Here is a 72089-nt window from a genome sequence, read left to right on the forward strand (position 1 = left end):
TTCATTTCTTTTGAATATATAATCAGAAGTGGAATTACTGGGTCATAGTTTTATTCAGTTCTATTTTAATTCTATTTCATTTATAGTTGTATTTTTAATTTTTTTGGAACCTCTATACTATTTCCATAGTAGATGAACCAATTTACTTTCCCACCAAAATGTACAAGGGTTCCCTTTTTTCCACATCCTTGCAAACAATTATTATCTCTTGTCATTTTGATGGTAGCCATTCTAATAGGTGTGTGTTGATAGCTCATTTTAGTTTTGATGTGCATTTCCCTGATGATTAGTGATGTTGAACACATTTTCGTGTACCTGTTGGCCATTTGGATGTCATCTTTGGAAAAATGTCTATTTAATTCCCCTGCCGATTTTTTAAAATTTTGTTGAGTTCATAATAGTTTATAACATCGTGAAATTTCAGGTGTAAATTATTATTTATCAGTTTTAGTATAGACTGCATCATGCTCACCACCAATAGTCTAATTTTCATCCATCGCCATATATATGTGCCCCTTTACACCTTTTGCCCAGCCCCCAGCCCCCTTCCCCACTGGTAACCACTAATCTGTTCTCTTTGTCCATGTGTTTGATTATCTTCCACGTGTGAGTGAGTGTTTGTCTTTCTCTGTCTGGCTTATTTCGCTTAACATAATAGCCTCAAAGTCCATCCACATTGTTTCAAATGGGACAATTTTGTCTTTTTTATGGCTGAGTGGTATTCCACTGCATATATCTATATCTATATCTACATCTATATCTATCTATATCTGTCTATACACACACACACACACACACACACATACATATACATATATACCACATCTTCTTTATCCTTTCATCAGCTGATGGGCCCTTTGGTTGCTTCCATGTCTTGGCTATTGTGAATAATGCTGCAATGAACATAGGGGTGCATAAATCTCTTTAGGTTGTTGATTTTGAGTTCTTTGGATAAATGCCCAGAAGTGGGACAGCTGGATTATATGGTATTTTTATTTTTAATTTTTTGAGAAATCTCCATACTGTTTTCCATAGTGGCTGCACCAGTTTGCATTCCCACCAGCAGTGTTTAAGGGTTCCCTTTTCTCCACATCATCTCCAACATTTGTTATTTTTTGTCTTGGTAATTATAGCCATTCTGACCTGTGTAAGGTGATATCTCATTGTAGTTTTCATTTGCATTTCCCTAATAATTAGTAATATTAAGCATCTTTGCACGTGTCTGTTGGCCATCTGTATATCTTCTTTGGAAAAATGTCTGTTCATATCCTCTGCCCATTTTTTGATTAGGTTATTTTTTTGTTGTTGAGTAATATGAGTTCTTTATATATTTTGGAAATTAACCCCTTATCAGATATATGATTTGCAAATATTTTCTCCCAGTGGGTGGGTTGTCATTTGTTTTGTTCATAGTTTCCGTTGCCTTACAGAAGCTTTTTATGCTGATATAGTCCCATTTGTTTATTTTTTCTTCTGTTTCACTTGCCTTAGTAGACAAGGTATTCAAAAAGATGCTGCTACAACTGACGTCACAGAGTGTATGCCTATATTTTCTTCTAGGAGTTTTATGATTTCAGGTCTTACATTCAAGTCTTTAATCCATTTTGAATTAATTTTTGTGTATGGTGCAAGATAATGGTCTACTTTCATTTTTTTTGCATGTGGCTGTCCACTGTCCAGTTTTCCCAACACCATTTATTGAAGAGACTTTCCTTTCTCCATTGTATGTTCTTGGCTCCCTTCTTGAAAACTATCTGTCCATAGATGTGTGGGTTTATTTCTGGGCTCTCAATTCTGTTCCATTGCTCTGTGAGTCTGTTTTTGTGCCAGTACCATGCTGTTTTGATTACTATAGCTTTGTAGTATATTTTAAGTCAGGAATTGTAATGCCTGCAGCTTTGTTCTTTTTTCTCAGGATTGCTTTGGCTATTCAAGGTCTTTTGTTGTTCCATATAAATTTTAGGATACTTTCTTCTACTTCCATGAAGAATGCCATTGGGATTCTTATTGGCATTGCATTGAATCTGTAGATTTCTTTATGTAATATGGGCATTTTAACTATGTTTATTCTTCCAATCCATGAGCATGTCATATCGTTCCATTTCTTTATATATTCTTCAATTTCTTTCAATAATGCCTTACAGTTTTCAGTGTATAGGTTTTCATCTCTTTAGTTAAATTTATTCCTAGATATTTTATTCTTTTTGTTGTGATTATAAATGAGATTTTATTCTTGACTTTTCTTTCTGCTAGTTTGTTATTATTGTATAGAAGTGTAACTGATTTTTGTAAGTTGATTTTGTACCCTGCAAATTTGCTGTAGTTGTTGATTATTTATAATAGTTTTCTGATGGATTCTTCAGGGTTCTCTATGTATAGAATCATGTCATCTGCAAACAGTGAGAGTTTCATTTCTTCCTTTCCAATTTGGATCCCTTTTATTTCTTTTTCTTGCCAAATTACTCTGGCCCAAACCTCCAGTACTATGTTGAATAAGAGTGGTGAGAGTGGACACCTTTGTCTTGTTGCTGTTCTCAAAGGGATGGCTTTCAGTTTTCACCATTAAGTATGATGTTGGCTGTGGGTTTGTCATATATGACGCTTATTATGTTGAAGTATTTCCCCTCTATACCAGTTTTATTGAGAGTTTTTTTTATCATAAATGATGTTGGATCTTGTCAAATACTTTCTCTACATCTTTTGAGATGATCATGTGATTTTTATTCCTCATTCTGTTCATGTGGTGTATCACATTGATTGATTTACAGATGTTGAACCAACCCTGCATCCAGGGTATAAATCCCACTTGATCATGGTGTATGGTCCTTTTAATGAATTGCTGTATTCAGTTTGCCAGTATTTTGTTGAGAATTTTTGCATCTATGTTCATCAGAGATATTGGCCTGTAATTTTCCTCCTTTGTTTTGTCCTTGTCTAGTTTTGGTATCAGGATAATGTTGGCCTCATAGAGCAAGTTAGGAGGCATTCCATCTTCTTAAATTTTTTAGAATAGTTTGAGAAGGATAAGTATTAAATCATCTTTGAATGTTTGGTAGAATTCTCCAGAGAAGCCATCTGGTCTTAGACTTTTGTTTTTTGGGAAGTTTTTAATTGCTGTTTCAATCTCTTTACTTGTGATTGGTTTATTCAGATTCCCTATTTCTTTTTGATTCAGTTTTGGGAGGTTGTATGAGTCTAAGAATTTATCCATTTTTTCTAGCTTATCCAATTTGTTGGCATACAGGTTTTCATAGTATTCTTCTATAATTCTTTGTATTTCCATGATATCCATTGTAATTTCTCCTCTTTCATTTCTAATTTTATTTATTTGAGCCTTCTCTCTTTTTTTCTTGGTGAGTCTGGCTAAGGGGCTGTCGATTTTGTTTATCTTCTCAAAGAAACAGCTCTGAGTTTCATTGACCTCTTCTACTGTTTTTCTATTTCATTTATTTCTGCTCTAATTTTTATTATTTCCCCTGTCTGCTTACTTTGGGCTTTGCTTGTTCTTCTTTTTCTAGTTCTGTTAGGTTTAGTTTAAGATTACTTATTTGAGATTTTTCTTGTTTGTGGAGGTTGGCCTGTATTGCTATGAATTTCAATCTTATAACTGCTTTTTCTGCATCCCAGAAGAGTTGGTATGTTGTATTTTCATTTTCATTTGTCTCCAAGTATTTTTAAATTTCTTCTTTGATTTCTTCATTGATCCAATGGTTGTTCACTAGCATGTTGTTTATTCTCCACATATTTGCGACTTTCCCAGCTTTTTTCTTGTAGTTGATTTCTAGTTTCATAGCATTGTGGTCAGAAAAGGTGGTTGATATGATTTCAATCATCTTAAGTTTGTTGAGGCTTGCCTTGTTTCCTAACATATGGTCTACCTTTGAGAATGTTCCATGTGCACTTGAGAAGAATGTGTATTCTGCTGTTTTTGGATGGAATGCTCTCTATATATCTATTAAGTCCATCTGATCAAGTGTTTCACTTAAATCCACTATTTCCTTGTTAATTTTCTGTTTGGATGATCTCTCCATTGATATAAGTGGGTGTTGAGGTCCCCTACTATTATTTTATTGCTTTAGCTCTGTTAATAGTTTCTTTATATACTTTGGTGCTCCTGTGTTAGGTGCATATATATTCAAAGTGTTATCTCCTCTTGGTGGAGTGTCCCTTTTTCATTATATACTGCCCCTCTTTGTCTCTCCTTGTCATTTTTATCTTGAAGTCTGCTTTGTCTAAGTGTGGCAACACCTGCTTTCTTTTTTTTGCCGTTTGCTTGGAGTATCGTCTTCCATCCCTTCACTCTGAGCCTATGTTTGTCTTTAGAACTAAGTTGTGTTTCCTGGAGGCAGCATATTGTTGGGTCTCATTTCTTAATCTATTCAGCTACTCTGTGTCTTTTGATTGGAGAAGTAAATTCATTTACATTTAGAGTGATTATTGATATATGAGGGCTTAATACTGCCACTTTATCTCTTGTTTTCTGGTTGTTCTATGTTTCCAGTGTTTCTCTTCCTTTGTATTTCTGACTGCTATTTCATTTTGGAGGTTTTCTGTGGAGGTTTTCTCATTTTTTTTTTTATGAATTGTGGCTCTACTCTGAATTTTTGTTTAGTAGTCACCTTGAAGTTTGTATAAAAGATCTCATAGACGAGATAGCCCATTTCTGATAGCCTCTTATGTGCATTAGCCTAAGCAGGTTCTATCCCTTTCCTTTTCCCCTTGTGAGTTATTGTTTTTACAAATTATTCTGTTTTGTGTTGTGACTTTGTGACTAAGTTGAAGTATTTATAGTTATCTTTGATGCTTTCCTTCCCTTTATCTTTTATGTTATAATTAAGTATTTGCTTTCTTGTTCTGAAAGAGAGCTGTAGTTTTCTGATTTTGTCTGTCTATTTATCTCGTTCAAACATTTGTAGACCTTTGCCTTTTCATGTCAGGTATGAGGGAATGCTTGATCATTTCTTGTACGGGAGGTCTAGTAGTGATGAGCTCCCTCAAATTTTGTTTATCTGGGAAAGATTTTATTTCTCTATTGTATCTGAAGGATAGTTTTGCTGGGTAGAGTATTCTTGGCTAAAAGTTTTTATCTTTCAGTATTTTGAATATATCATTCCATTCTCTCCTAGCCTGTACGGTTTCTGCTGAGAAATCCACTAAAAGCCTGATGGGGGTTCCTTTGTAGGTTATTTTCTTCTGCCTTGCTGCCCTTAATATTTTTTCTTTGTTATTGACTTTTGCCAGTTTTACTATTATATGCTTCAGAGAAGGTCTTTTTTTTTTTTTTTTTTTTTTTTTTTTTTTTGTGAGGAGATCAGCCCTGAGCTAACATCCGCCAGTCCTCCTCTTTTTTTTTTGCTGAGGAAGACGGCCCTGGGCTAACATCTGTGCCTATCTTCCTCCACTTTATATGGGACGCCGCCACAGCATGGCTTACCAAGCAGTGCGTCGGTGCGCGCCCGGGATCCGAACCAGCGAACCCCGGGCCGCCGCAGCGGAGCGTGCGCACCTAACCGCTTGCGCCACCGGGCCGGCCCCCAGAGAAGGTCTTTTAGCACCGATATAATTAAGAGTTCTGTTGGCTTTGTGTACTTGTAAGTCTGGTTCCTTCCCCAGGTTTGGATAATTCTCAGCTATTATTTCTTTGAATAAGCTCTCTGCTCCTTTCACCCTCTCTTCTCCCTCTGGAATACCTGTAATCCTTACATTGCTTTTCCTAACTGAGTCAGATATTTCTCAAAGAATTCATTCATTTTTAAAAAATCTTAGTTCTTTCTCCTCTGCCAATTGAAGCAATTCTATATTTCTGTTCTGTAACTTGCTAATTCTTCCCTTTATAATGTCAGCTCTATATTTTATGGATTATAGATTATTTTTTATTTCATTAATTGTGTTCTTCATATCCAGAATTTCTTCTTTTTTTTTGTAGTTTCAATCTCTTTGGTGAAATTTTCCTTCTTCTCATTAATTTTATTCCTGATCTCATTGAACTGTTTCTCTGAGTTTTCTTGTACCTTGTTGAGTTTCTTTATGACAGCTATTTTGAATTTTCTCTCATTTAGCTGGCAAATTTCTGTGACTTCAGGGATGGTTTCTGGAGAATTCTCATTCTCCTTCAGCTCTGAATTGTTGCTTTTGTTTCTCATGGTGTTTGATGCACTAATATTTTGCCAGGGCATTTGTGGTAGTATCAAGTCGCAGATTCCACCTGCTACTGCTGGGGGGAAGCAGGAGCTGTGCCTCTGATCCCACCCCGTCTGCTGGAATTTGTGAGGTGTTAAAGGTGCTTGTGCCAGCCAGGAGAGCATTCTCGTGGGTGCATAAATCTGCTGCTGCCACTTCTTATGGTCATGCTGGCTGCTATGCTTGATGGGTGGGGCTTCCTCATGGGGTCTGAGCCTGGGCCACTCCCTGGGATGGCAGTGACACTGTGGGCTCTTCCAACAGATGAGAAAGCAATCATGCAGGGGCTCAGGGCTGCTGTCATCTGTTCCCACAATCATGCCAAATTGTGCTCCCACCCTTGGGGCCACAGCAGTACTATGGGCACTCACGCCAGCTAGCAGAGTGTTTGCGCACGTGCACAAGGCTACCAGGGGGCAGAAGAGTGCTCACCTATCTCCATCACCTGCCTGGGGACAGTCCATCCACCTTCAGATGTATAGCTGTGTGGGTCTCTCAGGCATGCTGTTGTGCTGTGCGGGTATCCTCTGCTGATCAATGAATGTCCATTTAGTTGTAGTTCAAAGGGGGAGAGGTAAAGGGAACAGCTCACTCTGCTATGTTGCTGATGTCACTCCCCTCCTCTGTGCATTTTTTAATTGAATTTTTTTGGCTTTTTTTGTTATTGAGTTGGATGTGTTTTTTATTAATTTTGGTTATTAACCTCTTATCCAATATATGGTTTTGCAAATAATTTCTCCTATTCCATAGGTTGTCTTTTCACTTTGTCGATTGTTTCTTTTGTTGTGCAGAAGATTTTTAGTTTGATATAGTCCCACTTATTTGTTTTTGCTTGTGCTTTTTGTGTCTTATCAAAAAGATCATGGCCAAGACTACTATCAAGGAGTTTATTTCCTATGTTTTCTTCTAGGAGTTTTATGGTATCAGGTCTTATGTTTCAGTATTTAATCAATTTTGAGTAAATTTTTGTCAGTGGTGCAAGGTAGGGATTCAATTTTATTTTTCTGAATGTGCTTATCTGGTTTTCCCATCACCATTTGTTGAAGAGACTGTTATTTTCCATTGCATGTTCTTGGCTCCTATGTAAAATATTAGTAGACTGTATATTTGAGAGTTTAATTCTGGGTTCTCTATTCTGTTCTATTGGTTTATGTGTCTGTTTTTATGCCAGTATTATACTGTTTTTATTATTATAGCTTTATGGTGTAGTTTGAAATCAGGAAATGTTATGCCACCAGCTTTGTTCTTTTTTTCTTAGGATTGTTTTAATCCTTTCCCAAAATATTATTTCAAATGTTACTAATGTTTTAAAATGAAAAAAATTGTACTACATGAGGTTACAAGTTTTGAAATTATTCAATGATTTAGCAGTGAAGCTAAGTCTTAAAATCAGGTTATCTGACTCTACTTCCAATGCTGTTTCCGCTAACTCCATAACACTGCTACAATTTGTCATTTATTATTGGGCTATGGTTAACAGAAACCATGATACTAGTGATTTAACTAAGAAAGTTATTTCCTTTTCACATAAAAGAAGTCTGATCTATTCCAATTAATATGGTGTTGTATAAAAAAAGAATTTTTATGGTCTTTGTCCTAGGTTCCTGTCATGGAGCTTCTAAGCCCTTGGAATTTTCTGATAGGAGTATTTTTGTTATTTATGAGTCCCTTGTATCACACCTGAGTTTATACTGAGATGACTAAGAAAGAAAGCTCATCTTGGGTCTTTAAGCCAGCCTGACCTCCCTGGCAAGGAAGATGGCTGGAGGTTGAGTTGTCACATGGCCAATATTCAAACAATTGTGTCTACATAATGAAACCTCAATAAAAACTCTGGACATTGGGGCTTGGTGGAACTTCCTGTTGGTGAACACATTGATGTGCCAGAAGAGTGATGCGTCTTGATTGAACAGAGAGAGAGCACAGAAGCTCAGCATTCAAACTTGAACTTATGAGTGAAATTTATTTCTCTCAGTCTCTTATTTTGGCTGGTCCTGATTTATTTCCTTTATAATAAAACTGTTATGATAAGTATAGTACTTTCCTGAGTTCTGTGAGTTTTTCAAGTGAATTACCAAACTTGATGGGGTTATGGGAACCCCAAAATTTGTGGCCAGCCACTCAGAAGTACAAGTCACCTGGGGTCACCTGACATGTGGCTCATTTCAGGGCATCTGAAATGATGGTAGTCTTGTGGAGGTCTGAGCCCATAACTGTGGAGTCCGCTAACTCCAGGTGGCTAGTGCCAGAATTGAGTTCCAGTACACTAGTTGGTGTCAGATTATGGCATCTCCAAGAAGATATTAAGATCTGAATTTCCTTCTAAGTCTCTGCCACACTATCCTTAAGTATGGCCCTCATTCTTATTGTTCAAAATGGTTGCTATAGCAGCAGCAAACATATTGACATTTCAAGTGGCAAGACAGAGGAAAACGAAGAGTGTGCCCTCTCCCTCTTAAGGAAACTTTTTGAATTCAAGGTTTGATGGGTTTTCTGAAGTGGGAGTGTTTGGGATTTTGTTATCCTTAAGCTGTAAATTCATGGTTATCAGAGTGAGGCTGTTTTGATTGGTTGACTCTCAGAATCACAATCACTGGAGTGAAGCTGCCGTTTTGCAGCTGGATTTTAGAGTGGGGGCTGTAACTAATTGGGCATCTTTATAAGTTTCATTTTCTCATGAATTTGGTTGCTGGACATGTGTGATTCTGTTTCTGGTTTGCTGTTCTGTTTCATTGTCCTATATACCTATACTTGTGTCAATATACACTGAATGCTTTTGCTTTGTAAAAAGTCTTGATATCTGATTTTATATATCTTCCAATCTTGTTTATTTTTTCAAAGACATCTTGATAATTCTCCCTTTGCATTTTCATATAAATTTTAGAATCAATTTGTACATTATCCACAAAAAAATCCTGCTGAGATTGGGATTGCACTACATCTGTAGATTAATTTGGGAAGAATTGGCTTTTTTACAATATTGAGTCTTCCAATCCGTGAATGTGATACATCCTTTCATTTACTATATGCTCTTTATTTTCTTTCAATAATGTTTTGTAGTTTTTTGTGCAGAGGTATTGTACAACTAATTTTTTTAGATTTTTATTTGATATTTGATAGTTTTGATATTAGGAGGTGCAATTTTTTGAATTTTATTTTCTAATTGTTAGTATATAGAAGTGAAATTATGTTTTGTATATTGCTCACGTACCCACTGACTGTGTTGAATTCATTTATTAATATTATCTTTAAATTCTCTTTAAATTCTCTCAGAATATAGATGTTATGTTGACTTCATAAAATGATTGGGAAGTTTTCTTCTTTTTCTATTTTCTGCAAGGCCTTGGTAAGATTGGTGTTATTTTTACGTTAAAAGACTAGAAGATTTCACTGTTGAAGATATATGTTCCTGGATTTTTTTTTTTTGAGAGAAAATTTTAAAAGTATGAATCCAAGTTTCCTAACTAGATAGAAGACTATTAATTTTTCTTGTTTCTTGTGTTAGTTTTGTTAAGTTTTCTTTTAGGGATTTGTTAATTTAATCCACATTTACAAATTTGCCAGCTTTAAGTGTTTCATAACAGTCTCATGTTAGATTTTTAGTGTTTTGAAAAATCAGTAGTGATGTCTTTGTTTTCACTCCTGATACAGTTATTTTGTATCTTTCGTATTTCTTTAGGGATTTATCAACTTAATTAGTATTTTCAAAATATCAAATTTGGCTTTGATTTTTCAGTTTCATGATTTTTTAAATTTCATTAACTTTCAATTTAATTTTTATTATTTCCTTCCTCCTATTTCTTTTGGTATAATTTTCTCTTCTTTTTTTATGCTGTTGATCTAGGTGCCTACAAAATTGATTAAGTCTTTATTTTTTTTTAAGAATTCTCCTTAATTACAACTTGAGATGAATTGACAAAGTTTTTTATGTTGGATAATCATGAGTATTCAGTGAAAATATATTTATTCCAATGATAATTTATTTATCGACCCATAAGTTATTTGGAAGCATATTGCTAAATTTTCAATGAGCTTTGGTATTTTCTTTTTTTTGTGTGTGAGGAAGATTGGCCCTGAGTTAACGTCTGCCAATCCTCCTCTTTTTTTGCTGGGGAAGAGTGGCCCTGGGCTAACATCCATGCCCATCTTCCTCCACTTTATATGGGACACCACCACAGCATGGCTTGACAAGTGGTGCATCGGGTGTGTGCCCGGGATCCGAACTGGCGAACCCTGGGCCGCCCCAGCCGCTTGTGCCACTGGGCTGGCCCTTTATATTTTCTAATTATGTCCTGATTATTGATTTCTAGTTTAATTCCACCATGGTCTGAGAACATTTTTTGTATTGTTTCAATTCCTTGAAATTTCTTGAGCTTGCTTTGTGGCCCTATATGTGTTATAGTCTGGTAAATTTTCTACGTGGATTTGAAAGGAATATGAATTATGAGGCTATTGGATATGATGTTCTATATATATCAATCAGTTCAAGTTTATCTAAAAATTGTTGTGCAAATACTATTTATCTTTACTGATTTTTTGTATGCTTGTCCTATCAGTTCCTGATGTGATACCTGGAATCTCCAATTAAGATGGTAGCTCTGTATATTTTCCATTTTTGTTCTATTTTTTCTTTTGCTTTCTGTAATTCATGGCTATTTTTTTTTATTTCTTTATTTTTATTTTTGTGAGGAAGATCAGCGCTGAGCTAACATCCATGCCAATCCTCCTCTTTTTGCTGAGGAAACTGGCCTTGAGCTAACATCTGTGCCCATCTGTCTCCACTTTATGTGGGACGCTGCCCCAGCATGGTCTGACAAGCGGTGTGTCAGTGCACGCCCAAGATCCAAACCTGGGCCGCCAGCAGTGGAGCGTGCACACTTAACTGCTATGCCGCTGGGCTGGCCCCTCATGGCTATGTTTTTAGGGTTTACAAATTTAGAATTTTTGCATCTTCCTGTTTAATTGAGCTTTTTATCATTTTGAAAATTTTCTCATAATCTCTGACAAGTTACCTCATTTAACGTCTATCTTGTCTCGTCTTTGTATGGTTCCACTCATTTTCTTTTGATTAGTGTTGTCATAGTATATTTACATAATATATAGCATATTTTTTCACCCTTTTATTTTCATAGTTCCTGGGATTTCATATTTCAGAAGTGCATTTTGTAAATGATTTATTGGTAAGTTTTGTTTTAAACTTTGTTTAAAGATAAGCTTTATCTTTTAAACGAACATTTTGGGCTTTAACTCTCAATGTAATTACTGACACAGTTGGGTTGAAATCTGACTCGATGTTTTCTATTGAATCTACCTATTCTTTGTTTCTTTTTTTCTCCCTTTTGGAATAAGGTTATCTCAGGTTAATAATTAACTAACTTTATTCTTTTTGTTCTCTAATGTTGAAAATTTCATCCTTCATTTATTAAAGTGTACCCTAAGTTAATATTTTTATTTTTTGCTTCACAATGAAAGAGCTGTATACCATTTTGATTCTAACTCCCTCCCACCCCTTTTTGCTTTTGTTGTCATATATTTTAACTTTACATGTAATGAAAACTTTAGAAGATATTTTCAACATGATTTAAACCAGTTAATATTTATTTATATTACCCACATACTAGTCTTCCTAGTGCTTTTCCTTCTTTTCTAACTTCCCATATTTTCATTTTGGAACATTTTTCTTTTGCTGGAAGAACCTCCTTTATTATTTCTTTCAGTGTAGATCTGTTGGCAACTTGATCTCTCAATTTTGTTGTCTGAAAAGTTTTTTATTTTGTTTCATTCTCAAAATATATGATATCTGGATATAAAATTGTGGATTGTGAGTTACTTCTCTTTAGTACTTTTAAAAACATTATTCCACTTAATTCTGACTTTATTATTTATGCTGAGAAATTAACTGTCAGTATCACTGTTGCACTTTTGAAAATAATAATTATTTTTTCTCTGGCTGCTTTTAAGATTTTCTTTTTGACTTTTATCAAATCGAAATATGATTATGAATATGAGGAACAAGGGAGTTGTATGAATGACTTTACTACCCTTTTTTAAAAAAATAAAACTCTTTTTCATAAAGGATTAATAGGAGTTTCTTAAAAAGTAGGTCCAAGCTTAAATAAAGTTGAAGAAACACTGGATTTGTCAAATTTAAACTTAATTTTAGAACCACATGTAAGTGAATCTCCATGAAAGGGTTATACAGCACATTACAAATATTTGAACAAATATTACCATCTTGAGGAAATAGAATTCTATGGAACACTTTTTGAGACAAGCAGCCTTATTCTTAGTATGATCACTTTCTGCCATATACCAGCTGTAATAAACTGTGTAAGTAAAACCCTTCTTAGCAGCATAGCATAGAGTTTAAATGTAATACTTAGGATTTCTATAGTCTGAGTTCTGATATTTACCTGCTGTGTATCCTTTGCAAAGTACTTAACTTCTCCAAACCTAGTTTTTCTCATTTTTAGAAGAGGACAGTAATAATATCTACATTGGGTCTTTGTGAGGACTGTATTAGATAGTGCCTGGCATATAACATATGCTCAGCAGCCATATATTATACTATATACTTTATATATATTATATATATAATACTGTATATTATACTTTATATACATTATACTATCAGTGAATACAACATCACAGTCATCCTAAGTGATAATAATAACTGACTTGTACTTCTGTGACTATAATCACCACTTTTTATTTGTAGTATAATTATTTGTGTGCGTGTTTTATATTCCAATTTAAAGTGTAAGATTCTATATTTCTTGGGAAAAAAGGGTTTAATATATTGTGTGTTATCAAGGAAAGTTTGTGAATTAATAAAGAAATAACAGCAATCGTAATGAATATTTTTCAGTGATTATCACTTTAGGCATCATAGCAATATATATATATTTATATACGTATATATAAATATATATATGTATATTTACATACATATATATATTTATATATACGTATATAAATATATGTATTTATATTTACATACATATATATATTTATATATATGCATATATATAAATATATATATTTATATTTACATACATATATATATATTTATATATATGCATATATATAAATATATATATATAATCTCCTTCCAAGTATATTATGATGTGATGATGTAGACAGTACTATTATGTCAACTTTATTGCAAGTATTTGCTAAAGGTGTCCTAAGTACAAAACTGAGAATCTGGTATTTAAATTCAGAATCTGGTGTTTAAATCCAGATATATGTGTCTGCACATTATATGCTCACAACTCCCACACTATATAGATCCTGATAACAGTATGAACTTAGAGGAAAGAAAGATTCTAATGCTTTTCCAGTAATAAGAGCAGTAGGTGTTTGTGCCAGGACAAGACAAGAAGGCATTAGTAATTTAAGATGGTGATGAATAAGAAATGAATAGTCTGAGTAACTTAGTGTATAAGAATTCCATTCAGTCATGCCTCAATATAGTAGAAATTAATTACTCAAATATCACAAGGTAAATCCTAGGAGTTACTCACTCCATTGTGGCTTTTAAAGCGCATAGGCTGTAAGGATTCTCCTTGAGAAATGGGTTATGGCTTTGCTTGCAATAATACAGGTTCCCATATTAGTGGGAATAAAGTGGACTCCAATCTGAAGCTAATTGTCAATCCCAGTGGTTTTTGCTTCAGTCGGGACAAAATTTTAGTTATTCTTCCAAGCTGCTCATTCTGGTCCTATGATCCATCCGTGTTATTCCTGCTGATAATTTTGGTGTTTAGGATAAACATTTTGGTTTTGTTTTGATTTGTTTAAAGATTTTGCCCTGGAAAGGACACTGAAAACAAACTGCCAAGGAAGATGTTTTACTAACTATGCTGCAGTCACTCTGTCTTCTTTAGATGCTGCCACCTTCTTTAACAACTTGAGGCTTTCACCGTAACTTTTCACTTTGCTTTGGCAATCTTTCCCATGCTGTCTCTGGTCTTCCTTTAGACATTGGCTGAAATGTTACTTCTCCTGATAAAACATTCCAACCAATAAATTCAAAGTAGGTTTTTAGTGTTCTCTCTCATATCGGCACTTTGTTCTATTTATAATTATATGCTTATTTGTATACTGTTTTGTGTTTGTCTTCTCCGTTAGAAGAGACTAAAAACCATGTTTGTTGTGCAAGGATATGTACACTGAGAGCCCAAGACTGTGGCTGACACTATTTGGGATCAACAAACAGTTGAATGACTGGATAATTCTTATCGATGGTGCAAATATTTAAGGTGAATTAAGGGATCAAATAATTTCTGGAATGCATTTGGCTTGTTTGGTGACGGAGCCTGTCCCTATACCCCTTTGTTTATGTCAAATTGGTGCCTTAGAGGTAATTCTGTGACTTTATTTTTGTATTACCAAAGAGAATTAGTACACAATGTAAACAAACTCATGATTTCCCCCAACAAGTGGAGCTGGATCCTCATAAACACTTGAATCACGTGTTCTCTAGTATGTGAGATAAGACATGGTTGTTGATCTCATGGGGCCTTTGTCCTCTGGGAGGTCCAGGATTGTGTAACTCCCTCCTCGCTCCCAGGCTTCAACATTTCAAGTCCTCATACGACTCCACTGGGCCTCATATTAGAGGTACCAGGCCAAGTTCCAGAGCCACTTGACTCTGGTCAAGCGCCAGGCACTTGACCATTCATTCATTTAGCTGATTGTTAATAATTTTCTAGTACCAACAATGACCATCCCCAAACTGAGATTTACTGAGAGCTTGCAATAATGACCAGGGCAAATATCTGCAAATAATAATGACTTAATGATGATTGTGATGATCACCTCTTTTCGGGTATTAGACATTACGGAGACTCTTTTATTTTCTCATGACAACAGCAGTCTTTCAGGGAGCATGTTGTTGGGGGCTACCTTTCTAATATTTCCATTTTGTAGACGAAGATTCAGAGGCTCAAAACAGTTAAGTGACTTATCTGAGAAGAGAGATCTGCAGATCTAACAATAGAATTCATGTCAGCTACTTCCGAGGCAAAAAAGTATTTTTTTTTCTCAATACTTCTTTTCTCTGGAGAACTTTTACGCTTTTGACCAAACACTAAAGAAAATATCTCAATATGGTGTTTTTTTTTTGGATTGAATTTCTGATTTGAGACTCATATGTGAATTTGCTAGATTTGCCTGTTGCACTGTTCAGGGAGCAAGGGAAGTCTCTAGATCCAATCTACAGTCTGTATTGATTTGCAGGGACAGATGTAACAAGGAAAATACGCCAAGGCAGCCATTTATCCTTTGGTTTATTCAGAACTCAATATTGAAGGTTTTGAGCATTTTTACGTGTCTCCATGGAGATTCCTGGGGAACATATGTATTTATAATGTGGTGAAAATTAAAGGAACAAGAAGGCCTTGAGTCTCTGCTTTGCCACGTATGAGCTTGTATAACTTGGACACGTTGTTAAACCTGTCTCAATTTTAGTTTTCTCTTTTGGAGTGTGGTAATATTAGCTATTTTGGCTAATCCCGGGGTTTTTGAGAGTATCAAATAGGATTTCAATTTGAAAATTTATTATAAACTGGACAGCACATAACAACATTAATAAAAAAGAAAAGAAATGGAGAGGAATAAATGAGGGGGAACCAGACTAATAAACCAATTATAAAAATGCACTGAAAGAAGAGGTATAAAAATCACACAAAACAGAACAATTTATGAGAATGAAGATCTGGATTCTAGTTATAATTCTGAAGATTTGCTGGCATTGGGCACCCAGATTGATTAACTGGGTGATTAGATGAACTGACTGGTGGACTATAGTTTAAATGAGATCATCTTCCCATCAGACTGACCTGAGAGACTAAAGCAATGTTCTCTCCTTAGAAATAGAGGATAAGAATATTGCATAATAATCATCAGTTTATATGTCTATCTTGGTCCATACACATCTTGAGGTCAGGGAATATGTTCTGTATATCATCGTAGGCCTTATAATTAGCACACAACCTGGTATACCATAAATACTTAGTACTTGAAGGGTGAATGAGTGTTGGATGAATTAATAAACAGTTTCCAGCACTTTGTATGGCTTATTGATTTGTGTTACTAAAAAATTATGTTCCTTTTAACTGTAGCAGGATATTTTTTTTGGAGGGAGAAGAGAGCAAGTCAATTGTAAACATTTGTGGATATAGTTCTTGTCATTTGGCAAGGAGTCAGAAAGATACATTATTTGCCCAAATTCAGACTAGTGAATAAGTATATTTGATTCCCAAGACCATGCTTTTTAATTCCCTACATTGGTTCTGAATGATGGATTCAATAAATCAGTCACTCATGAATAAGACAGTATAATGTGTTACTTTTTGTGTGTCCAGAGCTGGGTTGATAGTTTGGATTATATGTGAAATATTAAAGGAGTATTTCTTAGTGATCAAGAACTCAGGCTCTGATTCAAAATGACATGCCTTCAAATTCCAGCTCTGCTACTTGCTAGCTTTGTGGTCTTTAGTGTGTAACTCACTGTCAGCAAGCTTCAGTTTCTCCATATGTGAAATGGGAATATATATCACATGGTTGAGTGATAAATTAATGGAGGTATAGCATGCATGTGGTGCCCTGAAAAGAGCAAGTGCTCAATAAATCCTAGCAGTCATAGGTTAAGTCATTATTTAAGTTCATATGTCTACTTATACAGTATTGATCATCTATATGAGAAGACAAAAGCTTAAATTAAGATAACAAATTATTACAAGTAACATTGATAAATGGTTTTCCACAGATTACAAGGGCAAGCCAGTGTCTAAAGAGGAGAAGTTGCTGAAGACTTCATAGAAGCTTTAAAACTTGCGTTACTCTTTGAAGAATAAATGAAATTTGTATTGGGGGTACAGGGAATCTTGTCAAGAAGATTGCACTTTTTAATTATGTCTTATGCACCAAGTATGTGGCAGTCTGATCCATAAAAAGTTCCCCATCTTGGAAGAAAGATTAATAAGAGGTCCGTAAATGCCTCAAAGAACTTTTGTAATTTTTATTCTTATCAGTAAATTAATTCGATCACAACAGCATACCTAAAACTAGTTTTTTTTTTTCACCTAGCAAAATGTTGGATGAAGACACCCTCCTTTACTTTGTTGAGAAGAAAGATGGTAAAAGAAAAATGAAATGCTTTTCAATACATTGGTTTTTCCAGATTTAGGGGCATCTATACATGTGTATTGATTGAGATAATTAGTTTTTTTTCCCCCAAAGCCCCAGTAGATAGCTGTATATCATAGCTGCACATCCTTCCAGTTGCTGCATGTGGGACACCGCCTCAGCATGGCCGGACAAGCGGTGCGTCGGTGCGCGCCCGAGATCCAAACCCAGACCACCAGTAGCAGAGCACAGGCACTCAACCGCCAAGGCACGGGGCTGGCCCCTGAGATAAGTAGTTTGATGAGGAACCAAGAGAGTGCCCTTATCTGGATCATAGTGCCTCTCCAGTGGCTTCCACACCACCAATAAGTAAAGAGGCAGCAGAGAACTCTTCATGCTTCTATCAAGACCTTCACCCTCCCTTTCCCACCCCAACATCATAGCCTGGTTGTCATTGTCCACCTGGAAACCTTGGGACAAATCTCATTATTCTATTTATAGCTCTGTCACTCACTGTGAAGCTGAGAATCTCAGATCAGCCCTCAACCTCTATTAATATTTCTAATTATGGACATTACTTAAGTAAAGTCCTCTTTATTTCCCTTTTTCTGACCCCAGCTTCTGCTCCTGCCCAGCTCCTGAGATCATTCCACTGTGCCATCTGGAATTTATAGTCAGTCGTCAATATAACCCAATATAGACTTAACCTCTTCTCTGAAAGTTCCCTTTACCTATTTGGTCTAACTGAAATCTGTGTCCTGGGAGAGTGCTTCCCTTGCAGCCATCGCAAGTGGTGGTAATTTTCTCTCCCACTTTCCTCTTAACACTGCATTGCCTCATGTTCTTGACTTTGTAACAGTATAATGCTCTGATTTTTGTTTTCTCTAAACTATTTCCCTATGGTGGTGTTATTTAGTCTTGTGGATTGAATATGGTATGTGCAGGTTGAACCATTAGAAATTGCCAATATAGTTCAAATTAATATAATCTGATGCAGCCAGTCCAATTGTTTATGTAACTCTTTTACTTGAATGGCCAAAAGGATTCTCAAACTCAGCATGACTAATCATCAATGGTTTCTTGTTCTTTCCCAAACATCTGCTTCTTCTACACCATTCCTTGTATCACTATACCAAAAAAATGGAAAAATCATTGTTCCCTCTTTCTCTAACGCCCCATTTTCAATATATCAGGAAACCCGTCCAACTCTACTTTTGAAATATATCCAGAATTGGAAAGTTGCTTATTACCTCTCTCACTACAACCTTGGTCCAAGCAAACATCATATCTTGCATAGATTAATGAGATTAATGCAAATGATAATGTAATGGGTGAAATCATGGGATCCCAGATTTCATTCTCACATGGAAATCCTCCTTAACATCATCTACAGTTTAACCTAGACAAAGCCTGTCGCTATCTTCAAACATAAGAATACGTACATTTATGGGGCTGGCCCCATGGCTTAGTGGTTAAATGTGCGTGCTCCACTACTGGCGGCCCCAGTTTGGATCCTGGGCGCACACTGATGCACCACTTGTCTGGCCATGCTGAGGCGGCGTCCCACATACAGCAACCAGGAGCATGTGCAACTGTGACATATCACTATCTACTGGGGCCTTGGGGAGAAAAGGGGAAAGAAAAGAGGAGGATTGGCAGTAGATGTTAGCTCTGAGCTGGTCTTCCTCAGCAAAAAGAGGAGGATTGGCATAGATGTTAGCTCAGGGCTGATCTTCCCCCCCCTCCGCAAAAAAAAGGAATATGTACATTTAATGAATGTTTGTTAAGTGTCAGGCAATATTGTTGTTTCTATTTTAGAGACAGGGAAATTGAGGCTCAGACAACTTAGTTAATATGCCAGATGACTTGGAAAATAAGCAGATTCTTGCTTGGTGTAGTTGGACTGGCCACTCTCTAGGTAGAAGAGGAATATTTTGTGAAAAATGGAGGAAGGTATAAAGGGAACATAAGAGCAGAATGAAATTGAGACAGAAACAACTGGAATGAGTGAGGATATAGGATGTTAAATTTCACATTTATCTGGAGTCTCACTGTTACAACATCCACCCCTCTAATCCATGCATCCTAGACCAATAACTCTGTCCTAGTCATAATTTGTAAAAACTTACAATTCCAGTTTGCATTATCAATCCATTTTGATAATGAGTTCAAACGAAACCTGATGGTTGAGTGATATTGAGCAATACTCAAAGTCAGCCATCCAGTTTATGGTGGGGCTAGAATTTTCATCTAGCTGTACCTAGTCTGGACTCACCCTTTTAACATTTATTCTCTAGATATCTTTATTCCATGTACATGAATTTCTATAGTATCTCACTGTGTGGTAATTAACGTTCCATGTATTCCATTCTCTTGTGAGATTGTTAAAGGCTAGAACATAACATGTTGAACTATCTTTTGCTAGCATTTAATACTGAGCTTGATGCAGTGGAGATGATGGCACAGTGGTAATTGAAATGATATGAATTAATTTACGCTAATATATTTTATGGCATGACTATTCTGTGTCAGTTTTTGAAAATCTGAATTGGGAGGCCAACATATCCCAGTCATTACTAACCCTGTGATTTTGCATGTCACTTTCCTCCCCTCCACTTTAGTTCAATCATTTATGAAGATAGAAGTTTGGGTTATATTATCTCCAAAATCCTTTTAGCTAGAACACTTTAAGTTTCTACTAATATTTAAAAATTATATTTTGTTGTTATGCCCATGTTAAATTCAGAGAAAACTGACATAAGTTATACATTGGACATAATGATGGCTCTAAGCACAGTTACTATCCAGATTCTCTTTTCTCATTGCTATAGGAAATTCACATAATCCTCAAATGACCCTGATGGAGAACAGTACAGAGGGGACTGAATTCATTCTTATGGGGATAACTGATGACCCAGAACTGCAGATGTCACTCTTTATAATGTTCAATCTCATCTACCTCATCACTCTGGTTGGAAACTTGTGGATGATCGTGTTGATCCTATTGGACTCTCGTCTCCACACTCCCATGTACCTCTTCCTCAGTAATCTCTCTCTGACAGACTTTGATTACTCCACAGCTATCCCTCCCAAAGTGATAGCTGGATTTCTTACGGGAAACAAGGTCATTTCCTACAATACATGTGCTTCTCAGATGTTCTTTTTTGCGGTCTTTCTCATTGTAGAAACTTTTCCCTTGGCATCACTGGCCTGTGATCGCCATGCAGCAGTGTGTAAAGCACTACATTACACCACTAACATGACAACTAAGGGGTGTGCATATCTGGTCATAGGTCCCTGTGTCCTTGGTTTCTGAGAGTCCTCCATCCACACTGGGGACATATTCAGTGTCTCTTTCTGTAAGTCCAAAGTGGTTGATCACTTTTTCTGTGACACCCCTCCTCTCCTGACTCTCTCATGCTCAGATAACTACATCAATGAGATGGTTTTATTTGTTTTGGTGGGCATCAATATCCTCTTTTCTAACTTGGTCGTCTTGATCTCCTACCTGTTTATGTTTATCACCATCCTGAGGGTGCGCTCATCTAAAGGGTGCCATAAGGCCTTTTCCACCTGTGCTTCCCACCTCACTGCAATCTCCATCTTTTATGGGACAGTCATCTTCATATACTTACAGCCCAGCTCCAACCATTCCATGGACACGGACAAAATCGCATCTGTGTTCTATGCCATAGTCATTCCCCTGCTGAATCCACTGGTCTACAGCCTGAGGAACAAAGAGGTCAAGACTCCTTTTCAAAAGACTGTGGGGAAGGCAAAGTCTTCTATAGGATTCATATTTTAATTATATAGAATCAACAATAAGACATTCATACATCTTAGATCTATATAGGGAAAATATTAACTTGCTAGACCAACAATATTGTAAATTCCTGAAGTGCTTTACCCCAGTTCTTTATTAAGTCTACAAAGCAAATATCTTGATAAATATGAGATCTCAGGAATAATAGCTTAGGAAGAATACACCATGAACCTAGAATTCTTATTTTAAAATTTCTTCTTAATTACATTTCATTATTTCATTTGTTTACATAATCATCCACACTCCCATATGCACACTTATAGTCACATGTATACTAAGTACCCAGCCACGCAAACCTCATTCATGCAAAGCCCATGTAACTCACACACTTATGAATGGACAGAAAAATGAGTTCAACAGATAAATGTGATTAGTTTATTTTTATATGATAAAAAAATGATTTTGGTCTATGATAATACATTCTTAAATAGGAACCTACACTTTTTTTTTAAATAGAAATAGTTCTTATTTATGTTATTTTTCATTTTATTTTTAAAAACTGTATGAAAATATTTTATTTTAATACAAAATTGGTGCCAAACATACTGAGTATAGGTTTTTTACTGAAAGTTTTTGGGTATTTTGTTCTTTTTTCAATGATAATAAATGTCATTATATAGGCATCTGTATTTAGCTCAGTTTCTGTCTTTATTGACTCATTACCCAGAAGTAACATCTTCATGTGTCAATTTTAATAAAGGAAGTAGACCAGAGAATAAGAAAAGGGAAACAATAAAAAAGCATATTTTAATTCACTGAAATAAAAATAACAACATTTAATTTTAAAGTAAGGCTTGACTCTGTCTTCAGATACTCAGACCAGGACACATTTTGTGCTCCTTCCTTCATGTATACAGTCAGACCGCCAACTTACACGTCACCATTCAGGCTCAAATTAAATGTTGACCTGATTGTCCTTGCTGGTCTCTAAGAAGAATCCAGCCTAGCTTTTTTTTTTTTTTTAATTTTTTGTTTATTGCAGTAACATTGGTTTATAACATCGTATAAATTTCAGGTGTACATCATTATACTTCTATTTCTGCATAGATTACATCATGTTCACCACCGAAATAGTAATTACAACCCATCACCACCCACATGTGCCGAATTATCCCTTTCGCCCTCCTCCCATCCCCCTTCCCCTCTGGTAACCACCAATTCAATCTCTGCCTCTATGTGTTTGTGTATTGTTGTTATTATCTACTACTTAATGAAGGAAACCATACGGTATTTGAACTTATCCCTCTGACTTATTTCACTTTGCGTAATACCCTCAATGTCCATCCATGTTGTCACAAATGGCTGGATTTCATCGTTTCTTATGGCTGAGTAGTATTCCATTGTGTATATATACCACATCTTCTTTATCCATTCATCCCTTGATGGGCACTTAGGTTGCTTCCAAGTCTTAGCTATTGTGAATAACATTGCAATGAACACAGAGGTGCATGTATCTTTACACATTGGTGTTTTCAAGTTCTTTGGATAAATACCCGGCAGTGGAATAGCTGGATCGTATGGTAGTTCTATCCTTGATTTTTTGAGGAATTTCCATACTGTTTTCCATAGTGGCTGCACCAGTTTGCACTCCCACCGGCAGTGTATGAGAGTTCCCTTCTCTCCACATCCTCTCCAACACATGTTGTTTCCTGTCTTGTTAATTATAGCCATTCTTATGGGGATGAGGTGATATCTTATTGTAGTTTTGATTTGCATTTCCCTGATAGTTAATGATTTTGAACATCTTTTCATGTGTCTGTTCAGCCTAGCTTTTTAATTTTGGTATGTTAGAACACTAAGAATCATTCAGAAGTATGACAACAATTGTGAAGAAGTCTTTAAAACAGGAAAACAGTATTTTATGGAGTCTAAAAAGGATTTCTTTGAATTATCAATACTCTGCATATTGGTCTTTCTTTGAATATTTCCTTCCCAGCTAAACAAGTTGGAACAAATTTAGAGCACACATAAAAATATATATATTTCTAGATCTTGGACCCATGTGGGAAGAGTGAAGTATACTTTTTTCCGTGGGGTGTCTGGAATCTAGCATTTGGGACTCCTGTGGTTTGATATGAAGTGCCATCACGTCTTGTTATGGCATGGTAGAGTTATTTAAATGTATGGGACATATCCTTCAGAACTAAGTGAAAGATCAAACAACAAATTGTCTCTCTTGATAGAAAAGGTTTTTCCTTTTGTGGAGAAGGAAATTGGATCTCCACTTTCTCCAAGTTATCCTTGTAAAATGCTAAAACCTACCCAGAGTGACTTAAATGTAAAGAATCAGGGCTGGCTACATAATTTGCAGAGCCTAGGGTAAAAATAAAAATGTGGATCCCCTTGTTAAAAATTTATAATAATTTCAAATTGGCAAGAGCAGAGTATTAAACCTAGTGTAAGACCTTCTCAGCACAGGACCTGTGTGACTGCACAATCTGTATGCCCATGAAACCAGGTCTGAAGAGCCCTCTTTTTCTTAGATATAGTCCTTTAAAAATTACAGAAAAGTTGATATTTAAAATTAAGTTATTCTCCACATTCTATGTCATCAGGGAAATACAAATTAAAACAACAATGAAATACCACTACATACCTAGTAGAATGGTCAAAATCCAGAATACTGAAAACACCAAGTGCTGTTAAGGATCTAGAGCAAAAGGAACTCTCATTCATTGCTAATGGGAATGCAAAATAGTACAGCCTTTTTGTAAGGCTGTTTGGTAGTTTCTTACAAAACTAAACATACTCTTCTCATACAATCCAGTAATTGCCCTACTTGGTGTTTAGTTATGGGAATAAAAACTTGTGTCCACACAAAATCAGCACAAGGATTTTTATAGCAGCTTTATTCTTTGTTGCCAAAACTTGGAAGCAATCAATATCTCCTTCAGTAGGTGAATGGATTAATAAACTGTGTACTCCAAACAACAGAATATTATTTAGCATTAAAAAGAAATGAGCTATCAAGACATGAAAAGACATAAAGGAAACTTAAATGCATATTAAGTGAAAGAAGCCAATCTGAAAAGGCTGCATATGGTATGATTGTGCAATATGACATTCTGGAAAAGGCAAAACTATGGAGACAGTAAAAAAGATCAGTGTTTTCCAGGAGTTAGGGGGAAGGGAAAGATGAGTAGATGGAGGTAGAGGATTTTTAGGGCGGTGAAAATACTCTGTACGATACTATAATAGTGATACTACAAATCATTATACATTTGTCCAAACCCATAGAATGTGCAACACCGAGAGTGAAACCTAATGTAAACTATGGACTCTGAGTGATTATGATATGGCAATGTAGGTTCATCCTTTGTAAATATATATATATATACCATTCTGGTGAGTGACGTTGTTATTGGGGGAGGCTATGCATTTGCAGAGGAAGGAGGTATATGGGAAATCTCTGTACCTTCTTCTCAATATTGCTATGAACTTAAAATTTCTCTAAACAATAAAGTCTATTAAAAAGTTACATTATATATACATAAAATATTCACACAACATATATGTTCCATGAACTTTATATATTTGCACATAAGGTTTTGTATAAAAATGTATATTGACTTGTAAGTATACGTATGTTATCTCGCTATGTTTATATATGTATATATTCGTATATATACAAAAAAGCTTTCTATATATAAACTTATAAGTAGATTCATATGTCTGTATATATGTAAAAATACATGTATATACATATATATGATGAATTTCCAGAAATAGAACCAAAATAGTACATTAATGCCAAAACTGTCCCTGATACTGTCATGTTTCTTCCCATGAAGTAACTAATATTCTTAATTTAATTTAATTTAATTATTTATTATGGTAACATTGGTTTACAATATTGTATAAATTTCAGGTGTACATCATTATATTTCCATTTCTGTGTAGATTACATCATGTTCACCACTCAAATACTAATTACAATCCATCACCACACACATGTGCCTAATCATCCCTTTCACCCTCTTCCCTCCCTGCTTCCCCTCTGGTAACCACTGTCTATTCTTAATTTTAAAAACTATTCCCTAGGATTGGGGTAAAGTTGGTATTGTAGGTGGACTCTGAACTCACCTCATTCCATGGACACAACAAATTTACAACCATTCTTGGAACAAGTAACCCTGAGAGAGAACTGAAAACTGGATAAAAAGTACCCCCATGATAAGGGACAGTGCTGACTGAAGTGGAAGAGGCAGAAATTCTTTCTGGAGAGAAAAAAAGCCACGTTCACAAGCTGCAACTCTTGGGAGCAATCGTAAGGTATGCAGCCTTCCCTGGAGGAGTGGGGGATCTGAGCAGGGGAGCATTAGTGCTATAAGCAGTTTTTGGACTCAGCATAACCAAGATAAGTGTCATAATATCCGGCTTTGCTAGCTACTTGCAACAATGGAAAATACCCCCAGAAATGCTATTGGACATAAGAAAACAAAAAAGCCTGCTCTTAAAGGGCCCATGCACAAATCCATTCATTTCAGAAAGCAACCTAAAATCACTGGAAAGAAAGGTGCACAGTCCTTTGGTAAAGAGACTCACCTCATAGGCTCTGGGTGCATCTTGGTGAGAGGCGAGACCTCTCCAGGGACTGAGATGTTGGTGGCAGCAATTATTATGACCTAGTACAGGCATACTGACACAGATGCTGGCAGATGCCATTGAAGTTCTTCCCCTGGCCTGTTAGCCCAGGGTCTGCCCCACCCACTAGAACACCAATTTAATTCAGCTAAGCCAGGTCAAGCAGCCCACACTAGGGCCTGAACCCACCTAACAGCAAGCCTTCAGGAAACTAGTGGGCCTGCATAAGCTGCATGCATGATCCTCTGCAGCCAGGTGAGTGGGTCTGCTTTTGCAGAGCAGGGCATACACAAGGACTAGGTGGAGTGGTGGGGCATTTGTGGAGAATGTGGGGCCTCTGCAGTGGGGTGACTGGATCCTCTTCAGGGAGTTGGGGCACACACACAAGGCAGGACTCTGTTGATGGTGTGTGTGTGGCCCTGTGGGTGGTGGGGATTGTCAGCTGCAGAAGACTTGTGCTTCTCAAACAGCCACATAGGGGATCAGCCCCACCTTCCAAAGCATGAAACAACTGGGTGTTCCCCTGCCTGGGGCCGGCCCCACTCAGCTGCAATCCTGAAAGAGCTGACAACAGCATTGTAGGCCAGAGGCCTACAGCAATAGTAAGCGCTTGAGCCTAGCAACCAGCTATGCTGAGGCCTACTCACTTAACATGAAAACTGCAACAGCAATGTGCTATTATGCCTTACAGCCAACAATGCTGGGGCTCCTCATGCCCAATAAAGTTGGTGAAGGGTCTATAGCAGCCACACACTGCTGAGCATTATAACCAGCTGTCTGGTGGGCAGCCTAGCCTGCATGGGTACCTGCAGCAAGAGCAACCCTGCCACAACAGAAGGACACCTGTAACCCATGCAGGGTCACTCCTGGAACATTTGGAACTGGTGATGATAGGGAAGCACACTGCTGGGCCTCATAACGCATCTCTACATGAGGCCACATCTCCAAGTTCAGGGGACATAGCTGACCTACCTAATACATAGATATAAGCACAGAGAAAGAGGCAAAATGAACAGGCAAAGGGATACATTCCAAGTAAGGGAACAGGAGAAAACCCCAGAAAAAGAACAAAATGAAGCAGAAATAATCTACCTGACAAAGAGTTCAAACAAAAAGTCATAAGGATGCTCACTGATCTGGGGAGAAGAATGCATGAACTCAGTGAGAACAACAAAGAATTAGAAAATATAGAAAAGAACCAATCAGAAATGAAGAATGCAATACTGGAAATGAAAAATTCAGTAGAGGGACTCAATAGTAGAGTCGATGATACAGAGGAAAGGATCAAGAAACTGGACAAAAGACTAGAGGCAATCAACCAAGTTGAACAGATAAAAGAAAAAAAAAATAAAAAGAACAAGAACAGTCTAAGGGATCTCTTGGACAACATCAAGTGCATTAACATCCCTGTTATAGGTGTCCCAGAAGGAAAAAAGAGAGACAAAGGGGCAGAGATTCTATTTTAAGAAATAATACTTTCCTACTCTAAGGAAGGAAACAGACATCCAGGTACAGGAAGCACAGAGAGCACGAAACAAGATAAACCCAATGAGGCCCACACCAAGACACGTTATAATTAAAATGTCAATATTTAAAGATAAAGAGAAAATCCTAAATGCCACAAGAGAAAGGCAACAGATTACATACAAAGGGAATCCCATAAAGCTATCAACTGACTTCTCAGCAGAAACCTCATAGGCTGGAAGAGAGTGGCACGATATATTTAAAGTGCTGAAAGGAAAAAACTTACAGTCAAGAATACTCTACCTGGCAAGGTTATCATTTAGAATGGAAGGATAGATAAAGAATTTCCCAGATAGATTGTTACATAAGTACGTTATTATATATGTACCTCATGATAATCACAAACCTGAAACCTATGATAAATACACTAAAAACTAAGAGAAAGGAGCCCAAAGATAATACTAAAGAAAGCCATCAAACCACAAAGGAAGAGAGCAAGAGAAGAAAGGAACAGAGAAGAACTACTAAAATACTCAGAAAAAAAACACTCAAAAAAATGGCAATAAGTACACACTTATCAATAACCACTTTACATGTCAATGGACTAAATGCTCCAACAACAAAAGGCATAAGGTAGCTGATTGGATACAAAAACAAGATGCATATATATATATTGCATACGAGAGACACACTTAGAACTAAAGACACTCACAAACAGAAAGTAGAGGTATGGAAAAAGATATTTCATGCAAATGGCAATAAAATAAGCTGGGCTGGTAATACTTATATCAGACAAAATAGACTTTAAAACAAAAACTGTAACAAGTGACAAAGAAGGGCACTCATAATGATAAAGGGAACAATCCAACAAGAGGAGATAACACTTGTAAATATCTATTCACTCAACATAGGAGCACCTAAATATATTATTAACAGACATAACAATTATTAACAGACATAAGAGGAGAAATAGACAGTAGCACAATAATAGTAGGAGACTTCATCACTCTACTTACACCAATGGATAGATCATCCAAACAGAAGAGCAATAAGGAAATATTGGCCTTAAATGACACATTAGACCAGATACAAAAACCGCAACATACACATTCTTTTCAAATGCACGTGGAACATTCTCTAGGATTGATAACATATTAGGCCACAAAACAAGTCTCAATAAATTTAAGAAGATTGAAATAATACCAAACACAATTTCAGACCACCATGACATGAAACTAGAAATCAACTACAGGAAGAAAATCAGAAAAGCCACAAGTATGTGGAGATTAAACAAAATGCTACTGAACAATGATTGTATCAATAAAGAAATCAAAGGAGAAATCAAAAAATACCTGGAGACAAGTGAAAATGAAAATGTGACATGCCAAAATTTATGGGATACAGCGTAAGTGGTTCTAAGAGGGAACTTTATAGCAATACAGGTCTACCTCAACAAACAAGAAAAATCTCAAATAAACAATCTAACAGTGCACCTAAAGGAAATGGAAACAAAAGAACAAAGCCCCAAATCAGTAGAAGGAAGGAGATAATAATGATCAGACCAGAAATAAATGAAATACAAACTAGAAAAATAGAAAAGAATCAATGAAACTAAGAGCTGGTTCTTTGAAAAGATAAAGAAAATTGACAAACCTTTAACTAGACTCACCAAGGAAAAGAGAGAGAAGGCTCAAATAAATAAAATCAGAAATGAAAGAGGAGAAATTACAATGGACACCTCAGAAATACAAAAGATTATAAGATAATACTATGAAAAGCTATATGTCAACAAATTGGATTATCTAGAAGAAATGAACAAATTCTTAGAATCATACAACTTTCCAAAACTGAATCAAGAAGAAACAGAGAATTTGAATAGACCAATCACCAGTAAGGAGATTGAAACAATAATCAAAAATCTCCCAAAAAATTGAGGTCCAGGACCAGATGGCTTCCCTGGTGAATTCAACAAAACATTCAAAGAAGACTTAATACCTATCCTTCTCTAATTCTTCCAAAAATTGAAGAGGAGGTGAAGCTTCCTAACACGTTCTTATGAGGCCAACCTTACCATGATACCAAAACCAGGCAAGGACAACACAAAAAAAAGAAAATAACAGACCAATATCACTGATGAACATCGATCCTAAATCCCCAGCAATTACTAGCAAATTGAATACAACAATACATTGAAAGATCATACACCATGATCAAGTGGGATTTTTTTTCCAAGGATACAGGGATGGTTCAACATCTGTAAATCAATTAACATGATATACCACATTAAAAAAATGAAGAATAAAAATCACATGGTCATCTCAATAGATACAGAGAAAGCATTTGACAAGATACAGCATCCACTTATGATAAAAACTCTGAATACCATGGGTATAGAAGGAAAGCACCTCAACTTTCCTTCTATACCCATTAATGGCCATATATGACAAACCCACAGCTAATATCATTCTCAACAGTGAAAATCTGAAAGCTATCTCTATAAGAACAGAAACCAGACAAGGTTGCCCACTTTCACCCCTCTTATTATCACATAGTATTGGAAGTCCTAGCCAGACCAATAAGGCAAGAAAAAGAAATAAAAGGGATCCAAATTGGAAAAGAAGAAGTGAAACAGTCATGATTTTCAGATGACATGATTTTATATATAGAAAACCCCAAAGAATCCACCAAAAATCTTTTAGAAATAATAAGTGAATATGGTAAAGTTGCAGGACACAAAATCAACATAGAAAAATCAGTTGTGTTTCTGTACACTAACAACAAAGTAGCAGAAAGAGAAATTAAGAATACAATCCCATTTACAATTGCAACAAAAAGAATAAAACACCTAGGAATAAACTTAACCAAAGAGGTGAAAGATCTGTACACTGAAAACTATAATACATTGTTGAAGGATATTGAAGCAGACACAAAGAAATGGAAAGATAGTCTGTGCTCTTGGATTGGAAGAATTAACAGAGTTAAGATGTCCATACTTCCTAACGCAATCTACAGATTCAATGCAATCCCTATCAAAGTTCCAACAACAATTTTCAGAGAAATAGAACAAAGAATCCTAAAATTTATATGATACAACAAAAGGCCCCGAATAGCCAAAGGAATCCTGAGAAAAAAGAACAAAGCTGGAGGTATCACACTCCCTGATTTCAAAATATACTACAAAGCTATAGTAACCAAAGCAGCATGGTACTGGCACAAAAACAGACACACAGATCACTGGAACAGAATTGAGAGCCAAGAAATGAACCCACACATCTATCTATGGACATCTGGTTTTCTACAAGGAAGCCAAGAACAAACAATGGAGAAAGGAAAATCTCTTCAACACATAGTGTTGGCAAAACTGGAGAGCCACATGCAAAGAAATGAAAGTAGACCATTATCTTACACCATACACAAAAATTAACTCAAAATGGATCAAAGACTTAAATGTAAGACCTGAAACTATGAAACTTCTAGAAGAAAACATAGGCAGTACGCTCTTCGACATCAGTCTTAGCAACATATTTTCAAACACCATGTCTGACTGGGCAAGGGAAACAATAGAAAAAATAAACAAATGGGACTACATCAAACTGAAAAGCCTCTGCACAGTAAAGGAAACCATCAACAAAATGAAAAGACAACCTAACAATTGGGAGAAGATATTTGCAAACCATATATCTCATAAGGGATTAATCTCCAAAATATGTAAAGAACTCATATATCTCAACAACAACAAAAACTAACAACCTAATTAAAAAATGGGCAAAAGACATGAACAAACATTTCTCCAAAGAAGATATACAGATGGCCAACAGGCCACGTGAAAAGATGTTCAACATCATTAACTATCCGGGAAATGCAAATCAAGACTACAATGAGATATCACTTCATGCCCATTAGAACGGCTATAATTAACAAGACAGGAAACAAGTGTTGGAGAGGATGTGGAGAGAAGGGGACGCTCATACACTGCTGGTGGGAGTGCAAACTGGTGCAGCCACTATGGAAAACAGTATGGAGATTCCTCAAAAATTAAGAATAGAACTACCATACGATCCAGCTATTCCACTGCTGGGTATTTATCCTAGAACATGAAAACACAGGTGCATAAAGATACATTCACCCCTGTGTTCATTGCAGGATTATTCACAATAGCCAAGACTTGGAAGCAACCTAGGCATCCATCAAGGGATGAATGGATAAAGAAGATGTAGTACATATACACAACGCAATACTGCTTAGCCATAACAAACCATGAAATCCAGCCATTTGTGACAATATGGATGCACCTTGAGGATATTATGATAAGCAAAATAAGTCAGAGGGAGAAAGCCAAATACCATTTGATCTCACTCATAAGTAGAATATAAAAACAACAACAAACAGTCAGACAGAGATAGAGATTGGATTGGTGGTTACCAGAGGGGAAGAGAGGAGGGAGGAGGATGAAAGGGGTGATTAGGCACATGTGTGTAGTGATAGATTGTAATTGGTCTTTGGATGGTGAACATGATGTAATCAACACAGAAATCAAAATATAATGATGTACACCTGAAATTTATTAAATGTTATAAACCAATGTCATTGCAATAAAAAATAAATCAGATCTTGTCTTTCATGATGAAAGTCATTTTTCAGTAAAAAAAAAAACCTGTCCTGAAACATACAAACAAACAAGCAAAACTATTTCCTAAAGTTCACAAATATGTAAACATTAAACAACAAGCTCTTAAATAACCAAAGGGTCAAAGAAGAAATCACAAAGGTAAAGTAGAAAATCCTTTGAGATTAATGAAAATGAAGACACAACATACCAAAACATGTGGATTGCAGCTAAGGCAATCCTTAGACGGAAATTTACAGTTGTTAACTCCTATGTTAAAAATGAATAACGACCTCAAATCAATAACCTGACATCTACCTTAAGAAAATGGAAAAAATAAGAACAAATTAACTTAGAGCAAACAGAAGGAAGAAAATAAAGATTAGAGCAGAAATCAATGAAATAGAAAACAGAAAAACAATAGAGAGAATTATAAAACCAAAAATTGTTTCTTGGAAATGATCAACAAAACTTACAAACCTTAACCTAGAAAAAAGAGGGAACACTCAATGACTAAAGTTGTGAATGGAAGAGGGTATACTGCTACTATCTTTATAGAATAAACGGTTAAAAAATATCCAAAGTGACTAAATGACAACATTTGTTTTTGATCTAAACTATAAACCATTATGTTGTAAAAAAAAAAAAAGACTCCAACGAGCAATTATATGACAACAAATTAAGTAACTTCGATGAAATTTCTAAAAAGACACAAACTGCCAATATTGACCCAAGCAAAAGTAAAATAAAATATTTATGTAAATTGCAGCCCTTAGGTCAAGCTGTGGTTCTATTTGTGCATTATCAATGAGAATTACTGCAATAATGTAAATATCTCCATGATCTCCCTCAACAAGCAGAGCTGGATCCCCATAGACACTTTAATTACTTGTTCCCCAGTTAGGTGAGATAAAGAGTTTTGTAACCCTCATGGGGTGTTTGTAACTCCCTCTTGGATCCCATTATTTAACCTTTCATGTCCCCACATGACTCCATTTGGCCTCATATCAGAAGGAGCAGCCCAAACACGAGAGTTATTTTGGCCATTCATTTATTCATCTGACTTGTTAATAGTTGTCTAGTAGCACAAGCCCGTTCCCCAAACTGGGATATTACTAAGAACATGCAACAAAGTCCAGGGAAAACAACCCAAAATAATAATGATGTTGATCATGATCATGATGATCACTCCTTACCAAGTATAAGACATTTTATGGATTTTCTTATCATGACAGCAGTCTTCAGGGAGGATGTTACTGGGGGCTGCTTTTTATTATTTCCATTTTATAGATGAACATATCAAGGCTTAAAGAGGCTAAGTGATTTATCTAAGAAGACTGATTGCAAGGCCAATAGCATTTTTTCCCCTCAGTTTCTTCTTGCCTCCAGAGAACTTTAAACATTTTTGTCAAACACTAAAGGAGAACATCCCAGTAGGGTGTTTACTTTCTCTCACAGACTGAATTTCTGATTTGAGACGCACTCACATTTGAAGGTGCTGGACTTGCATGTTGTATTGTTGAGGGAGTAAGGTAAGCCTACAAATCTCCTAGGTCAAATCTACTGTCTCCATAAATTTGTGTGGATGAAAGTAATCAGGAAAATACATCAAAGAAGTGTTTTCTCCTTTGATTTATTCAGAGCTTGGACTTGAATGTTTTGAATATATTTTGTATCTGTTTCATACAACCAGAGGTTATATGTCTAAACACTCTGAAGTTCCTATTAGAACATGTATATTTATCATGTGACATAGAGGAAAATTACAAGAACAACTTGAGTCTCTGCTAAGTATAAGCTTGTTCGACTTTTAATAAGTTGTTTAAACTCTTTCAATCTGAGTTTTCTCTTTCAGGGAAGGTAATAAAGTAGTTATTTTGACTAATCCCAGAGTGGTTGCGAGGATCAAATTTGATATCAATATAAAATTTTATTGTAGTCAGGGAGCTAATATAATATTTAAAAAGAGAGGGAGGAAAAATGGAGAATAATAATGAGGGAAAAATCAAGCTTAGAAATCGGTTATAAAATGCATTGAAATGGAGATATGTAAAATTATGCAAGACATAGCCGATGAAAATGAATAGGTCTAATCTCAATTTCTAATTCTGCCACTAAAGACTTATCTGATGTTGGACAACCCATTTATTAACTATTACATGGACTGACTAATGGACTAGAGGGCAAATGAGGTCAACTACCATCACACAGTCCTGAGCAAATGAAAAAACAATGCTCTTTCTTGAGAATGGAGAATAAGAATAGCATATAATATTCATTAGTTTATATATTTGTCTCAGTGCACTAAGTATCCTGAGGTCCTGGCACATGTCTTGTTCACCACTGTATGCCTGGAAATTAGCACACAACCTGGTGCACCATAGGGACAGACTTAGTGCTTATGGAGAGAATGTAGGAATGGACAGCATTCAGCACTTTATGTAGCTTATTGGTTGGTGTTACCAAAAAGTCATATTCTTTCTTCACTAGTTGAGGATTTTTTGTGGGGTTGAAGTTGGTTGTCAATATTTGCGGATCCAGTTCTTGTTATTCAACAAAGATCCAAAAAAGTAGGTTATTTGCACAAAGTGACACAAACTGGTAAGTATATTTGATTCCCAAGTTTGTGCTTTTTAATTATCCACATTGACTTCCAATGATAGATTTAATCACTCAGTCTGTTAATCAACTTGTTAATTAAAAGAGTTACTTTGTTGTGCCCAGTTCAGGTTAAATGCAAAAAGCTGAAATGAATATATCTTCATGATAAAGACCTAAGACTTAGATTCAAAGTAACATCGCTTCAAATCCTAGCTCTGCTAATTTCTGTAGCCCTAAGCAAATCACTAAATGTCAGAAATCTTCAGCTTCCATACCTATGAATTGGGGATAATATCTCACTTGAGTGTGAGAATTAACTGAGATAAAGTAGCACAGTCTCTAGCTTGGTGATGGAAATATAGCAAGTGCTCAAAAAAATCATATCTATTACAGCTTAAGTCATTTTTAATCATGTCTTCCACTTATAAAAATGATAAATTATGATAAAATTAAAAAATTTTACAGTAACAAACTGATAAAGTCTACTGATTATAATGGCATAATTGTATCGGAAGAGGAAGGAGCTGGGTAAGACTTCAGGGAAGATTTGGAAATTGTGTTCTTTGAATAATACAGGAGATTTGTATTAGGTGCAGAGGGCATTTTGTCAGGAAGATTGCATTTTTTATTTTGCACTAAGTACCAGCTATATGGTGGTCCATTCCATAAGAAGTTTCAGTAAAAAAAGTCCAAGAAGTTTCCATCTGTGCAGCAGAGAATGATGAGATCAATATATGCCTCAAAGAAGGACTGCAGTTCTTAATCTGTTTTAACTTTCTTTTCCATCCAGAAAGATGTTTAAATTAAAACCTAAGATTTTGCATGTGGAGAAGAAAGTTGGTAAAAAGTTTTGAAATGATTCCTAGCACAATTTTTTCCCCCCAAATTTGAGAAATCTGTATGTGTACTATTGATTCAAGTGAGCAGTTATCCTATTCACCCTGCTCTGAATAAGTGGCCCTCATTACACTAATAGCAGGAGTGACCTCGGCCCAGAATCTCCATTCTTCTGTCATGACCCTCACCTGCCTAATCACCTTTCCAACCCCTACCCTCACATGGAGACTCAGAGGACTACTCTCATTATTATATTTATCCCTATATCACTCATCATAAAGCTCAGGATTGTCACATCAGCCTTCAACTCCTACAAAATAATGTCCATACATCTCTGTATATCACCTTTACTGACCCCGACTTCTACCCCTGCCCAACTCCTGAAATCATTCCACTCTGGAATTTATAGTCAGTCATCAACATAACTCAATATACTCTTAACCTTTCCTCTGAAAGTCCCCTTTACCTACTTGGTCTAACTGAAATCTGTCTGAGTCTTGGGACAGTTCTTCCCTTGTATCCATCTCAAGTGATAGAAATTTTCTCTCCCACATCCTCCTTACCACCGAATCTCTTCATTTTTGGACCTAGTAACATTAGAGTACTCTGATTTTTGTCTAAACTCTTCCTTAGGTGGTGTTACTTAGTCTTGTGGATTTAATATGATATATGCATGTTGAGCCATTAGAAATTGCCAACATGAGTCAAATTAATATAATCTGAGACAGTCAGTCCTCTCCTCTAAACTCCAGATTGTATTTCCAATTATTTATGAAACCATTCTACTTGGGTGGCCAAAAGGGATCTCAAACTCAATGAAATGATCTCTGTTTTAGTATCACATAACACTGTTCTTGACACAATGGAAAAGAGAAAAAATGTCATTTGAAGTAAAATGTACTCAATTTCACATTAATTTTATAAGCCATTTTTTTAAATTTTATTTATTTATTTATTTATTTTTTCCCCCAAAGCCCCAGTAGATAGTTGTACGTCATAGCTGCACGTCCTTCTAGTTGCTGTATGTGGGACGCGGCCTCAGCATGGCCGGAGACGCAATGCGTCGGTGCGCGCCCGGGATCCGAACCCGGGCCGCCAACAGCAGAGCGCGCTCACTTAACCGCTAAGCCATGGGGCTGGCCCAGCCATTTTAATATAAAGAATAATTTGTGATTGTTTTCTAATCTTTGAGTTAGGAGTCTGAGCTGTTCCAGTTAGCAACTAATCTGAAGATCCTGCATACTTCCTTTCCTTTCTTCTCTTTACCTTACTTTAATCTTCTAAGAAGTTAGGACATAGGAGTGCATTATCTCCAGTTCCTTTTATCTGGGATATTCTGTGATCTATCAGTAATTTAAATTTGCATTTACTTACTCCTGGAACCAAGTTATTGCCATACTGAAATAAGGCATGGAGTGGACATGCGGATTGATTTTAGCAGTCTTCCCTCCATTTATCATTTTGATTCTATTTTCTCATTGCTACAGGGCACCCACATAATTCCCAATTGATCCCCATGGAGAACAGTACAGAGGTAACTCAGTTCATTTTTGCAGGGTTAACCGATGACCCAGAACTGCAGATCCCACTCTTCATAATCTTCTTTCTCATCTACCTCATCACTGTGATTGGGAACCTGGGGATGATCAAGTTGATCCTGCTGGATTCTCGTCTCCACACTCCCATGTACTTTTTTCTCAGTAACCTGTCTCTGGTGGACTTTGGTTATTCCTCAGCTGTCACTCCCAAGGTGATGGCAGGATTCCTCACAGGAGACAAAGTCATTTCCTACAATGCTTGTGTCACCCAGTTCTTCTTCTTTGTAGCCTTTATCACTGTAGAAAATTTCCTCTTGGCCTCAATGGCCTATGACCGCTATGCAGCAGTGTGTAAACCCCTGCATTACACCACCACTATGACCACAATTGTGTGTGCTTCTCTGATCATAGGCTCCTACTTCTGTGGTTTCCTGAATGCCTCCATCCACACAGGGAACATTTTCAGGCTCTTCTTCTGTAGGTCCAATGTGGTTGATCACTTTTTCTGTGATGCTCCTCCTCTTCTGACTCTCTCATGCTCAGACAACTATATCAGCGAGATGGTTATTTGTTTTGTGGTGGGTTTCAATGATTTCTATTCTGTCCTGGTCATCTTGATCTCTTACCTGTTTATATTTATCACCATCCTGAGGATGCACTCATCAGAAGGGCGCCATAAGGCCTTTTCCACCTGTGCTTCCCACCTCACTGCCGTCTCCATCTTCTATGGGACAGGCATCTTTGTGTACTTACAACCCAGCTCCAGTCATTCCATGGACACAGACAAAATGGCATCTGTGTTTTATACTATTGTCATACCCATGCTGAATCCACTGGTCTACAGCTTGAGGAATAAAGAGGTCAAGAATGCCTTTCAAAAGGCTGTGGGGAAGGCAAGGACTTCTATAGGATTTATATTTTAATTACATAGAATCTACAATAAGGCAGTTTCATCCACATCAGACGTATCTAGGGAAAATATTTACCTGTCTAACCTATAAATTTCTAATTTCTAATAGTATTTTCCTCAGTTATTGATTAAGCTTACAAACTTAAAAAATATAACACCTAGGAATAATAGGTTAAGAGGAATAATTCATGAATATGGAATTCTTATTTTAAAAACTTTTCCTAATAAACATGTTCATCTACACTCCTACATGAGCCTGTACTTTCACATGTACGTATAAGCATATGCACACATATACATCATTCATGAGAAATGCGTGAAACCCACACACCTACAGAAGGAGAAATTAGTTAAGACATACATGAGATAGGTCTATTGTTACAGTAAAAGTTAAAACAATTGTTTTGGTGTCTGACAACACATTCTAAATATAAATATTGGATTTCATGTAAATATATATACATATATATAACGTACATATATTTGGTTTTTAAAAATTATATTTCACTTTATCTTTTTACAAATGAAACAGCAATATTTTATATATTTTTAATTAACTTTTATAAAAATACATCTAAAGTTTCTTGAATGTAGACTTATTTTTCATTCTTTTTGTTTCTAATGAAAATACATGCCTTTACATGAGTATTTATTTTCCTAACCAAATTTCCATATTAATGAAGATATCTAAAAATAATGTTTATATGACAATTTTAATAGAGAAAACATATCACAATATAGGAAAAAGAAAAGGATGATAAAGGCATAATCTAATTGACTTAAATAAAAATATAACATTTAACTTTTAAATTTAAAGCACCAAAAATTACAATAGTATTAATAACTTATTTGTATATAAATGGTATGAATTTGTTAATGTAAAAATCTGCTAATATTTTGAGCCTCACTATGTTAAAAATTTTGAATCTATTTGTATTCCATTGCTTTCCTTGGATTTAAGAAGTTTTTGGCCATTATATCTTCAAATATTCTTTCTACCCCTTTCTATCTCTTCTTTTCGGACTCCCAATATGAGTACGTTGGTACCTCTGATAGTATCCCACTTATCTCTGAGACTCTGTTTATACTTTTTCATTCTTTTTTTAATTTCTGTTCTTCAGGCTGGATATTCTCAACTGATCTATCTTAAAGTTCCTTGTTGTTTTTCTTCTGGTGGCTTAAATCTGCTGCTGATCCCATTTCAGTAATTTTTGTTTGTTTGTTTTTGTGAGGAAGATCAGCCCTGTGCTAACATCTGCCAATCCTCCTCTGTTTTTGCTGAGGAAGACTGGCCCTGTGCTCACATATGTGCCCATCTTCCTCCACTTTATATGGGATGCTGCCACAGCGTGGCTGGCCAAGCTGTGCGTCGGTGCCCGCCCGGGATCCGAAGCTGCGAACCCCTGGCCGCCACAGCGGAGCGCATGTGCACTTAACCACTTGTGCCACTGGGCCGGTCCCCCATTTCAGTAATTTTATGTTTCATTTATTATTCTTTTCAACTCAAGAATTTCTATTTGTTTTTTAAAAATAATTTCTGTATCTTTGTACATACTCTCTAATTGGTGAGACATTGTTCTCACACTTTCCTTAATTCTGTAGACTTGGTTTCCTTTAGTTCCTTGACCATATTTATAATATCTGTTTTAAATCTTTTTCTATTAAGTCCAATATCTGAGTTTCCTCAGGGATAGTTTCTATTGATTATTCGTAAAAAAGTCTATGTATTGATCTTACTTTCCTCTTTCTTTGTGTGATATATATTTTTTCTTGAAATATGAGCATTTTAAGTAATAAAATGTAGCATATTGTGGAAATGAGGTCTCCCCTCATTTGTTGTTGGTGGGGATACTGTTTGATTGTTTAGTGATTTTCCGGGTTTACTTATGTTAATTCTGTATTCTTTGTTGTATGTGACCACTAAAGTTTCTACTTACTTAGCTTAATGATCACCTAATGATTGAACCGATTTTCTTAAATACTTTATACTGTTAATTCTCCCCAGCCCCGCATAGGGATTCTGTATGTTTGTGTTGGAGCATGCCTTCCAAAAAGAAAACAAACCAAAGATATAATAATACTAGCTTACAGACTAATAATTGTGTTTTCTTTCTTTTTTTTTTGTGAGGAAGATCAGCCCTGAGCTAACATCCATACTAATCCTCTTCTTTTTGCTGAGGAAGACCGGCTCTGAGCTAACATCTATTGCCAATCCTCCTCCTTTTTTTCCCCCAAAGCCCCAGTAGATAGTTGTATGTCATAGTCGCACATCCTTCTAGTTGCTGTATGTGGGACACGGCCTCAGCATGGCCTGAGAAGTGGTGCCTCGTGCACGCCCGGGATCTGAACCCTGGACCACCAGGTTAACCAGAGCGCATGCACTTAACTGCTAAGCCATGTGGCCGGCCCTTTTTTTTTTTTTTTAAGTGTACGTCCCTTAAATCCTATGGAAAACAAAAATTAGTTACAAAACATTGTTATAATAAAACTAACTTTAATAATTGCCCACATATTTACCTTTATTAAGATCTTTATTTCTCTATATCATTTTAATTTACTGTCCAATGTCTTTCATTTCACGTTTGAGGACTCCTTTGAGCCTTTCTTGCAGGGCAGGTCTGCCTTCATGTCTTTTTCAGGGACTGTTTCTATTCATTAATTTTCTTCCTTTGAATTGGACATGCTTTCCTGTTTTTTTGTATGCCTTACGATTTTTTGTCTAAAACCGGACATTTTAATCTAATAATATGGTAATTCTGGACATCAGATTCTCTCCTCTCCCCAGGGTTTGCTCTTTTCTGTTATCATTTTAGTTTTTTAATTGTTGTAGGCTATCTCTGTGCTGAAGAACACCCTGACGTGTAAACTTATGTTCTTCTCAGGTCTTTTCTGAGCTTTTCCCTGGGCATGCGTTGTCACTTTCTAATTGTCCCCATATATGCAGTTGTTTTTTAATATCCTGGACTTTGAAGTCTGGCTCCCACAAGGGGAAAAAGAGAAACGGAGGAGGGATATAAAAAAGACACTAGCCCTTTAAATGCCCTGGCGGTCACTTCAGCTAAAGGGGGAGGGGTTTAAAACAATAGGGGGAGGTGCAACAATGGCTGACTACCTCTTTGTTTACACCTCTGTGATCAGACGCAGCTATGACAGCACAAATTCCCAATATTTGGAGGACAGAGTCCTTTAGCCTACTCTGGATCTTGAAAGCAGTGTGCAAGCTGCCCCAGGAACTCATGCATGGCTGCTTGTCAAGTGGCTGAGAACGGGAAACCTGTAGCTGCTACTGTGCTGACCTGAAAATGACCAAAATTAACCATAATTTATCATCCACGTCTTCCCCTGGAAGTTGCAAAGCCTTGATAGACTCTAGAGTTCCCAAATAGTTACATCAGACAGATTCTGCCAGTGTAGCTATCCAGGTGAGGAGACGGATTCCTGGTGCTGCCTCTTCCAGCATCTTCCCAGAATCCTATCCTGTCTAACTCCTTCCTAGAAGAATATATGAGATTTTTCTATAGGGTACAGACAGATAATTCAGGATAACCTCCCAATCTTAAAATTCTTAATTTAATCATATCGGAATAGTCCCTTTTGCCATATAAATTAGTATTCACATGTTCCAGGGATTAAGCCATGGATCTTTTGGCGGGCTATTGTTAGAGATTATATAGAAACATTCTGTGCTATTTTTGAAAATCTTCTGTAACGTAAAATAGTTATAAAATTAGACAATTATTTAAAATAATAATTAGAAATGGTTCCAAGAGGAGAAACATTACCAGAAAGACCGAATAAATATTTGTGTTAAATGGTACCTACCTGCATGTACCACCATAAGAATCTTAGCACATTCAAGCGCAATCTTACAAATATTGAGATGCTGAAGTCTCTTATTTTATACAGATAACAAATTAGACATTGGCGTACATTCCTGTGGTCTGGTTTTGTATAGTACTGAATTCCCTGAGGATCAAAATTAAAAGCATAAAGATTGTGCATTATACTAGCATCTTGAATGCATATTGTCTTTATTCCTGACAGATACTTCCATGTTTATATTTATAGGGACATTTAGAATATTTTCAGTTAATTATAATTTGCATGTATGCAGTAATTTTCCAATGAGAAATGTTTTTAATTTTCCTCCATTTTTCCTGTACTCTGGCTCTTTTAATCTTTCAGAAATTGGAATGTGAACATATTGATTGTATAACATGACTCGGTCAAGACACAAAAATTAATTTATTTAAGGTGCTATATTTATGTATCTCTAGATAAAATGTATCAATGAAAAAGCAAATACTTTCATTTGAAAGTTTATCACTTTATGTTCAAATTAGGACTCCTAGAATGCTTATTCAACAAAATAAATAAATAATATTAAACAGAAATTGATGTTCTAATACTACATTTAATTACTTAAAGTGTTAACATAAAACTAGCCACATTCCATTATATATGACAAATTTCCCACTCCCACATATAAGCTCCCACGTGAGGCACATCATGCACTTCTGCTCATCGGCTCTTTTGTGCCCATGTTTTACCTGTATGTTTGTAATGACATGTGGTAGAGGAAAGGCCATGTGGAATGAGTGAATGAGTCAAATATCCTTTTTTTTTTTTTAATTCTTTGTTTATTGCAGTAACATTTGTTTATAACATTGTAAAAATTTCAGGTGTACATCATTGTGCTTCTATTTCTGCATAGATTACATCATGTTCACCACCAAAATACTAATTACAACCCATCACCACACACATGTACCGAATTATCCTTTTCACCCTCCTCCCTCCCCCCTTCCCCTCTGGTAACCACCAATCCAATCTCTGGCCCTATGTGTTTGTTTATTGTTGTTATTATCTACTACTTAATGAAGGAAATCATACGGTATTTGACCTTCTCCCTCTGACTTATTTCACTTTGCATTATACCCTCAATGTCCATCCATGTTGTCACAAATGGCTGGATTTCATCGTTTCTTATGGCTGAGTAGTATTCCATTGTGGATATATACCACAACTTCTTTATCCATTCGTCCCTTGATGGGCACTTAGGTTGCTTCCAAGTCTTGGCTATTGTGAATAACGCTGCAATGAACACAGGGGTGCATGCACCTTTACAAGTTGGTGTTTTCAACATCATTAACTATCAGGGAAATGCAAATCAAAACTACAATGAGATATCACCTCACGCCCGTCAGAATGGCTATAATTAACAAGACAGGAAACAACATGTGTTGGAGAGGATGTGGAGAGAAAGGAACTCTCATACACTGCTGGTGGGAGTGCAAACTGGTGCAGCCACCATGGAAAACAGTATGGAGATTCCTCAAAAAATCAAGGATAGAACTACCATATGATCCAGCTATTCCACTGCTGGGTATTTATCCAAAGAGTCAAATATCCTTAACAAGGATTTGACAAGCGGGACACAGGATGTCTTATGATTCACCTTAGCCATTCTCATGCAGGTGTTATATTTCTGGACATAGCATTTGCTTTTTGCTAGACAACAAACTTATGAAGAGGGAAGGGTGTCACTTCAGGATCTTAACTTCAGGAACTTAATTTCAGTGTGAGCCTTAAAACACGACTCAGTGCCTGGAGAAGATCTGAGAGAAATGAAACTAGGTTACTGCCAAACCTACGACATTAAAATCACAGATTGATATACAATTTTGCCTCCAAAAGAACCTTCATGAATGCCCTCTTGACCTCCTTGTTCCTCAGGCTGTAGATCACAGGGTTGAGCATGGGGATGATCATAGTATAGAACACGGATGCTGTTTTGTCTGTGTCCATGGAATGACTGGAGCTGGGCTGTGAGTACATGAAGATAATAGTTCCATAGAAGATGGAGGCTGCAGTGAGGTGGGAGGCCCAAGTGGATAACCTTCTGGTATCCCGCAGATAAGTGCATCTTTAAGATGGTGATAAATATGAATAGGTAGGATATCAAGATAACCAGGACAGCAAAAATGACATTGAAGCTGGCTACATAAACAAGAACCAGCTCACTCGCATGCCTATCAGAGCAAGACAGAGCCATGACTGCTGGAATATCACAGGAAAAGTGATGGACCACATTGGACATACAGAAAGAGAGATGGAAAGTGTCCCCAATGTGGATGGAAGCATTTAAGAAACCACAGACATAGCAGCCTGTAATCAGATGTGCACACAGACTTGTTGTCATGGTGGTGGTGTAATGTAGGGGTTTACGCACTGCTGCATAGCGACCATAGGCCGTTGATGCCAAGAACAAATTTTCCCTAGTGGCAAAGGCTGCAAAAAAGAACATCTGAGCAGCACATGCATTGTAAGATATGACCCTGTCTACTGTAATAAACCCCACCATGACCGTGAGAGTGACAGCTGAAGAGCGACACAAGTCTACCAGAGACAGGTTACAGAGAAAATAATACATGGGCGTGTGTAGATGAGAGTCAATGAAAATCAACAGGATCATCCCCAGATTTCCAACCACATTGATAAGACAAATGAGAGTAAACATTATAAAGAGGGGGATCTACAGTTCTGGGGCATTGGTTAGTCCTATGAGGATGAACTGTGTCACTTCTGTCCTGTTGTCCATCGGTGTTATTTGGGAATCGTGAGATGTCCTGTAGCAAGGTGAAATAAAGGACAAGTGTTAAGTTTAATAGAGATTGTAGTGAAATTGAAATGTTTATATTCCATGTGCATTATTTCATTGCAGCAATAATATATATTTCAAGATTGTCCATATCTAAAGCATGAGCTTAATCACAAAATTTAGTATATTAATTATCTATAGAGCTAAAAACTGTTGAATTGGAAGAATCCTTTTTTTTTTTTTGTGAGGAAGATCAGCCCTGAGCTAACATCCATGCTGATCCTCCTCTTTTTGCTGAGGAAGACTGGCCCTGAGCTAACATCCGTACCAATCTTCCTCCACTTTATGTGGGATGCCGCCACAGCATGGCCTGACAAGCTGTGCGTCGGTGCGCCCCCGGGATCCGAACCCAGGGCGCCAGCAGCGGAGAACGTGCACTTAACTGCTACACCATAGGTTAGCGTGAATCGGAAGAATCTTTATAGATCATATCCCCAGTTTTTAAATTTTTTATGTTTGTAATCTGAGATTTGGAAAATTGAATGACTTGTCCAAGATGACATGTTTGGGATGCTATGTCTCTGCCAATTCAGTTTTCCTATCCTAGTAAAAGCTTACACCACTATGTTGCTCATATGCCGGGACTGCACTAGACAATTTACATGTATATCCATCGATTCCTCTCAGCAATATTATGAGGTCAATTAGTTGTTACTTTCATTTAAATTGTGAGGTGCAAGATGTTGAGTAATTTATTCACGTTTACACTTTTATTACTGGCAAGCCAAGCTTGGGATCCAAGTAGAGTTTTTCCTAAGTAAAATGGTACTAGTTGAATTTAAATGTGTTGGGATAACTGGAGCAGTAGGGGCATATACAACCAGCAGAGGCAATTCTTAGGGGAAGAGATAACATCAGATACAGAGCTTGGGCTCTGAGATGAGGTGCATATCAACCCTACCATTTACTACCTAAGAATCAATTCTAACCTAACTACCCTGAATCTAATTTTCTCCATTTTCAAGATGAAGAGAGTAATGACGTCTAACTCAAAGTATTATTGTAAGAATTAAATGAGATAATGCATTAAAAATGAGTGAAATGTTGGGTGTTTAGCATAATCTGATTAATGTTAGCTATAATATTTTTAGGATGGAACGATGGTCTCTATGTTGGTTTGGAAAAGGTGGGTGGCAACATGCAGGGCTTTAGGTGTGAGTTTTGAAGTCTTGTAGCTCCTTCTTCCATTTGCTTTTTCTCACACCATAGGGTCATGAGATTTTCTGTGCTCTCCAGTAACTTGCACTCTGTCCTGCTCCACTCATACAATTGGTTGCTTTGGCCCTTCCATGTAGCCATTTTTTTTTCTTAATTTCTTCCTTGAAATTTATCTTTTAATTTGCATTGGAAGAGTCTCCTTATCTTAAACTCATTCTTTTTTTCATTACTGTCATCCCATATTTGAGTCACAGACATGGAGAGCGAAAGTTCCTAGTTTGCAGCTTGCCTTTGACCTGCAGATCTGTTTTTGTGGCAAACTCTGTGTTGTTAAATATTTTATATGAATCTGTTCTTGTGTAGGAACGGTATTTTATTATTTTTTAATTGAATCTGAGTCCTTTGGAAGGGCAGCCATCCAGTGCTATTATTTTCTGCCATCTTCCTCCTAAACTTTTGGCAACTTCACTTTACAAGCCTAGCCCATGAAGACTTTGTGTTTGCCCATCTTAACATACATAACCACTTTTAGCATATACTATGTGGTACCACCAGTGCTAAGAGATTTATATATAAAAAGGTGTGTGTGTGTGTGTGTGTGTGTGTGTGTGTGTGTGTAAGGCAGGTAGTATTCTTATTCTACCATTAACGACTTGAGGATATGTGAACTTATGTAATGCTCTACAATTACACAGCTAGTATGGAGATTTAAACCCATTTTTGCCCTAATCAGGAGCCTGTCACTGTCAACTTGTGTAGATATGCTAGAAATAATGAGGATGAAACTCTGGGGAAAATGTTAAAATAAAATTTGGATCTTGTTGCTTTACTTTGGTCCCTTTTATAGTTTAAAGAAGGGTCATTTCACTCTCTTGGGTTTTTTTTTTTTTCTTTACCTCCAGTAAGAGGCTAATATATAGCAAAAAAGATAAAATTACCACACAATCATAGCATCACCTATATTATTTTTTTATTAATCTTTTTTAGACGAGTAGCATGATGATGTTTCATAAGTATCATCTAACTTTCTACTGATGGAAGTTTTGACATTTACTCCCTGGCTTCAGTTTTTAAGGAAAATGTTCAAAATATCTTTTTCTGTGCTTAGTAAATCATAGTAGGTGTAGGTACCCCACTGCTTTTGCATGAATTACAGTTTTCACTAAAAGCATACATTGAATATAGAAGCTTACCTTGTTGCTTAAAACAAGTGACAGTCAATCCTGAATAGTGTGTTTGAAATAAAAAATTCAGCCACGGAATAATGCATAAATACTGTTAGGGAAGCTCTCTCAAATGGTGGTCAAAGATTCCAGAGTCTCTAATGCAGAGAACGATGGAGGAAAGAACATTAATATGGGTTCAAGTCCTGAATGTACCATGCATTCTTTCTGTGCCCTTGGAGAGGTCACTTACCTCCTCATGTGTAAAAAATAATAAAATTACCTCTTCCACGTAATCCACAGAATTCTATTTGCAAATAGTAAACAAGGAAATTCCTGTAAAACAACTTGGCAAGGTGAAGGGTTAACATTTTAAAGTCATTCAATATAATTTTTACCTTGGAATGTTTCCTTGACCATGGCTGCAGGCTTGTAGGAAATCTTAAGATCGAGAGAAGGTCTGTATGTGCAAACAACTATCGACATTCAGATGAATACTTGATGACCAAAGAGGCTAGGACCAAAGCCTGGCCCCTCTAAAATAAAGTCATCTGGAGTCATGTTGGATTTCAGAGGCTAAAGCGCAGGAACCCAGAGTGAATTATAGAGACATAGAGCTTTCAGGAGATGTCCACCATGAGAACATCTACAGCTTCTCTTCCCACTTTCCTAGGGAAGAAGTAATTAAACTGCCTGTGGGGATCAAGTTGGATATTTTGAATGTGCACATACATTTTTGTATTATTATTTCATTTTATTTTTAATTAATATATGAGTAACAAACAGTAATATGCACATTTTTAGTCTATGGTTCTAATAATTTGATCACTAATTTGTATGTATATTCTTGTAACCACTGCCACAATCACCTGTAATAAATTTCCCCAAGCTTCTTTCTCGTCAACCCTGTCTCTGACGCACTGGCCCTCATAACCACTAAACTATTTTTTCCACATAATTTTGCCTCTGTAAGAATGTCCTTATCTAGAATCCTAGAATATGTAGTCTTTGATTCTGGCATCTTTCACTTAGCGTAATTCAACTGAGGTCCATCCATATTGTTACATGGATCTATTGTGGAATTTTTTAATTGCAGAGTAGTATTCCGTAATATGAACTCTGTACATTATTTTATTCTTTCCTCAGTTGAGGATCTTGAGTGTTGTTTCCAATGTTTAGTGATTATAAATAAAGCTGATCTGAACACTGGCTAAAATTTTTATGTGATCATAGGTTTTTTTTCATTTGAGTAAATTTCTAGGAGCTGGATTGCTTGGTCATTTGGTGAATATACTCAATTGAATAGAAATTGCCAAACTGTTTATGGAAGTGGCTCTACTAGTTTGAATTCCCCGTAGCAAACACATTCTAATTTCTTCACATTTTTTCAGCACTTGGTACTTTAAATTTTTAAAATTAAATCTAATTTTTATTTATTTTCATTTCTGCTCCTTCTCAAATATGTCTCAATAAGTCTCTTCAGCAAAATATATATATTTTTTGTTGCACTTGCCTTACCACCACAGTTATGGCCTGGAAGTGATTTTTTTTTCCACTGAAGGAGAAATATTCATTCTTTCCTTTACACAGTTTCCGAAGAATCCACAGTCCCAATCAGAATTATTATGCCTTTCTCATTACAGGCATGTGTAGAGGTTACAAGTTTGTTCTGTATATTAAAGTGGCTTGGCCTCAAAATGGGTAAGTAATTTACCCTTATCAAACTTCAGGTTCTTATCTAGAAAGAGAGATATAATAATATCATGCCATCCTCATAAGATTGTTAAGATTATCAGATTACATATGTAAAAAGAGAGAACGATTTCTAGCACATAGCAGGTGTTCTCTAAGGTTAAATATCAATATTACACTGTTTATAAATGTTGATAAAGCGTTAGTCACAAAAATAGTGGTGTTCAAACATTCCATCTGCTTCTCCACATGTGACTGCCCATTATAGGTAGCCTGAGACATGTATTAATTGTAGACAATGGACTGTAGAAAGAATTGATATATGTCATATCTGGGTGGGTTGAAGCATACATATTACTCTCTTGTTATCTTTCTCCTGCCACAATGACTGAAGAATCTTCATGTTCAAACAGGTTCAGCTGTAGATGGTGAAGCCTTCATCAGCCTTGAGTGACCCCATAGAGGGAGCCTTTCACTTATGCAGACACCTGTGTGATGGATAGGTAGTGCATAAGTGAGAAATAATTCTGTAGGGGGCTGAAGAATGGTCCCAAAACATATCAGGTCCTAATCTCTTGTGTTTGTAAATATTACCAATGGCTTTACAATTGTAATTAAGTTAAGGGTATTAAGATGGGAGATTTACCTGGATTATTTTGTGGGCCTTAAATGTAATAATCAGTGTTCTTATAAGAGAGAGGCAGGAAAAATGGCAGATTAGTGTATTTCCAGAGCCCATTCCTCCATAAAAACACTGAAAAATCAAGCAAAATTTCTCAGAATCAACTCTGTTAGAACTCTAGAAAATAGTCAAGGGTTTACAAGTGAGTGCTGAATCAAGGTAGGCCTGTATGACTTCTGTGAGCAGGTAACATTAAACCAGCAATCTGGAAAGATTATGGGAGCATTCCAGACAGAGGACACAGCAAATCCAAAGCTCCTGAGACAAGGGCATGCATAGAGTTGTCCAGGAATAGCAAGAAATCAGTGTAAATGAAGTGGGTGAATGGATAGGAAAGTGATTAGACATGATATAGCTCAACTGAAGTATCAATGGTGGGACTAACATTTCAAAGCATTTCTGCTAAGAAAACAAAATAGCACTATTAATATCAGTGCACTATTATTCACATAATGTGAAGAGTTGGTAGTCATACGGTTAAGGTAAAAAATGTCTCAATGTTCTCCCCAATTTAGTCTAATGTGGCATTTATTATATTTTATCTATTTATTTATTTTATTGTGGTAACATTGGTTTATAACATTGTATAAACTCCAAGTGTACATCATTATATTTCTATTTCTGTGTGGATTACATCATGTTTACCGCCCAAAGACTAATTACAATCCACCGCCATACACATGTGCCTCATTACCCCTTTTGCCCTCCTCCCTCCCCCCTTCCCCTCTGGTAACCACCAATCCAATCTCTGTCTCTAGGTTTTTGTTGTTTTTATCTTTTACTTGTGAGTGAGATAATAAGGTATTTGACTTTCTCTCTCTGACTTATTTCACTTTGCATAATATCCTCAAGGTCCCTCCGTTTTGTCACAAATGGCCAGATTTCAGTGTGGGTTTTTTTTGTTGTTGAGGAGATTCGCCCTGAGCTAACATCCATGCCAATCTTCCTCTATTTTTCAGTATGTGGGCTGCTAGCACAGCACGGCCACTAACAGAGTGGTGTAGGTCCATGCCTGGGAACCGAACCCGGGCAGCCAAAGTGGAACATGCCAAACTTAAGCACTAGGCCACTGGGGATGGCCCATTCATTGTTTTTTATAATATGGCATTTATGTCTTAGAAATTGTAACGTGAACATGCTTTCTCTTACCAAGCCACTCAGAAACGACCGAAACATTAAGTTATTAAGATGCTGTACATCATTATACTTCTATTTCTGCATAGATTACATCACGTTTACCACCCAAATACTAACTACAACCCATCACCACACACTTGTGCAGAATTGTCCCTTTCGCCCTCCTCCCTCCCTCCTTCCCTTCTGGTAACCACCAATCCAATCTCTGTCTCTATGTGTTTTTTTGTTGCTGTTATTATTTACTACTTAATGAGGGAAATCATATGGTATTTGACCATCTCCCTCTGACTTATTTCACTTTGTATAATACCCTCAATGTCCATCCATGTTGTCACAAATGGCTGGATTTCATCGTTTCTTATGGTAATGATGTACACCTGAAACTTATACAATGTTATAAACGAATGTTACTGCAATAAACAAAAAATTAAAAAAAAAAGATGCTGTAGTGATTTATATCTGCATAAAATATGCCCCCAAACCACATATATTTTGTTAAATAAATTTTATTAAAGACAGTTATGATATTTTTCTGCATTTTGGATGATTGGACATGTTCCAAAACTAAAGAATTAAATAATATTAGATAAAATTTTATGTTCTACTATTCTACATGGCCATGAAAATTGAGTTATGACATGGAGTTGATCTAAGAGGAATGAAACAACTTTTGTGGATTCTACATCATTAAAAGACCAAACCTAGAGAATATTTTGCCTTCTCAACAAGCTTCTTGAATGCATTCTTGACCTCCTTGTTCCTCAGGCTATAGACCACAGGGTTGAGCATGGGGATGATCATACTATAGATCACAGATGCCGTTTTGTCTATGTCCATGGAATGACTGGAGCTGGGCTGTAAGTACATGAAGATAATAGTTCCATAGAAGATGGAGACTATAGTGAGGTGGGAGCCACAAGTGGATAAAGCTTTCTGATATCCTGCAGATGAGTGCATCTTTAGGATGGTGATAAATATGAATACGTAAGATATCAAGATAATGAGGAGAGCAAAAAAAACATTGAAGCTGGATACATAAACAAGAACCAGCTCACTAACATGTCTATCAGAGCAAGACAGAGCCATGACTGCTGGAATATCACAGAAAAAGTGGTGGACCACATTGGGCAGACAGAAAGAGAGACAGAATGTGTTTCCAATGTGGATGGAGGCATTTAGGAAACCACAGACATAGCAGCCTAGGATCAGACGCGCACACACACTTGTCATCATGGTGGTGGTGTACTGTAGGGGTTTACACACTGCTGCATAGCGATCATAGGCCATTAATGTCAAGAGATAATTTTCCACAGTGGCAAAGACTACAAAAAAGAACATCTGAATAGCACATGCATTGTAGGAGATGACCTTGTCTCCTGTAAGAAGCCCAGCCATCACATTTGGAGTGACTGTTGAGGAGTAACCAAAGTCCACCAGAGACAGGTTACTAAGGAAAAAGTACATAGGAGTGTGGAGACGAGAGTCCAGTAGAATCAACATGATCATCCCCAGGTTCCCAGCTAGAGTGATAAAGTAGATGTGGGTGAATATTACAAAGAGCGGAACCTGCAGTTCTGGGGCATTGGTTAGTCCTAGCAGCACAAATTCTTTCACCTCTGTGTTATTCTCCATGGATGTGATTTGAGAATCATGAGATGCTCTGTATCAAAAAGAAGTAAAGAAACATGTTGATAAACAAAAACCAGTTGCCCAGAAATGTGTAAGCATTATTTTATGATGGCAATGCTTTATTATTCAATATCATCCATTTCTAAAGCATGGACAACATGGCAGAATTTAGTGATACTTATCTGTACAGTAATAGACCTTTGAAGAGGAAGGGTCTTTATGGATCTCTTTGCCAACTTCTTGATTTTGTATATGAGTAAACTGAGTTGCAAGAAGGGATAATGAGTTGTCCAAGTTCACATGCCTGGAATTAATCCAGTTCTTAAATCTGATGTTTTGAGTCTTCTAACAGCTTACACTTCTGTAATGCTCACGTGCCAGGTGCTTCATATGCGTATGTTCATTTAATCCTCTTATCAACCCTATTAGATTGCTTAGTTATTTTTCCCATTTATATATCTGGTAATTTGGAAACAGAAGGATTGAGTAATTTATTAAAGGTTACACAGGTATTAATGGACAAAGCTAAGCTTTAGACCTAGTCAGAGTGGTTCCCAACCTAAATGCTGTTAATGAATGTGAATTGATTTTAATTGTATTCAATTTGCATTCCATTGTCTCTGTTGTACTGAAATTAATGTATGGAGTAGTATAGATGAGTAATTCACAAATAAATGCATAGTGGCTGTAGTGGGCTAAGTGTGGCATTAGAGGCATGTACAACCAACAAAGCCAATTCTGAAGAGAAGGTATAGCATTGGGTGTAAAAGTCTTGGGTCTGAGAAGACATGTGTATGCATTCACTTATCAGCCCTACCATTTGCAATCTGGGAGACATTGGTCCTACCTATTGAGTCTCATTTTATCCAACAGGAAAATGAATATGGTGTTGGGACCTACCTCAAGGGATTATTGTCAGAGTTAAAAGAAATGATACATAAAAACACAATGTATTAAGCACAATCCTGATGAATACTAGCTATAATATTACTATTAGCATTACATGTTGGTCTGTATGTTGGTTTAGGAAAATCAGATGACAGAAGCAGATGGGTGGGTTTTGAAGTCTGGTAGCCTTAATCTTTGAATTGTCTTTTCCTACATACTGTCCACTGAGTGGACATGTTTTTCCTCATATTTCTCACTCTGTTCTCATGGCTGTGTCTGTCATTTTGCATGATAAGCCAAGGATCTTCAAGTCCTCTTTTTCATAATATTTTTCTTGAGATCCACATTTTAGCTTGTGTTGAAGTACTCCTCTTCCGTTAAGATAGAATGAGTCTAAGAATTCATTTATACTGTCATTCCTATCAACACTTAGCTGAATCACAGATATTGAGGTATTGAGGGGTAAAAATTCATGGTTTGGGGGTTGATACTAATCTGCAGATCTATTCATGAGAAAGCACAAATCTTTGTGTTTTTAGCTGAAGCCTTGGAAAAGATATCCATTCTTTGGTAACCACTATTCTCTACCTCCTGGCCCCTAAACACATTATTTTACATGTCTACACCTTAAATTATTTGTGTTTGTCAACATATAACCACATAATAATATAAGTTTTTATATGTATATATATTTGTTGTTAGTGCCATTGAGTGGATTCCAACTCCTAGTGACCCTGTGTACGGCAGAGTGGAACCCTGCCTGGTCTTTTTGCACCATCCTCTCATCTTCTGGCGCTATATTAGAGAATTTTCTGCTGTTAAGGAAAACCATAAGGTTTTCATGGCCAATTTTTTTGGAAGTGTGTGGCTAGGTCCTTTTTCCTAGTCTGTTTTGGACTGGAAAATCTGCTGGAAGCTGTCTACCATGGGTGATGCTGCCGGAATTTGAAATCTTGGTGGCATAGCTCTCAGCATCACAGCAACATGCAGCTGCCAGTATGGCAAGTGACAGACATATATATACACACACTGTATGGTAACCGACAGGCATATATACACACAGACACTTATATCAATTGCTGTGTTCTATGATGATTAATAGATCTCTTGAGGTTAGTAACACCTTAAACTTACTGCTTATGTGTAGTTTGTCTCACAGAGGGAGAGATAGATAATAGATGATACTGATTATGATAGATAGGTAGATATGTAGACAGGTAGGCAGATAGAAATAGCAGAGGAGGAAGGGATATATGTTATATATGGACACCTACACACACATATACATTTAATCTAATTTACAGTTAAGTAAATGGAGAATTTGAGACGTTATGTGCCTTCTTAAAGTTCCACACCTAGTATGAGATATTTAAGTTACAAATGAATGTCTAACTGATCCCAGTGCCTGTGTCTTTTGTCACTGCATTGTCAGATTTTCTAGATAAGGAAGTAAAGAAAGGGTTAGATTGTGGGGAAACGATAGTGAAAATAGAGTAAGCATCTTGGTAGCTTCATGGTGATCCTTCTGTTGTCTAAGTGTCATTTCACTCTGTTTGGTTAGCTGCCCCTTCAATGACAAGTCAACACACAGTAAACGGGAGAAATTTACCACCTACTCAATCAGAGTATCATCTATCACAGCTTTTGGCTGTCTTCTTAAGGAAAACAGCATGGAATTTCATGAATATGAACTCCAATTTCTGCTGATTAAAATGTGTTGCATTTGAATACTATGCTTTAATGCCAGTGTTTCAGAAAGTATTCAAACCACCACATGTGAGCTCCAAAACTCATAGAGGATGTAGCTTTCCCACTGCTTATGCGTCGATTACACTTTCGACTAAAAATATATACTGAATATAGAAGCTTACCTTGCCGTTGAAAAGAAGAGAACAACAATCTTGAATTGTGAGTCTAAAATCAGAAATTCATCCCTATAAGACTGTGTAAATAATATAGGAGAAATTCTTTCTCAGGTACTGGTCAAAGATTCCAAGATCTCAAAAAGTATGAAGAGATGGAGAAAAGATTATTAACATGGATCTAGGAATCCCGGGCTTAAGTATTGCCTCTGTCATGGATTTTTCTGTGTGCTCAGAAGAGTATTTAGTTCTGCTGATCTCAGTTTCCTTATTTTTGATAAATAAATAATAAAATTATCTCTTCCATATACTTTACAGAATTGTATCTGTGAATAGTAAGTGAGGGTAGATATATAAAAGAACGTTGTAAGGGTTTAACTTTTCAACATAAATCAATTTAATTTTTATTTTAGAGTATTTTCCCTGCCTGTGGTTGCAGATTTACTGGAAATAGTCAGTTTGGGGAGAAGCTGGTATATACTAAATTTATATAACATTTCAATAAGTGATGATAAAATTGGCTCTGCTCAGTCTAGTCCTTTTAAAATAATGTCATGCAGAGTCATGATGGGATTTGAAGCCTAATGAATGAGAACAAGGAGAAAATTGTATAGGCATGGAATTCCCGGGGGAACAGAGCCCCTGTGAGAGAAATCACTTCTCCTCATCCCACTTATATAGGGAAAAAACAAACTGTGTGCAGGGGCATAATTTGATATGTTGAGTAGCATATATACGTATTGCAGTCTTGTTGTATTTTCTTTTTTTCCTCCATTTTAAAAATTAAGGTGTCTTTTACATACATCGAGTGTTTTAGTTTAATTAATTTACATTTATTGTGATTTTATGTATTTGAAATATATTTTTAAAAATTAACTTTGTTTTCTATCTGCCAAAATTTTCATTATGTTTTTCTCCTTTCCATTCTTTTCTATGTTACAACTAAATGTTAGGCTACTAGAGATTTTAAGAAATTGATAAATAATATCCATTTTTTCTCCTCCCAAATTTATAAAGAACAGAACAATATGACATATGTGTCCAGAGAGATGGAGATTAAATTCTGACTTAATTCTGATAAGTCAATTCAAAAGTGTGATTCAGATCTGAAGGCAGATTCTTTTCTCCTCCAAATTACCCTCCTGTGGCTAATGCTGATGGTACTCTACCCGCATCCCCTTGGTGCCCATTGTCCCCGTGCAGACCAATGCTTATTATGAAAAAAATATATACATAAAAAAGTCTGCAACTTTTAGACTGAGGGCTTATTTTACTGCAAGAATATGCTTAGCCCTGTGTGGACCATTTAATTTATCTGGTGGCAGCCATCATCAAATGTCAGAAAAAGTAGAATGAAAAATATCCCAGATTCCTCATCTTTCAGGTGGTACAACTCTGAGTCATGTTTTATACATTGTTCCCAGGATGACTGAGCCTCAGTTGTCCACAGAGACAAAGTAGATAACCTACTTACTAATGAAACAATGCATTGGCCTCCTTCCTCTCCTTGTCTCCTTTTCCCACTATCCTATCAGTACTTTCAGCTCTTAACTTTCACATGAACTACTTGAACTCAAATCACTGACTCTGGAGGTCTACTTCTGGGGAACCTCATCTAACATGTATCCCAATATTATAGAAGACTCCTTCACACAGGCAGGGAAGATCCTGTCCCGTTATCCTTACCACACAAAAGGAGAAGGACAGAAGGACAGAAGACATCCTCACTGCAGATAAGCAAGACCAAAAGAGAAAGAGAAAAGTAAAATAAAAAAATATGCTCTATTCATTCTTCCAAATTCCTCAATATGATATATTGCATCTCTTCTCTCTTGTTGAAACAATTTCACTCTACTTCTGCACCTGTGGAGAGTAAACTAGCTTTTGATTTTTGTATATCTGATAATGTCTTGATTCATCATCTCACTCAAATGGTAGTTTATCTGGGTATAGAAATACGGAATGATGTTTATTTTGCCTCAGGCTTTTGAAGACATGTGTCCACTGCCTGCTGATTTTATTCCTTTTTTCTGATGAGAAGTCTGATGCAAGTCTGGTTATTATCACTTTGTTTCTTTCTCTGGCATGGTAAAAGTTTTCTCTTGTCCTTGTTTTTCCACTTTCACAACAATATGATCCAATAAAAAAATTTAAATGTGTTTCTAAGAAATTAATGTAATTCTTCAAAAGCAGGCTTACATTTCTTCAAGTTGCAAATTTTGAAAAATTTTCTATTTGAAACTTTATTTCATCCTGTTCTCTGTATCCTTTCATTATGGAGTTCATACAACAGTATGTTGGAATTTCTCAATGTATTCAGCCTGTTTCTTAAAGAGTCTTTGGTGTTCTTCTCTCTTCAGTTTTCTAAGCTATATTTTGAATATTTTTAAATTCCAACTTCTATTGATCAATATAATACTTTATATAATAGATATTATTTTATTATATTTAAATTTTATTATATTTTTATTTTATAAATATTATATATATCCATTTTTACAGAGAAATTTTAAGTACTTAGCAAAATTTAGAGGAAGATATAGAGATTTCCTATATACTCCCTGCCCCTACATGTGTACAGCCTATGCCATTATCAACATCCCCTACTAGAGTGATACATTTACAGTCAAAGCACCTACATTGACATGCCATAATCAGCCAACGTCCATAGTTTACCTTAGGTTTCTCCCTTGCTGTTGTACCTTCTATGGGTTTGGACAAATGTATAACGAATTGTATGCATCATTATAGTATCATACATAGTATTTTCATTGCCCTAAAAATCCTCCGTTCTCCACCTATTCATCCCTTTCCTTCCTCAACCTCTGGTAACCAGTGAGCTTTTTACTATTTACATAGTTTTACATTTTCCAGAATGACATCTGGTTGGAATTATACACTATGTAGCATTTTAAGATTGGCTTTTTTCGTGTAGTAATATGCATTTAAGTTTCCTCCATACCTTTTCATGACTTGATAGCTCATTTCTTTTTAGTGTTGGACAATATTCCATTGTCTGGATGTGCCAGTTTATTAATCTATTCATCTACTGAAGGACATCTTGGTTGCTTCCAAGATTTAGCAATTATGAATAAAGCAGCTATGAACATCTGTGTGAAGATTTTTGAGTGGATGTAAGTTTTCAACACCTTTGAGTAAATGCCAAGGACCAATTGCAGAATCGTGTGGTAAAAGTATGTTTAGTTTTGTAAGAAACCACCAAACTTACTTCCAAAGTAGCCGTGTCAATTTGCATTCCCACGAGCAATGATTGAAAGTTCCTGTTGTTCCACCTCCTCAACAGCATTTGATTTTATCAGAGTTCCAGATTTTGGCCGTTCTAATAGATGTGTAGTGGTATCTCAGGGAAACCTGTTTTAACTTACGTTTCCCTGATGACACATGATGTGGAGCATCTTTCCGTATGCTTGTTTGCCTTCTGTATATCTTTTCTGGTGATGTATCTCTTAAGGTCTTCGTCTCTCTTTTATAATCAGGTTGTTTATTTTCTTATTGTTGAGTTTTAAGAGTTCTTTGTGTATTTAGATAACAGTCTTTTACCAGATGTGTGTTTTGCAAATATTTTCTTCAAGTCTGTGGCTTGTATTCTTATTCTCTTGACAGCGTCTTTCATAAAGCAGAAGTTTTTAATTTGAATGAAGTCTAGCTTATCAGTTATTGATTTCATGGATTGTGCCTTTTGTGTTGTATCTAAAAAGTCATCACCATACCTAAGGTCAACTAGGTTATCTTCTATTTTATCTCATGGAAGTTTTATAATTCTGTGTTTTACATTTAGGTCTATGATCCATTTCGAGTTAATTTTTGTGTAGGATTTGTGTCAGGACTGTGTCTAGATTTATTTTTTTAACATGTGAATGTCCAGTTATTCCATCATCATTTGTTGAAAAGATTATCTTAGCTCCATTGTATTGCCTTTGCTCATTTGTCAAAGATCAGTTGAGTACATTTATGTAAATGTATTTCTGGGCTCTCTTTTCAGTTCTGATTATCTATTGGAATCTTTGCCCATATCACACTATCTTGATTATTGTAACTATAAGTCTTGAAGTTGAGTAGTGTCAGTCCTCCAAATTTATTCTTCCCCTTCAATATTGTTTTGGCTATTCTGGGTCTTTTGCCTCTCCAGATAAACTTTAGAATCAATTTGTCAATATCCACAAAATAACTTGCTGGTATTTTGTTTGAGACTGCAATGAATCTATAGATAAAGTTGGGAATAACTGACTCATGACAATATTGTGTCTTCCTATCCATCAGCATGGACTATCTCGCCATTTATTTAGTTCTTTTTTGGTTTTGTTCATTGGCATCAGAGTTTTGTAGTTTTCCTCATTAGATCTTGTACATATCTTGTTATATTAATAACTAAGTATTTCATTTTAGTGGTGCTAATATAAAAGACTTTGTGTTTTTAATTTCAAATTCCACTTGTTCATTGCCAGTATATAAGAAAGTAATTGAATTTTGTATGTTAACACTGCATTCCTACAATCTTGCTATAATCACTTATTAATTCTAGAAGGGTTTTTTGGTCTATTTCAGATTTTTTCATAGACAATCATGTCATCTGTCAACAAAGACAGTTTTTATTTCTTCCTTCCTAATCTTTCTCCCTTGTATATCACTGTGTTGTCTTACTGCACTAGCTAGGGCTTCCAGTACATGTAGAAAAGGAGTGGTGAAAGGAAACACCATTGCCTTGTTCCTGATCTTAGTGAAAAATCTTCTAGATTAAGAATTGCCAAACTCAAAGCAACCAGATGCACTTCTGAAAGTGAATGATTAAAGAAAGTGTGTTACATAATTAAACTGGAAGATGATTCAGTGATAAAATGGAATATTATTGATTTGTGCTTCAATATGGATGAATTTAAAGTGGATTTTAGAATGAAAGAAGCAAGACCTAAAGGCTCCATATTGTGTGATTTCATTCATATAACATAGGGATGGAAAAACCATAATGATTTCCAAGGGTTGAGGAAATAAGAAGTGGTTGTCTATAGAAGGGATGGAAAGGGAAATTTTAGGTTGATTCAAGCATTCTCCATGGTACTGGACTGGTGAACACATAACTCTGCATTTGTTAAAACCCATAGAACTATACATAGCAAAGTGTGAAATTTAATATATTCAAATTAAAAAGAATAAACCAGGATAAGCATAGGAGAATCTCAGAAGTGAAGACAGACTGTTAAAAAAATGTAATTGTGCTGAACATGCATGACTTAACCTTATTGAAGGGATATAAGGAACAAAATGAACTGACCTAAGTAATGTTGGAAAACAGTGTGTTAGTCGGAAATTGCAGGGGTAAAAATAAAGGAAACCATAAAAAATATACCATAGTTGTTAAAGTTGTTTCTCATGGGGGTATACACTAACAATTATGAAACTGCTTTACATGTATACTGGAGTCACATGCATAAATTAACAATTGGGAGTTGTTGAGAACCAAGTTTCTCACTGTCACAGAGACGAAAGTTAGAAATATGAAAGGGGGAAAGTTGGGATGAAACAGATTAAGGTCAGAGACATCAGTATGCACTCATGTTTAACTTAATATAAATATGATGGTCAGGTAGAAAAATAAGTATAATTATGAATGTATATGGACTACCTAGATATACACCTCCTACATCTGTCAATAAGAGGCCCTAGAAGTAAAACTCAAGTATCAGCAAGCACACTCAGCATCCAAATCTTCCCTTTTAAACACCATTCTCTAACGTAAGAAGGGAGGGCTCTTAGTAGAAACAGTTGACTCTGTGATGGGAATAGGGAAAATACAAGATGAGCCTAGAGCGTTGTGTAGTACCAGAAGGTAAGGAAGTGCTCAAAAAACAAAAAGATGAGGGTATGTCAAAGGGACAGAGGAGCAAACTGAAAGAGCTTCAAATGGCAAAAGGGGAAAAATTTGAGCAAAAAATCAATAACCCAGTATTTGTTATTACCCATAATATAAAATAAATTAATGAGAACACACTAGTATAAATAAATTATTGAGTAAATAAATAATTGAGGGACAAGAGACAAATCTTGCTAACAGATAAACTCCAAATAAGTTATTTAAATATTGCCCATTCCAGTAGATGGACCTTAGTTCTCCACCATCTAAAATGTGAGCTGGATTTAGTGACTTATTTCTGAAAATAAGGTATAGAAAAAGGAGGTAAAAGTAACTCTACAAAAGGGATAAACCTTGCAAACTTTATTTAGGACTTGTCATCAATGTTAACATCATCAGTGATAAGTCATGTTCAGAACATGTACCATTGATATCATGTGACAAGAAGAACACTTCACCTTAGTGGTATTACTCTCTAAAAACTATAACTTCAATCTAATCATGAGAGAACATCAGAAAATCACAGTTGAAGGACATTCTATGAAATATCTGACCGATACTCCTCAAAACCATCAAGGTCATTGAAAACAAGGAAAGAAAGAGCTTGTCACAGAACAAAAAAGATTGAGGAGACATGACAACTAAATGCAAGAAGAGGAAAAGGATATTGTGGAAAAACTAATGAAATCTAAATAAAATCTGAAGTTGAACAAATAATATTGTGCCAATCTAGGTTTGTTAGTTTTACAAATGTACCATGGTAGTGTAAGATTACACTCCAGGGAAAATTAGGCAAGAGTTTTGTTAGTTTCCTATAGCTGCTATAACAAATTACCACAAACTTGGAAGCTTAAACAACACATATTTCTTCTTTCACAGTCTGCAATCCAAAAATCCAAAGTCAGTTTCCCTGGACAAAAATCAATGTGTTGGGAGAGCCATGTTCTCTCCATAGACTTTAAAGGAAAATCCATTTCTTGCCTCTTCCATCTTCTGGTGGCTGCTGGCATTCCCTGGTTTGTGGTCACATCACTTCAATCTCTGCTTTCAAGGTCACATTGTCCAATCCTCTTTTTTCTGTGGTCAAATCTCTCTGGCTCCCTCTTATAAGTATACATGGGAGTGACTTTTTGGTCCATGCAGATAATCCCTGATAAAATCTCTAACTTAATCATACTTGTACAGTCCTTTTAGGCCATATAAATTAACATTGGAACATTCCAGGAATTAGGATGATCTTTTGCAGACTGCCACAGGGTTACATTGAACATTCTACACTGTCTTTGAAAATTTTTTATAACTCTAAAAAAAATTCTAAAATTAAATAATTATTTAAAATAATAATTAGAAATGGTTCCAAGAGGAGAAACATCACCATAAAGGTAGACGTGAATATTTGTGTTATATTACACTGCCTCGTAAGTACCAGAGAATATTAGCATATTCAAACATGATCTTACAAATATTGAAATATTGAAGCCTCTTATTGTATAGAGACAACAAATTAGACAAGGGTACACATTTGTGTGGGTAGTTTTTGCATAGCATAGTGCTCCCTGAGGGTCAAAATTAAAACCATAAAGATTGTGCATTATACTAGCTTATTGAATGTACATTATCTTTATTTTCGACAGATATTGTCATGTTTATATTCTTTAGAGATATTTAGAATCATTTTAGTTAATTATATTTCCTATGTATGAAGTAATTTTCAAACATAATCAGTTACTAAACCTTTAAATAATCTCATATTTAATGTCTCTTTATGATTTACTAAATAGTATTTATTTGATGTGTTGCTTGTCACTTAATGAGACGTCACTTCCAAGTAAAAATTGTGAGACAGTTTCAGATGATTCTCTTGATTATGGAATCCAGGAAATCATTGTGTCCAAACACTGCAGTGCAAGCACTGAGTGAGAACATAGGTGAAAATATTTCAGGAAGGGAGAAAATTAGCTGTGCATCTTGAAATGAATGATACATCTGTCTAGAGGGTTTATATTACGGATGATATGCTATAATCATCAATGGTTTAAAGATTCAACATATTGATACAGTTGGACTCAAAGCTTAATTATTTTACTCATTCATTTAACAAATATTTATTGAGAATCTGTTATGAAATAGACACTCATGCATCTACTGAGGATCTTGTTGCAAACAACATAAAGCCACTGCTTTCATGCAGTTTAAATTCTAGTTGTGGAAGATAGATAACAAACAAATGAACAAATAAATATACAATAGGTGGTGGTTCATAAGGACTGTGAAGGACAACAGACTTAAAGGTCGGTGTACGTGGTGAGTAAAGAGTGGCTATTTAATAAAGATGGTCAGGAGAGAAATCTATCATAGAGTGACATATAACCAAAGACCTTAACAGAGTAAGGAACATTCCACACAGGGAAGAGCAAGTACAAACACCCTGCGACAGGAACATGTTTGGAGTTTGTCAGATTGTGAACAAATGGGAAAAAAATCAGTGTGAATGAAGTAGGGTAAAAGAATGAGGGAGTAATAAAAGATAATTTAAATCCACAAAAATAAACATGAAATATCAGCATTAACAACGTCAAAAATTTCCAGAAGCAAAATGTACAACATTATTGATTTTCAGTGAATTTTTTAATAGCGTGAAGGAAGTAATATCTGAAGAAATTAAAAAATACTTTTATTCTTCCTCCATTTTTCTTATACTCTAGATATACTATCATTTTGAAAATTGTAATATGACATGGTGGTTCTATAAAATGACTCAGTCAAGACAGAAATATGAATTCATTTAAGATGCTGTATTTATGTATCTTTCAAAAAAATGTGCCCCCAAAAAGCACATAATTTTATTTAAAAGTATATCACTTTTATTCTCAAATTAAGACTCTTAGAATAGCCTTAAACTAAAGAAATAAAAAATATAGACATAAATTTATATTCTAATATATGACTTAAATATTTAAATTAGTATTATTATTAAAAATTAGCAACATTATATTTAATTCCATCAAATTTCCCACTCCAATGTGTATGTATCCTACATGCCCTTTGTTCATGATTTCATTGTGCCCCAATTTTACGCGTATTTGTATTGATGTGGTAGAATAAAAAGCAAGTAGAATAAGTGAATAAACTAATATCCTTAATAAGAGTTTTGAGAAGCAGAACCCAAGACATCTTAGCCATTTTTGTTTAGGTATTATATTTCTGAACACAATATTTCCTTTTTTTCAGGACAAGAGACTTTTGAATAGATAAGAATCTCACTTTAGGAACTTAGTTTCACTGTGGCCTTAATGAAACTAATTTACTGCACATTATACAACGTTAAACACACAATCCTAAAGATAATTTTGCCTCTAAAACGACCTTCATGAATGTACTCTTCACCTCTTTGTTCCTCAGGCTATAGACCACAGGGTTGAGCATGGGGATGAGCATAGTATAGAACACAGATGCCATTTTGTCTGTGTCCATCGAATGTCTAGAGCTGGGCTGTAAGTACATGAAGATAATAGTTCCATAGAAGATGGAGACTGCAGTGAGGTGGGAGGCACAGGTGGATATAGCTTTCTGATATCCTGCAGCTGAGTGCATCTTTAGGACGGTGATGAATATGAATACATAGGATATCAAGATAACCAGGAGTGCAAAAAAGATATCGAAGCTCACCACATAAACAAGAATCAGCTCACTCAAATGCCTATCAGAGCAAGAAAGAACCATGACTGCTGGAACATCACAGAAAAAGTGATGGAACACGTTGGACATACAGAAAGAAAGACTAAATGTATCTCCTATGTGTATGGAGGCGTTCAGGAAACCACAGACATAGGAGCCAATGGCCAGGCATGCACACACACCTGTTGTCATGGTGGTGCTATAAGGTAGGGGTTTGCACACTGCTGCATAGCGGTCATAAACCATTGAGGCCAAGAGATAATTTTCTACAGTGGCGAATGCTGCAAAAAAGAACATCTGAGTAGCACATGCATTGTAGGAGATGACTTTGTTTACTGTAATAAACCCAGTCATGACTGTGGGAGTGACAGCTGAAGAGTAACACAAGTCTACCAGAGACAGGTTACTGAGGAAAAAGTACATGGGAGTGTGGAGATGAGAGTCCAACAGAATCAACATGATAATCCCCAAATTCCCAATCAGAGTGATGAGATAGATGACAGTGAACATTATAAAGAGGGGGACCTGCAGTTCTGGGTCATTGGTTAGTCCTAGGAGGATGAACTGTGTCACTTCTGTACTGTTATTCATCAATGTTGAGAATCACAAAATGCTCTGTGGTTGTGAGAAGATGGAAATGGAGTGATAAAGAAACCTAAAATGAAAAGTGTGTGTATAATAATTATTATTTCATTATAGCAATAACTTTTATTTCAAGATTCTCCAGGTAAAAATGGGCTTGACAACAAAACTAAGTGCATTAATTATGTATAGATTTACGTACTGTTGAATCTGAGGGTCTTCATGGATCATTTCCTCAATTTTTAAAGTTTATAAGTCTATAAACTCAGATATAGAAAATTAAATAATTTGTCCAAGGGCTTGTCCAAAATGAATATATCCGCCAGTTCACTTTTCCCAAGCCTTGTAAAAGCATATTTACCTGTTGCTCACCTGCCAGAGGCTACTCTAGATGCTTTAAATGTATACTCATTATATTCTCTCAAGAACATTAGGAGTTTGATTTGTTATTACGTTCTTTTACATGATGATGCATAAGAGGTTGGGTAATTTTTTTGTATTTAAATGTGTTAATTGACAAGCCATCCTTTGAACCCAAGCCAATCTTTGAACCCACAGTGAGTGGTTTCTAAGTTCAGTGATCTTAACTGTATTCAAAGCAAATTGAATTTAAATTAATTTATAATTTCTCACTGTCTCAATTGGTCCAAACTCAGTGTTTGGGTTTTGCAGTGAAGTAACTGAGATATGTGCATAACACATGTAGTAGGATAACTGGACAGTAGAGGCACATACAACCAGCAGAGGCAATTCTGAAGAGAAGGCAAGGATTTAGTATAGACCTTGGGCTCTGGGGTGGGGTGCATATCAGACCTCCCATTTACTACCTAGCAGTCATTAATCCTTACCTAACTCATCTGAACATCATTTCCATCTACAAGATTAAGACAGTAATGATACGTACTTTACAGTATTATTGTGAAAATTAAATAAGGTAATGTATTAAGAAAACAATAAAATGATGGATGTTTAGCATAGTCTGATGAGCGCTAGCTATGCATTATTATTAGGATGGAATGATTGTCTTTACATTGATTTGGGAAAAATGGGTGGTGACCTGCAGGGCTTCAGGTATGTGTGAGTTTTGAAGTCTTGAAGACTTCCTCTTCAACTTGCCTTTTTTCACACACTAGAGGAACTTAGATTTTCTGTGCTCTCAAGTGTTTCTCAGTCTGTCCTTGTTTCGCCCATACAATTGGCTGTTCCAGAAATTCCATGTGAGCATTCTTTTGCTTAATTTCTCCCTTGAAATCCATATTTTAGCTTAAAAGAGTCCCTTTTTCTTAAACTCATTCTTTCACTACTGTCGTCTCATAGCAGAATCACAGAGACCAAGGGATGAAAGTTCCTTTTTTGTGGGCGTCTTTAGCCTGTGGATCTGTTTTGGTGGCAAGCACTGTGTTGTAAAATATTTTATGTGAATCTGTTCTTGTGTAGGAACTGTATTTTAAATCTTTTTATCTGAATTGGAAGCCTTTGGAGGGGCATCCGTCTTCTGCTAACTACTAACATCTTCTTCCTAAAACTTTTCCAACTTCACTTTACAAGCCTATCCCGTGAAGACATTATGTTTGCCAACCTTAACACATGTGACCACTTTTAACATATAGTGAAATTTAGAACCAATAAGGGCTTTATATATTAAAGTGTGTGTGTGTGTGTGTGTGTAAGGTAGGTAGTATTATTATTTCTACTTTACCACTAGGAATATTGAGGATTTGAGAAGTTATGTGATGTTCTAAAATTACACAGTTAGTATGAGAAAGAGTTAAGATTCAAGAGTTAAATCCACTTTTCCTCTAATCAAAAGTCTATGCTTTTAGCCAATCACTGTTAACATGTGTACATGTGCTAATAATAATAAGCATGAGATTATAGGGGAAAGTTTAAAATGCAGTTTGGATCTTGTTAACGCATATTAGACACTTTTGTACTTTAAAGATCATTTCACTCCTCTGCTTTTTTAATTTGTTTGTTTGTTTTTTTTACCTCCAATGAGAGGCCCATATATAGTGAACACGATGAAATTACCACTTGATCAATCAGAGAATCATCTATGTTATTTTTTTGCTCATATCTTTAGGAAAGCAAGATGATGTTTCATAAGTATCAGTAAACTCCCTAACGATGGAAGTTTTGACATTTATGCCCCATTCTCACCTCAGTATTTTAGAAAAACACTGAAAATATCTATTTCTGTTCTCAAATAACTTGAAGTAAGTATATCTGCCCCACTGCTTTTGCATAAATTAAACTCCTCACTAAAAATATTATGGAAAAAAGATGCTTACCTGTATGCTGGGAGAGAAGGAACAGTAAAGTCTGAATAGTGAATCTGAAATCAGAATATCAGCTGTTGAATAATGCATAGATACTATTAGGGGAGCTCTCTTTCAAGATGTTCATAAGATTCCAAGTTCTCTAAGGCAGGGAAAAATGGCAGAAAGAGTAGTAACATGGTTCAGTTCCTGAACTTACCATGCATTCTTTCTGCACCCTCAGAGGAATCACTTACCTCCTTGAATACAACACAAATAAGGGAAATTTCATAGAACATCTCACAAGAGGTTATCAAAGTCTTTTGATGTAATTTTTATCTTGGGGTGTTTTCTTTGGCCATGGTGGAAGGCTCATAGCAAATCCTCCGGTTGGGAGAAAGCCTGCATGTACTAACAACTATTAACATTTAGATGAATAAATGATAACCAGATGAGGTTGGCATGCAGTCTAGTCCCTCTGAAATGATGTCACCTTGAGTCACATTTGGATTTCAGATGCTAATGCATGGGCACCATGAGAGAATAATAGAGACGTGGACGCTATGGGAACGTCCCCCATGAGAGCATTTACTGCTTCTCATCACACTTCTCTAGGGAAGAAGCAATTAAACTGCTTATGGAGACCAAACTGGTTATTTTCATTGTGCACACATTTTTGTATTACTTGTTTTATTTATTTTCTCATTTTCTAGTTAATGTATATAAACATACAATAATATTTATACTTTAATGTATAGTTCTAAGAATTATGTCAAATTATGGTCATGTAACTCCGCCACAATCATCTACACAAATTACCCTGAGTTTCTTTTTGGTAAATTTCTTCTCCCATCCACTGTTCCTAGCAAAAACTAAACTGTTTTTGTGAAAAGCATTTGCCTTTACAAGAACAGCCTTAATTATAATTCTAGAATAAGCAGTCCTTGAGTCTGGAGTCTTTCACTTAGCAAGATGCATTTGAGGTCCATCCATATTGTTACTTGTATAATTGTGGAATCTTTTTTATTGCAGAGTATCATTCCATTACATGGACATTACAGATTGTATGTCTTATTCCGTAGTTGAGGAACATTTGTGTTTCTTCTAGTTTTGGTGATTACAGACAAAGTTGATGTAAACTTTTGCTTAAAGATTTTTGTGTGAACATAGGTTTTCATTTCACTTGGGTAGATACCTACAGGTTGGATCATGTGGTGATATGGTAAGTATACATTTATTTGAATAAGAAACTGCTAGACTGTTTTCTGAAGTAGCTATACCATTTTAAATTCCCAGCAGCAATGAGTTCAAATTGTTTCATATCCTTATAGAACTTGGTATATTAAATTTTTTAATAATTTAATTTCGCTATTATTTTTACTCTTTCTCAAAGATATCTCAAGAAGTTTTTTAAGCGAATCTTTTTCTTTAAACACCCGCCTACCTTACCACCACAGTTCTGTCCTTGGAATCTTTTTTTCCAACAAACAAGATAGATCCAATTTTCCTTTGTACATTCACCTCTGAGTCCACACTCCTGAGAAAACTTATCACACTTTTATTAGAACAGGCAAGTTTTGTGGTTACAAATGTGTTCTGTGCATTTAGGTTGCTTTGCCTAAAATTTGGGTGAGTGATTTAGCCTCATCGAATTTCAGCTTCCTTCTGTAAGGAAGAAGAGAATAATATTATAATGTCATCCTGATAGTTTCATCAAGAAGACTACCAAATGACATAAATACAACGCTTAATGAAATGTCTAGTACATATCAGGTGTTCCATAAGGGTAAGTATTAATATTTATTATTTTTAAGAATTGATATTCATAGGTCACAAATATAGTGGTGCTTATACAATCCATCCATTTTCCCACAAGTGCCTGCCCCATTGCAGTTAGGAAGAAAAAATGTAATAGTTCTAGACAATGGACTGTGCAAGAAATTGATATGTTGGTTGAAGAATACATATTACCCTCCAGTTGTCTCCTCTCCTGCCACAGTGATTTAGTAGGTATAATGTTACTGCAGTTGCAGCTATAGATGGTAAATCTTCATCAGTCTGTGTCTTTGAGTGACCACATAGAGAAAGCCCCCACGTCACCAGTCAACCTTCATACACATGGTAGCCTAAGTGAGAAATAAATATTTAGGAGGCTGAATAATAGCTCCCTAAATTATCAGATCCTATTACTTGGCACCTGTAAGTATAATCCTATACGGCAATTACTTCGCAGTTGTGATTAAGATAAGTTTTTTGAGATTGGAGATTAATCTGGATTATCTGGGGGGTCCTAAATGCAATAACCACACCCCTATAAGACATAGACAAGAAAAATGGTAGATTAGAGTATTCCAAAGGCCTGTCACTCCATAGAAACAACAAAAAAGTAAGAAGATACTGTCAGAAACAACTTTGTTAGAACTCTGGAAAATAGTCAAAAGTTTACAAAAACTCAGTGACTGCTGAGTCAAGTTCACTGATTCTTTATTCTGCTTAATCAAGTGTGATTATAAAGCTCTCTTGAATTTTTCAGTTCAATTCTGAACCCTTCAGCTTCAGAATTTCTGTTGGGTTCTTTCTCATTGTTTCCGTGTCTTTGTTGAACTTCTCATTTTGTTCATGTATCAGTTCCTGAATTTGTTTAGTTGTATATACGTGTTCCCCTGTAACTCACAAAGCTTCTTGAAGATAATTATTTTGAATTCCTTTTCTGACAATTCATAGATCTTCATTTCTTTGGGTTCAATTACCAATTCATTTTATTTATTTATTTTTGTTATGTCATACTTCCCTAATTTTTCATGTTCCTTGTAGCTTTTGTTGTCTGTGCATTTGAAGAAACAATCCACTATTCCAATCTTTATGGACTGGCATTACAGGGAAAGGCTTTCACCAACCAGCCTAGACAGAGATTCTGAGAGCTTCTTAAGCCTTTTTTAAGAATGTGTACATGCCACTCCTCTCTGTCTCTCCTGGAGGAGAAGTCTCATGTTTGTGAACCTTCTCCCAATCTCATGAAACTGTTCTGGGTGCAGTAAAATATTTGCTCCTTTCCTAAGACAGTGCACTGATAGGCAAGGCCATTGGACACACACTCCACTCTTCTCCCTTACTCCTGGGAAAAAGATTCAGGGTGTGCGCCCTCTCCAGTACCACAGAACCATGTCAGTTGCAGTAAACCAACCACCTCTTTTTCCTTGGGCAACGCATTATGAGGCTAGGATGTTGGATACACACTCTCCCTCTGCCCTCCTCCTGTGGATGAAGTTTCAGGATTGTGTGGCTTCTCCCAATCTTACAGAGCCATGCTGGCTGCAGTAAGCTGCCTGTCCCTTTTCCAAGGGTAGTACATTGAAAGTCTAAGGACTTTGGATGAATGCTCCACTCTCTCTTTTCCCTGAGGGAGAAATCACAGGCCAAAGCTGTGTCTCTCAGACCTGAGCTGTGCCTGCTTGAAGGAGGGGCTGACATGGGTAAAATGAAATTGCTCTTTTCCTCTGTTTCAATGTGGCTATTTTCAGTTTTGTGCTCATCTTAGGTATTGCAACTTCTTAACTGAATTTTAGACGTCTAATGAAGAAATTCTGGTCCTTACGTTATCCTAGATTGGTATATCTGTGGGAAGATGAGAGCTGGGACTTCCCATTCTTCATATTGGTGACATTGCTCTAATAAATCACTTTAATTGAATGAAGGAAGAAAAACACATGATCATCTCATGAATTCAGAAGAAGCATTGGAAAAAATCTTATGTGCTTTTTCAGTTTCTGGTTCTGCATATAAGGAGCTTATAAGTCACCACTCCATCCCAACAACAAGTGAAAACTGAACAGACTGAAAAATCAACAAACTCTTCTAGGATTTATAAGAGAAGTAAGGATACAGCGCAAAACACTATCCTCAAGATTGGAGAGACACACAAGTGACTACAGGGAATCATGGCTTACTGGAGGAGATACTCTTGAGCAGAAAATGTCAAGGGAACTAGCAGGATGGTAGGAAAATCTAAACTATATGACAAATTGTTGGAGGCTCAGTGTGGACCTCTCTGAGAATTAAAGACTGTGGGGGACCCAGGGATCGAGGGTTCTCCACAATTTTGTGAAATTTACTTCCAGGAACTCAACCAGGTTCTCACAGTAAACACCACTGAAAAATCCCCTTGTGTGTCTTGCAGAGGAAGGAGGAAAGGAATCATTTTGAAATATGCCACAGCACTCTGTTTTTCTTAATAAAGCCTGCCCTCAGGAAAAACTAGTTAACCAGAGCCTAACCTGCTGATGTTATATCAGAGCCTTACTGACCTGGAGCAAAGGAAATACCCAACTCTACCCTACTCTAGCCATCCTCTCCCACCTGAGGGGGGTGCAAAAAATGGAGAAACAATTGTGAAGTTCACAGTCCATAGGTATAGGCTCACTAAAAGACTAAGACCTGATCATAGGACTATACACCACGTTCCCTCCCCCACACCTCGCACCACATTACTTAAAGACTATTTACAGTAGTTCCTTCTACCTGGTACATCATGTCTGGATATCAAGAAAAAAAATTACAGTAATACCAAAAAGCAAGAAACAGAATTTGAATAGACAAGGAAAACATCATAACTAGATGTGATAAGGAGATTGGAATTATCAGACAAGGAATTTAAAATTACTATGATTAATATACTAATGGCTATAATGGATAAAGTAGATAGCCTGCAAGAATAGATGGGAAATGTAAGCAGAGAGATGGAAATCCTAATAAAGGCCCAAAAAGAGACTCTAGCAATAAAAACTTTGTAACAGAAATAGAGAATGCCTTTGACTGTCTTGTTAGTAGACTAGACACAGCTGAGAAAAGAATCTTTTAATTTGAGGATATAGCAGTAGAAACCTCCAGAACTGAAAAGTGAAGAAATAAAGACTGGAAAAAAAAAAGAACAGGTTATTCTAGGACTGTGGGAAAACTACAAAAGGTGTAACATATGTGTGATGGGAATAACAGGAGAATAAAGAGAGAAAAAACAGAGAAAATATTTCAAAAAATAATGACTGAAAATTTCCCCAAATTATTGTCACACACTAAGACACAGATTAGGAATCTCAGAGAATCCCAAGCAGAATAAATAACAATAAATACATAAATACATACATGCATAAATAAATA

At 36.1% G+C, this 72089-nt stretch overlaps 3 protein-coding genes and 2 pseudogenes across 3 annotated transcripts; 2 read left to right on the top strand and 3 right to left on the bottom strand.

The window, feature by feature from the left end:
- Positions 1–20164: 20164 nt before the first annotated feature.
- LOC131395556 (olfactory receptor 5B12-like) lies at positions 20165–21118 on the top strand (annotated as a pseudogene).
- Positions 21119–36741: 15623 nt separating this feature from the next.
- LOC131395557 (olfactory receptor 5B12-like) lies at positions 36742–37689 on the top strand. Its single transcript, XM_058527416.1, has one exon. It carries the CDS (start codon positions 36745–36747, stop codon positions 37687–37689), a length of 945 nt encoding a protein of 314 aa, XP_058383399.1. The 5' UTR covers positions 36742–36744.
- Positions 37690–43340: 5651 nt separating this feature from the next.
- Positions 43341–44280, bottom strand: LOC131395558 (olfactory receptor 5B3-like; annotated as a pseudogene).
- Positions 44281–50856: 6576 nt separating this feature from the next.
- Positions 50857–51804, bottom strand: LOC131395559 (olfactory receptor 5B2-like). The gene has a single exon (XM_058527417.1). It carries the CDS (start codon positions 51799–51801, stop codon positions 50857–50859), a length of 945 nt encoding a protein of 314 aa, XP_058383400.1. The 5' UTR covers positions 51802–51804.
- Positions 51805–63741: 11937 nt separating this feature from the next.
- LOC131395560 (olfactory receptor 5B3-like) lies at positions 63742–64686 on the bottom strand. Its single transcript, XM_058527418.1, has one exon. The coding sequence runs from the start codon at positions 64684–64686 to the stop codon at positions 63742–63744; it is 945 nt and encodes a 314-aa protein (XP_058383401.1).
- Positions 64687–72089: the final 7403 nt, after the last annotated feature.

This window comes from Diceros bicornis, chromosome 31 (genome assembly GCF_020826845.1).
Source record: "Diceros bicornis minor isolate mBicDic1 chromosome 31, mDicBic1.mat.cur, whole genome shotgun sequence".
Lineage (NCBI taxonomy): Eukaryota > Metazoa > Chordata > Mammalia > Perissodactyla > Rhinocerotidae > Diceros > Diceros bicornis.

Excerpts from the sequence above, each read along its gene's own strand:
- LOC131395557 (XM_058527416.1), top strand. The coding sequence starts at position 36,745 with ATGGAGAACAGTACAGAGGTAACTCAGTTCATTTTTGCAGGGTTAACC.
- LOC131395559 (XM_058527417.1), bottom strand. The coding sequence starts at position 51,801 with ATGGAGAATAACACAGAGGTGAAAGAATTTGTGCTGCTAGGACTAACC.
- LOC131395560 (XM_058527418.1), bottom strand. The coding sequence starts at position 64,686 with ATGAATAACAGTACAGAAGTGACACAGTTCATCCTCCTAGGACTAACC.